Here is a 72089-nt window from a genome sequence, read left to right on the forward strand (position 1 = left end):
ACTAGAGGACTGGAGTTGGGCTGTTGTGAATACTAGAGGACTTTAGTTGAGCTGATGGGGATACTGGAGTTGGGCTGTTGGGGATAGTAGAGGAGTGGAGTTGGGCTGTTGGGGATACTAGAGGACTGGAGTTGGGCTGTTGGGGATATCGGAGGACTTTAGTTGTGCTGTTGGGGATACTGGAGGACTGGAGTTGGGATGTTGAGGGTACTGGAGGACTAAAGTTGGGCTGTTGGGGGTACTGGAGGACTGGAGTTGGGCTGTTGGGGTTACTGGAGGACTGGAGGAGGGCTGCTGGGGGTACTGGAGGACTGGAGTTGGGCTGTTGGGGGTACTGGAGGACTGGAGTTGGGCTGTTGGGGGTACTGGAGGACTGGAGTTGGGCTGTTGGGGGTACTGGAGGACTGGAGTTGGGCTGTTGCGTGTACTAGAGGACTGGAGTTGGGCTGTTGGGGGTACTGGAGGACTGGAGTTGGGCTGTTGGGGGTACTGGATGAGTTGGGCTGTAGGGGACAATGGAGGACTGGAGTTGGGCTGTTGAGGGTACTGGATGAGTTGGGCTGTAGGGGACAATGGAGGACTGGAGTTGGGCTGTTGAGGGTGCTGTGGGACTGGAGTTGGGCTGTTGGGGGTACTAGAGGACTGGAGTTGGGCTGTTGGGGGTACTGGATGAGATGGGCTGTAGGGGACAATGGAGGATTGGAGTTGGGCTGTTGTGAAAACTAGAGGACTGGAGTTGGGCTGTTGGGGATACTGGAGGACTGGAGTTGGGCTGTTGTGAAAACTAGAGGACTGGAGTTGGGCTGCTGGGGATACTGGAGGACTGGAGTTGGGCTGTTTGGGATACTGGAGGACTGGAGTTGGGCTGTTGGGGATACTGGAGTACTGGAGTTGGGCTGTTGAGGGTACTGGATGACTGGAGTTGGGCTGTTGGGGATACTGGAGGACTGGAGTTGGGCAGTTGGGGATAATAGAGGATTGGAGTTGGGCTGTTGTGAAAACTAGAGGACTGGAGTTGGGCTGTTGGGGATACTGGAGGACTGGAGTTGGGCTGTTGAGGATACTGGAGGACTGGAGTTGGGCTGTTGTGAAAACTAGAAGACTGGAGTTGGGCTGTTGTGAATACTAGAGGACTGGAGTTGGGCTGTTGTGAATTCTAGAGGACTGGAGTGTAGCTGTTGGGGATACTGGAGGACTGGAGTTGGGCTGTTGTGAATACTAGAGGACTGGAGTTGGGCTGTTGGGGATACTGGAGTTGGACTGTTGGGGATAGTAGAGGACTGGAGTTGGGCTGTTGGGGATACTGGAGGACTGGAGTTGGGCAGTTGGGGATAATAGAGGATTGGAGTTGGGCTGTTGTGAAAACTAGAGGACTGGAGTTGGGCTGTTGGGGATACTGGAGGACTGGAGTTGGGCTGTTGAGGATACTGGAGGACTGGAGTTGGGCTGTTGTGAAAACTAGAAGACTGGAGTTGGGCTGTTGTGAATACTAGAGGACTGGAGTTGGGCTGTTGTGAATTCTAGAGGACTGGAGTGTAGCTGTTGGGGATACTGGAGGACTGGAGTTGGGCTGTTGTGAATACTAGAGGACTGGAGTTGGGCTGTTGGGGATACTGGAGTTGGACTGTTGGGGATAGTAGAGGACTGGAGTTGGGCTGTTGGGGATACTGGAGGACTGGAGTTGGGCAGTTGGGGATAATAGAGGATTGGAGTTGGGCTGTTGTGAAAACTAGAGGACTGGAGTTGGGCTGTTGGGGATACTGGAGGACTGGAGTTGGGCTGTTAGGGATACTGGAGGACTGGAGTTGGGCTTTTGTGAAAACTAGAAGACTGGAGTTGGGCTGTTGTGAATACTAGAGGACTGGAGTTGGGCTGTTGTGAATTCTAGAGGACTGGAGTGTAGCTGTTGGGGATACTGGAGGACTGGAGTTGGGCTGTTGTGAAAACTAGAGGACTGGAGTTGGGCTGTTGTGAATACTAGAGGACTGGAGTTGGGCTGTTGGGGATAGTACAGGAGTGGAGTTGGGCTGTTGGGGATACTAGAGGACTGGAGTTGGGCTGTTGGGGATAGTACAGGAGTGGAGTTGGGCTGTTGGGGATACTAGAGGACTGGAGTTGAGCTGTTGGGCATATCGGATGACTTTAGTTGGGCTGTTGGGGTTACTGGAGGACTGGAGTTGGGCTGTTGGGGGTACTGGATGAGTTGGGCTGTAGGGGTTACTGGAGGACTGGAGTTGGGCTGTTGGGGGTACTGGATGAGTTGGGCTGTAGGGGACAATGGAGGACTGGAGTTGGGCTGTTGAGGGTGCTGGGGGATTGGAGTTGGGCTGTTGAGTGTACTGGAGGACTGGAGTTGAGCTGTTGGGGGTACTAGAGGACTGGAGTTGGGCTGTTGAGGGTACTGGAGGACTGGAGTTGGGAAACTGTTTGAGAAGATGAATTAAAAGGCAGGACATGGAGGAAGAAGATCTGAACGTCTTATGGTAGTTGGAGACTGATAGTCAACTACAAACATTTTCTCAAAAGTTGATCAAATAGGCATACACATTTCATTTCCCATGGAGCCTTGTATAAATAAGTAAATAATGTTAACCCTGATGTTGTAGTACAGTACCGTACCCAGTCTGTGTGTTAGGGGGAGGGGATGTTCAGCCTGCTTGTTGTAGTACAGTACTGTACCCAGTCTGTGTGTTTAGGGAGGGGATGTTCAGCCTGCTTGTTGTAGTACTGTACTGTACCCAGTCTGTGTGTTAGGGGAGGGATGTTCACCCTGCTTGTTGTAGTACTGTACTGTACCCAGTCTGTGTGTTAGGGGAGGGGATGTTCACCCTGCTTGTTGTAGTACAGTACTGTACCCAGTCTGTGTGTTAGGGGAGGGGATGTTCAGCCTGCTTGTTGTAGTACAGTACTGTACCCAGTCTGTGTGTTAGGGGAGGGGATGTTCAGCCTGCTTGTTGTAGTACAGTACTGTACCCAGTCTGTGTGTTAGGGGAGGGGATGTTCACCCTGCTTGTTGTAGTACAGTACTGTACCCAGTCTGTGTGTTACGGGAGGGGATGTTCAGCCTGCTTGTTGTAGTACTGTACTGTACCCAGTCTGTGTGTTTAGGGAGGGGATGTTCAGCCTGCTTGTTGTAGTACTGTACTGTACCCAGTCTGTGTGTTAGGGGAGGGGATGTTCAGCCTGCTTGTTGTAGTACAGTACTGTACCCAGTCTGTGTGTTAGGGGAGGGGATGTTCACCCTGCTTGTTGTAGTACAGTACTGTACCCAGTCTGTGTGTTAGGGGAGGGGATGTTCACCCTGCTTGTTGTAGTACAGTACTGTACCCAGTCTGTGTGTTAGGGGAGGGATGTTCACCCTGCTTGTTGTAGTACAGTACTGTACCCAGTCTGTGTGTTAGGGGAGGGGATGTTCACCCTGCTTGTTGTAGTACAGTACTGTACCCAGTCTGTGTGTTAGGGGAGGGATGTTCACCCTGCTTGTTGTAGTACAGTACTGTACCCAGTCTGTGTGTTAGGGGAGGGGATGTTCACCCTGCTTGTTGTAGTACTGTACTGTACGCAGTCTGTGTGTTAGGGGAGGGGATGTTCACCCTGCTTGTTGTAGTACAGTACTGTACCCAGTCTGTGTGTTAGGGGAGGGGATGTTCACCCTGCTTGTTGTAGTACAGTACCGTACCCAGTCTGTGTGTTAGGGGAGGGGATGTTCACCCTGCTTGTTGTAGTACAGTACCGTACCCAGTCTGTGTGTTAGGGGAGGGGATGGTCAGCCTGCTTGTTGTAGTACTGTACTGTACCCAGTCTGTGTGTTAGGGGAGGGGATGTTCACCCTGCTTGTTGTAGTACTGTACTGTACCCAGTCTGTGTGTTAGGGGAGGGGATGTTCACCCTGCTTGTTGTAGTACAGTACTGTACCCAGTCTGTGTGTTAGGGGAGGGGATGTTCAGCCTGCTTGTTGTAGTACAGTACTGTACCCAGTCTGTGTGTTAGGGGAGGGGATGTTCAGCCTGCTTGTTGTAGTACTGTACTGTACCCAGTCTGTGTGTTAGGGGAGGGGATGTTCACCCTGCTTGTTGTAGTACAGTACTGTACCCAGTCTGTGTGTTAGGGGAGGGGATGTTCACCCTGCTTGTTGTAGTACAGTACTGTACCCAGTCTGTGTGTTAGGGGAGGGGATGTTCAGCCTGCTTGTTGTAGTACAGTACCGTACCCAGTCTGTGTGTTAGGGGAGGGGATGTTCACCCTGCTTGTTGTAGTACTGTACTGTACCCAGTCTGTGTGTTAGGGGAGGGGATGTTCAGCATGCTTGTTGTAGTACAGTACTGTACCCAGTCTGTGTGTTAGGGGAGGGGATGTTCAGCCTGCTTGTTGTAGTACTGTACTGTACTGTACCCAGTCTGTGTGTTAGGGGAGGGGATGTTCAGCCTGCTTGTTGTAGTACAGTACTGTACCCAGTCTGTGTGTTAGGGGAGGGGATGTTCAGCCTGCTTGTTGTAGTACAGTACTGTACCCAGTCTGTGTGTTAGGGGAGGGGATGTTCAGCCTGCTTGTTGTAGTACTGTACTGTACCCAGTCTGTGTGTTAGGGGAGGGGATGTTCAGCCTGCTTGTTGTAGTACAGTACTGTACCCAGTCTGTGTGTTAGGGGAGGGGATGTTCACCCTGCTTGTTGTAGTACAGTACTGTACCCAGTCTGTGTGTTAGGGGAGGGGATGTTCACCCTGCTTGTTGTAGTACAGTACTGTACCCAGTCTGTGTGTTAGGGGAGGGGATGTTCACCCTGCTTGTTGTAGTACAGTACCTTACCCAGTCTGTGTGTTAGGGGAGGGGATGTTCACCCTGCTTGTTGTAGTACAGTACTGTACCCAGTCTGTGTGTTAGGGGAGGGGATGTTCACCCTGCTTGTTGTAGTACAGTAGTGTACCCAGTCTGTGTGTTAGGGGAGGGGATGTTCAGCCTGCTTGTTGTAGTACTGTACTGTACCCAGTCTGTGTGTTAGGGGAGGGGATGTTCACCCTGCTTGTTGTAGTACAGTACTGTACCCAGTCTGTGTGTTAGGGGAGGGGATGTTCAGCCTGCTTGTTGTAGTACTGTACTGTACCCAGTCTGTGTGTTAGGGGAGGGGATGTTCACCCTGCTTGTTGTAGTACAGTACTGTACCCAGTCTGTGTGTTAGGGGAGGGGATGTTCAGCCTGCTTGTTGTAGTACAGTACTGTACCCAGTCTGTGTGTTAGGGGAGGGGATGTTCACCCTGCTTGTTGTAGTACAGTACTGTACCCAGTCTGTGTGTTAGGGGAGGGGATGTTCACCCTGCTTGTTGTAGTACAGTACTGTACCCAGTCTGTGTGTTAGGGGAGGGGATGTTCACCCTGCTTGTTGTAGTACTGTACTGTACCCAGTCTGTGTGTTAGGGGAGGGGATGTTCAGCCTGCTTGTTGTAGTACTGTACTGTACCCAGTCTGTGTGTTTAGGGAGGGGATGTTCAGCCTGCTTGTTGTAGTACTGTACTGTACCCAGTCTGTGTGTTAGGGGAGGGGATGTTCAGCCTGCTTGTTGTAGTACTGTACTGTACCCAGTCTGTGTGTTAGGGGAGGGGATGTTCACCCTGCTTGTTGTAGTACTGTACTGTACCCAGTCTGTGTGTTAGGGGAGGGGATGTTCAGCCTGCTTGTTGTAGTACAGTACTGTACCCAGTCTGTGTGTTAGGGGAGGGGATGTTCAGCCTGCTTGTTGTAGTACAGTACTGTACCCAGTCTGTGTGTTAGGGGAGGGGATGTTCACCCTGCTTGTTGTAGTACAGTACTGTACCCAGTCTGTGTGTTAGGGGAGGGGATGTTCACCCTGCTTGTTGTAGTACAGTACCTTACCCAGTCTGTGTGTTAGGGGAGGGGATGTTCACCCTGCTTGTTGTAGTACAGTACTGTACCCAGTCTGTGTGTTAGGGGAGGGGATGTTCACCCTGCTTGTTGTAGTACAGTAGTGTACCCAGTCTGTGTGTTAGGGGAGGGGATGTTCAGCCTGCTTGTTGTAGTACTGTACTGTACCCAGTCTGTGTGTTAGGGGAGGGGATGTTCACCCTGCTTGTTGTAGTACAGTACTGTACCCAGTCTGTGTGTTAGGGGAGGGGATGTTCAGCCTGCTTGTTGTAGTACTGTACTGTACCCAGTCTGTGTGTTAGGGGAGGGGATGTTCACCCTGCTTGTTGTAGTACAGTACTGTACCCAGTCTGTGTGTTAGGGGAGGGGATGTTCAGCCTGCTTGTTGTAGTACAGTACTGTACCCAGTCTGTGTGTTAGGGGAGGGGATGTTCACCCTGCTTGTTGTAGTACAGTACTGTACCCAGTCTGTGTGTTAGGGGAGGGGATGTTCACCCTGCTTGTTGTAGTACAGTACTGTACCCAGTCTGTGTGTTAGGGGAGGGGATGTTCACCCTGCTTGTTGTAGTACTGTACTGTACCCAGTCTGTGTGTTAGGGGAGGGGATGTTCAGCCTGCTTGTTGTAGTACAGTACTGTACCCAGTCTGTGTGTTAGGGGAGGGGATGTTCAGCCTGCTTGTTGTAGTACAGTACTGTACCCAGTCTGTGTGTTAGGGGAGGGGATGTTCAGCCTGCTTGTTGTAGTACAGTACTGTACCCAGTCTGTGTGTTAGGGGAGCGGATGTTCAGCCTGCTTGTTGTAGTACAGTACTGTACCCAGTCTGTGTGTTAGGGGAGGGGATGTTCACCCTGCTTGTTGTAGTACAGTACTGTACCCAGTCTGTGTGTTAAGGGAGGGGATGTTCAGCCTGCTTGTTGTAGTACAGTACTGTACCCAGTCTGTGTGTTTAGGGAGGGGATGTTCAGCCTGCTTGTTGTAGTACAGTACTGTACCCAGTCTGTGTGTTAGGGGAGGGGATGTTCACCCTGCTTGTTGTAGTACAGTACTGTACCCAGTCTGTGTGTTAGGGGAGGGGATGTTCAGCCTGCTTGTTGTAGTACTGTACTGTACCCAGTCTGTGTGTTAGGGGAGGGGATGTTCACCCTGCTTGTTGTAGTACTGTACTGTACCCAGTCTGTGTGTTAGGGGAGGGGATGTTCAGCCTGCTTGTTGTAGTACAGTACTGTACCCAGTCTGTGTGTTAGGGGAGGGGATGTTCAGCCTGCTTGTTGTAGTACTGTACTGTACCCAGTCTGTGTGTTAGGGGAGGGGATGTTCAGCCTGCTTGTTGTAGTACAGTACTGTACCCAGTTTGTGTGTTAGGGGAGGGGATGTTCACCCTGCTTGTTGTAGTACAGTACTGTACCCAGTCTGTGTGTTAGGGGAGGGGATGTTCAGCCTGCTTGTTGTAGTACAGTACTGTACCCAGTCTGTGTGTTAGGGGACGGGATGTTCACCCTGCTTGTTGTAGTACAGTACTGTACCCAGTCTGTGTGTTAGGGGAGGGGATGTTCAGCCTGCTTGTTGTAGTACAGTACCGTACCCAGTCTGTGTGTTAGGGGAGGGGATGTTCACCCTGCTTGTTGTAGTACAGTACTGTACCCAGTCTGTGTGTTAGGGGAGGGGATGTTCAGCCTGCTTGTTGTAGTACTGTACTGTACCCAGTCTGTGTGTTAGGGGAGGGGATGTTCAGCCTGCTTGTTGTAGTACAGTACTGTACCCAGTCTGTGTGTTAGGGGAAGGGATGTTCAGCCTGCTTGTTGTAGTACTGTACCGTACCCAGTCTGTGTGTTAGGGGAGGGATGTTCACCCTGCTTGTTGTAGTACAGTACTGTACCCAGTCTGTGTGTTAGGGGAGGGGATGTTCAGCCTGCTTGTTGTAGTACAGTACTGTACCCAGTCTGTGTGTTAGGGGAGGGGATGTTCAGCCTGCTTGTTGTAGTACTGTACTGTACCCAGTCTGTGTGTTAGGGGAGGGGATGTTCACCCTGCTTGTTGTAGTACAGTACTGTACCCAGTCTGTGTGTTAGGGGAGGGGATGTTCAGCCTGCTTGTTGTAGTACAGTACTGTACCCAGTCTGTGTGTTAGGTGAGGGGATGTTCAGCCTGCTTGTTGTAGTACAGTACTGTACTCAGTCTGTGTGTTAGGGGAGGGGATGTTCACCCTGCTTGTTGTAGTACGGTACTGTACCCAGTCTGTGTGTTAGGGGAGGGGATGTTCAGCCTGCTTGTTGTAGTACGGTACTGTACCCAGTCTGTGTGTTAGGGGAGGGGATGTTCACCCTGCTTGTTGTAGTACAGTACTGTACCCAGTCTGTGTGTTAGGGGAAGGGATGTTCAGCCTGCTTGTTGTAGTACAGTACTGTACCCAGTCTGTGTGTTAGGGGAGGGGATGTTCAGCCTGCTTGTTGTAGTACAGTACTGTACCCAGTCTGTGTGTTAGGGGAGGGGATGTTCAGCCTGCTTGTTGTAGTACAGTACTGTACCCAGTCTGTGTGTTAGGGGAGGGGATGTTCAGCCTGCTTGTTGTAGTACAGTACTGTACCCAGTCTGTGTGTTAGGGAGGGGATGTTCAGCCTGCTTGTTGTAGTACTGTACTGTACCCAGTCTGTGTGTTAGGGGAGGGGATGTTCAGCCTGCTTGTTGTAGTACAGTACTGTACCCAGTCTGTGTGTTAGGGGAGGGGATGTTCACCCTGCTTGTTGTAGTACAGTACTGTACCCAGTCTGTGTGTGTGTGTGTGTGTGTGTGTGTGTGTGTGTGTGTGTGTGTGTGTGTGTGTGTGTGTGTGTGTGTGTGTGTGTGTGTGTGTGTGTGTGTGTGTGTGTGTGTGTGTGTGTGTGTGTGTGTGTGTGTCTCTCGCTCTATATCTGTGTGTCGTCATCCCTCATCAATATCTCACCTGTTTCTGGGTCCGTTGCTGAGTCTACCTCTTACTAGTGTCTGTAGGGAGGGCTGAACAGAGTGGGTTAGCTGCTATCTACTCAGACCTCTCCAGCACCGGGGCATGGCCTAGCACAAGAACCACCTGAACACCCACTCCTCCATGGCAGGTTCCTTGCATATGTGTCTGTGTTGTGTGTGCTCCTGTTGGTCGGGATTCGGGAACGGGTGGTGGTGGTTGAGATTGTCTCCCTAGCCTCCTGGGGATGTTTTATAATTCGGGAGAACGTTTTATAAATCATGAGAATGTTTTATATCATTTCATGCACACGTTTAAATAATTCGTGAGCATATTTTATAATTTATGAGCTCGTTTTCTAAATCATGAGCACGTTTTATAATATGTGAGCTCAGTCAACGTTACCTCCAGGGCCCCATAAGGCAGAGCAAAGTGAGCAAAATCATTTGCTGCTTCTTTTTATTTTTACTGGAGTGATGGCCTGCATCTAATTGATGGTCAGTCTGAGGGGAGGAGGGAGCAGTGGTGAGGATGCCTCTCACCCGACTCACCGTCCCTCAGCCCTCCTTCCCTCCGCTGAGAAAAGGGTAAACAGTCTTCCAGCTGATGGCAAAACTCAAGTCACACCGCATTATTTCTGTCTCATGCACCAATTCATGTTGTTACTCCTATGACCAGAGAAAGTGAAATATTCCTCCAAAAGACACGAGCCGCTAATAATAACAATGCAGGCTTATTGGAATACTTTGCTGTAATCATTCATTGACACAGCAGTGCTGGTTGTAGCTTGTGAAAGTATGGAGAACATTTTATGGCTTATAAAGGTGTTGAACAAAGTGTGGACAGTTCTGAATAACTTAAACATGAACTTCCTCATAAAAACAGCAGCTCTTTGCTGTATACGTTGAGTCTCACTCTAGTCATGGTGTTCAAATCTCACAGTATCACCTTTGCTGTGCATTTGAGGCTTCTTTTTGCAGTCTATTGAAAAGGAAACTGTGCAGACAAGGTGATCTGAACTATTTGATTGGCCAGTGGTAGGCCTATAGGTGCACTTGATTTGCTCTCTGAGTTATACCTTCAGACACATGAAATGGTTTAAATTGGGAACACTTTTTCCTTCCCGTTACTAGGGCTGCTGAATCAAGTGCACCTACCGCCAACAGTGTGAAACCCAATGATAAAAACACATATTTACAGGGTGATGATGTACTCTCTTCATAATGTCAGTAATAGGAGTGTCTGTTATATATTTACAGGGTGATGATGTACTCTCTTCATAATGTCAGTAATAGGAGTGTTATATATTTACAGGGTGATGATGTACTCTCTTCATAATGTCAGTAATAGGAGTGTCTGTTATATATTTACAGGGTGATGATGTACTCTCTTCATAATGTCAGTAATAGGAGTGTCTGTTATATATTTACAGGGTGATGATGTACTCTCTTCATAATATCAGTAATAGGAGTGTCTGTTATATATTTACAGGGTGATGATGTACTCTCTTCATAATGTCAGTAATATGAGTGTCTGTTATATATTTACAGGGTGATTATGTACTCTCTTCATAATGTCAGTAATAGGAGTGTCTGTTATATACTTACAGGGTGATGATGTACTCTCTTCATAATGTCAGTAATAGGAGTGTCTGTTATATATTTACAGGGTGATGATGTACTCTCTTCATAATGTCAGTAATATGACTGTCTGTTATATATTTACAGGGTGATTATGTACTCTCTTCATAATGTCAGTAATAGGAGTGTCTGTTATATACTTACAGGGTGATGATGTACTCTCTTCATAATGTCAGTAATAGGAGTGTCTGTTATATATTTACAGGGTGATGATGTACTCTCTTCATAATGTCAGTAATAGGAGTGTCTGTTATATATTTACAGGGTGATGATGTACTCTCTTCATAATGTCAGTAATAGGAGTGTCTGTTATATATTTACAGGGTGATGCTGTACTCTCTTCATAATGTCAGTAATAGGAGTGTCTGTTATATATTTACAGGGTGATGATGTACTCTCTTCATAATGTCAGTAATAGTAGTGTCTGTTATATATTTACAGGGTGATGATGTACTCTCTTCATAATGTCAGTAATAGGAGTGTCTGTTATATATTTACAGGGTGATGATGTACTCTCTTCATAATGTCAGTAATATGAGTGTCTGTTATATATTTACAGGGTGATTATGTACTCTCTTCATAATGTCAGTAATAGGAGTGTCTGTTATATACTTACAGGGTGATGATGTACTCTCTTCATAATGTCAGTAATAGGAGTGTCTGTTATATATTTACAGGGTGATGATGTACTCTCTTCATAATGTCAGTAATATGACTGTCTGTTATATATTTACAGGGTGATTATGTACTCTCTTCATAATGTCAGTAATAGGAGTGTCTGTTATATACTTACAGGGTGATGATGTACTCTCTTCATAATGTCAGTAATAGGAGTGTCTGTTATATATTTACAGGGTGATGATGTACTCTCTTCATAATGTCAGTAATAGGAGTGTCTGTTATATATTTACAGGGTGATGATGTACTCTCTTCATAATGTCAGTAATAGGAGTGTCTGTTATATATTTACAGGGTGATGCTGTACTCTCTTCATAATGTCAGTAATAGGAGTGTCTGTTATATATTTACAGGGTGATTATGTACTCTCTTCATAATGTCAGTAATAGGGGTGTCTTATTATAGGCTGGGGTGATAATAGGCCATCGTTATAAATAATAATTTGTTCTTAACTGACTTGCCTAGTTAAAGGTTAAATTATTGCGCTGAAAATTATTGGAATTTTTCAAACTGTTGCACGCAACATATAAGCTATGTTTTTATTGATAAATCAGAGCAATACCACGAGCACTACAACCGTGCCTGGAAAACACTTTCCATTCCCCTTTTATGGTACAAAATAACACCCTCGTTTACAGTGTGATTTGGAGATAGTTTCTAAAGCTCAAATGCAAATTGAATCACATTTCTGTAGAGGTGTGGGCAGAATGTTAAAACAGTGAGATCCAAACACAGGCCATGCATTCTTCTAGATTGTTTGTCTATTGAATCATTTCAAAGTAAATGCTGCCTACAGCCCACACTTCTATGCAAAATATGAATTGTTGATATTTTATTTATCAATACATGATTGTGTTTCTATCTTCTCCTGCCTTTGTATAGGCCCTGAGATTACATGGTTATTATAAACTGGGTGGTTATTGCTCTGAGATTACATGGCTATTATAAACTGGGTGGTTATTGCTCTGAGATTACATGGTTATTATAAACTGGGTGGTTATTGCTCTGAGATTACATGGTTATTATAAACTGGGTGGTTATTGCTCTGAGATTACATGGTTATTATAAACTGGGTGGTTGTGGCTCTGAGATTACATGGTTATTATAAACTGGGTGGTTATTGCTCTGAGATTACATGGCTATTATAAACTGGGTGGTTATTGCGCTGAGATTACATGGTTATTATAAACTGGGTGGTTATTGCTCTGAGATTACATGGCTATTATAAACTGGGTGGTTGTGGCTCTGAGATTACATGGTTATTATAAAGTGGGTGGTTGTGGCTCTGAGATTACATGGCTATTATAAACTGGGTGGTTATTGCTCTGAGATTACATGGCTATTATAAACTGGGTGGTTAGAGCCCTGAAGGCTGATTGGCTGACACCCATGATATATCAGACCATATACCAGCGGTATAATGACAAGACATTACTTTATACTGTTCTAATTATTTTGGCAACCAGTTTATAATAGCGATATGGCACCTCAGGGTTTGTGGTATGGCCAATATACCACGGCTAAGGGCTGAATCCAGACACTCTGCATATATTGGCCTTATATCACACCCCTCAGGCCTTAATGCTTAATTATGTCATGTTCATTGCAAAGCAATATTGTAGCCTACCCATACTGTCAGACTACATGTCTATTTTCTTTTGAGAATGGTTGGCTATTTAATGAGCGATTGATAAATGGTAGCTGCGGGCAGCATTTGGTAAGAGAACACACACTCATCTCCCCCTCCCCCCGCTCCGTTTTCAGCTACGTTACCAATGTGGGTCGACACAAGTTAACCAGCAATCTCAGTTCATACATTACACAAATGCTTACCTCCCTTCAGTAACAGTTTGGTATGGTACAAAGAATATTCAGACAAGCTTTCAAATTTAATTTAAGTGCTGTTTATTGTACTTATCAATGTTTTGGATGTGACAGCCTATAGGGAAAAGGTCAGAGACCTGATTGTGTGGTGCAAGGACAACAACCTCTCCCTCAACGTGATCAAAACAAAGGAGATGATTGTGGACTACAGGAAAAGTCGGACCAAGCACGCCCCCATTCTCATCGACAGGGCTGTAGTGGAGCAGGTTGAGAGCTTCAAGTTCCTTGGCGTCCACATCACCAACAAACTAACATGGTCCAAGCACACCAAGACAGTCTTGAAGAGGGCACGACAAAACCTATTCCCCCTCAGCAGACTGAAAAGATTTGGCATGCGTCCTCAGATCCTCAAAAGGTTTTACAGCTGCACCATCGAGAGCATCCTGACGGGTTGCATCACTGCCTGGTATGGTAACTGCTCGGCCGCCGACCACAAGGCACTACAAAGGGTAGTGCATGCAGCCCAGTACATCAAAGGGGCCAAGCTTCCTGCCGTCCAGGACCTCTATACAAGGCGGTGTCAGAGGACTGCCCTAAAAATAAATATATTCTACCCCCAAGCCATTAGACTCCTGAACAGCTAATCAAATGGCTACACAGACTATTTGCATTGACTCCCCCCCAGAACGCTGCTGCAACTCTCTGTTATTATGTATGCATAGTCACTTTAATAACTCCACCTACATGTACATACTACCTCAATTACCTCAACACCAATGCCCCCTGTATATAGCCCCGCTATTGTTATTTACTGCTGCTCTTTAATTATTTTCAATTATTTGTTATTCTTATCTCTTACTTTTATTTTACATTTTTATTTTTAGGTCTTTTCTTAAACTGCATTGTTGGTTAAGGGCTTGTAAGTAAACATTTCACTGTAAGGTTGTATTCGGCGCATGTGACAAATAACATTTGATTTGTTAGTTTGTTTCTGTTCCACGCTCTTCGTCTCTAGTTTGAGTGTATGCTGGAATAAGGACGGAAGTTTCTTCTTCTTCTATGGTATATTGGTGTCGTGACGTGACTACCATTAATGTGATGACTGTTATTTTATCAATCAATTAACTATGTTTAATTGTTACATGATTAAATGAATCATGTAACAATTAACTCATTAGTAACTTAGGGCACCACGGGCAAAGTTTGTTTAATGAGTTACCGTTTCCCAAATTAACTCAAGAATATATCAGAATATATCGTTATCATACCAGCCATCAATTAATACATTTTTCATATCAGTCTCATTTTGAACGTCGTTGACCTCGTAAATCTGCACGAACCCTAGCCTAAAAGTCATAATTCAGTGATACACAAATTGTCTAAATCATTTATTTACTAACTAGCTAAATAATTACACAGAAATACATAAACATAAACACACACACGTTATAGGTTATTGATTACTAACATAATGCAATGATATGACGGCTTGTTACACAATGGAAAGGGAGGGACATGTAAGGAGAGGGAGACAGGAAGAGTCAACTTATCAAATCAAATTGTATTGGTCACATACACATGGTTAGCAGATGTTATTGCAAGTGTAGCGAAATGCTTATGCTTCTAGATCTGACAGTGCAGCAGTATGTAACAGGTAATATCTAACAATTCCACAACAAAACCTAATACACACAATCTAGTAATGGGATGAGAATATATAAGTATAAAATATATGGATGAGCAGTGACAGAGCGGCTAAGATGCAATAGATAATAAAGAATAGATAGTGAAGGATACAGTATACAGTATATATGAGATGAGTAATGCGAGATATGTAAACTTTCTTAAAGTGCCATTATTAAAGTGACTGGTGTTCCATTTATTAAAGTGGCCAATTATGGCAGCCACCTCTCTGTGCTAGTGGTGGCTGTTTAAGTGAGTCAGGTGAACCTGTAGCCGTATTACTTCAACAGCATTTGACATGAGATATTCTCTAAGCTTTACAGGAATATGACTCTGGATATACACTGAGTGTATAAACATTAGGGACACCTGCTCTTTCCATGACAGACTGACCAGGTGAATCCAGGTGAAAGCTGTGATCCCTCATTGATGTCACCTGTAAATCCACTTCAATCAGTGTAGATGAATTGAACATGGATTGTGTATGTGTGCCATTCAGAGTGTGAATGGGCAAGACAAAATATTTAAGTGCCTTTAACCAGGGTATGGTAGTAGGTCCCAGGCGTACCAGTTTGAGTGTGTCAAGAACTGCAAAGCTGTTGGGTTTTTCACGCTCAACAGTTTCCCATGTGTATCAAGAATGGTTCACCAACCAAAGGACTTCCAGCCAACGGCAGGCCAGTGGTCGAAAACAGGTAATTAATGAAAGAGAACAAAGGAGGCTGACACAAATTGTGCAGAGCAACATACGGGCTACAGTTAGTCAACTGAGTCCAGTTTTTTATTGCGTTGCTGGGAGAAGACATGACAGTAGTATTTATTTGAGCTGATAGTGCAGGGTGAACTGCTCACAGTGGGCTTTCTACTAGGGCAAACCATCTGTGCTAAAAGTGTAACTCAGGTTAGGAGGCACATGATTACTGCTGACAGTAGTTGTCGGATAAAATGAAGTATCTTAGATTATGATTGACAACACCCCTGGGAAAATGTATATTTGCAGCAGCATTATGACAGCTCGGCGACACAATAGTAGGGATTATCTGAGCAGAGCTTGGGTCACTGATAAGTCATTGTTGGGACAGGGTCCAGGCACCTTCTGTTTCCAAAAGGTGTCGAAGTATCTATAAAAGTTATGCCAACAGCACTACAGTAGTCTTTTAGCCAGATGTGTAATGCCAGTAGCCTGCTGAATATTTCACTGTTGCTTCCGAGTAAAGACACAGGGCCTGAAATAATCAACCACTTTATGGAGTCTTTCAGAGCTAGAATTTTTCAAATCCAGTTTCAGCAGTTCCGAGCTAGCTCTCCTCTCATTTTACCCCAAATGGACTTCTGAGAGTGTCAGTCCCTGGCAGCTATCGTAGAACGGTAGGAAGCAGCCTAGTAATTGTAAGATACATTTGTAATATAATTTTGCAGTGTTGGTTTGTTAGCTTCCAGTTAATGCTAGCATTGTTTGTGTGTACCCCGTGCATGCTATCATTACTACATTTTTTTAGAAGTGTTACAGTCATTATAATTGCTGCCTACTATGTATATGTATCAGCAAGGTTTATATTGTTTGCATGTTCATGTTACCACTGCAATGTATAGCCTTAGATGTTACTGCTGTAGTAAAGGGTACCATTACCAAGTTTCTATAGGTTCCAGAACGACCAAATCCTATCTGTTGCTTGTGCACTTTGATTTACGGGCTAGTAACGGTGTCTGCTCAGATAAGATCTGTAGCTAGGCCTGAGAGAGGGCCATAAATCTGAAGTGCCAAAGGCTTATATGTCTCTCTCTGGCATGTACTGTATATATTCCTGCTGTGTGAAGTGTTTGCCTGTTATACTATAGCAGCCATTGTTAGAAAAGCATGCCAAATGTTGCATGACAACACATTACTAAAATTGCAGCTGCATCTGCCAATCAGTGCAGATTCAGTGGAGGAGACAAGGAGAGAAAGGATTTTGAAACGTTTGGTAATTTACATTTCCACAAATGACATACTAACACCCCCATCTAGTGGTTAATTCTGGTGGGGTTTTTTTACCAGGGGCTGAACATATCAATAGAACACAGAACATCAATAGAATTCAGAGCAAGAGCGCTAACTTAGGATCCGTTTAGCCTTTTAGATCACATTGAATAAGACTACATGGACAGGGAGGACCTGATCCTAGATCAGCACTTTACTTTGAGACACTTGATACTCACTTTGTGTACCTTTATTTGTCTCTAGCTGATTAAAATGGTATAGAACAGATTCCAAGTGAACAATTAGTGTACATTTTTTTATTGATGTAACGTATTTCTCATGAAGCCAAATAATATTTTTAAACCAAATGTTTTTAAACCAAATAATGTTTTATTGATTGATTGATTTGTATTCATAATTTGCATTATCTCACAATATGTCTGTAAACGATGAGTTCACTGCAGAAAAAAACACAATTTGTAAGTGATAATAACAATAAACAATATTAACTTTGTCCAACTGAAAGTCATTGCCTCCAGCTCTAAAGAGTTCAAACTCACATTATTATCATAATCACCATATTTGTGGTTATTACCTAGAAACATTTAATCATCATCATTAACAGCAAAAATAAAATCATCATCAACAAAACAAATGCAATTATCATCATCAACAACAAGAAAATCATCATCATCATCAACAATATTTTAATAAATCATCATCAACAAGATTTTAATAAAATTATCAACAAGAAGAAATCATCATCATCATCATCAACAAGAAGAAAATCATCATCATCATCATCAACAAGAAGAAAATCATCATGATCATCAACAACAGGAAGAAAATCATCATGATCATCAACAACAGGAAGAAAATCATCATGATCATCAACAACAGGAAGAAAATCATCATGATCATCAACAACAGGAAGAAAATCATCATGATCATCAACAACAGGAAGAAAATCATCATGATCATCAACAACAGGAAGAAAATCATCATCATCAACAACAGGAAGAAAATCATCATCATCAACAACAGGAAGAAAATCATCATCATCAACAAGAAGAAAATCATCATCATCATCAACACAAGAAGAAAATCATCATCATCAACACAACAAGAAAATCATCATCATCATCAACACAAGAAGAAAATCATCATCATCAACACAACAAGAAAATCATCATCATCATCATCAACAACAACAACAAGAAAATCATCATCATCAACAACAACAAGAAAATCATCATCCAGGCATATTGATCAAGATTGACTTTGAACATTGGGAAATACCTTCAGAACCGGCCACGTCATTGAACAAATCACTATTAAGGTGTGGCCCAATAAAACATGTTTTAAATCTTCTTAGTATTAATTTTTGATTAAGTAAATTATTGAAAGTATAATGAATGTGTAATACCTCTATTTGAAACAAGAAATGCATTTTTTCACAATAAAACTTACATTAGGATGAAAACCCAGATCTGTAAATTGCTAAAAGGTCATATAGTTTATGAATGTATTTGTAAATATGACTTTCTGTGATCCAGTTGTGTATTTCCGGATGTGCACATTATTTCAACAACTCTTGTCTGGGCAACTACCTCCATATATTTTGATTCTGTGATATATCCACGTCATGAGAGTTATTTCTGGTTGTCAAGTCTTCTAATATTCAGTTATATGTTAACATGTTGGTTAACAGGAGTCATTATATACAGTAGTAATCCACTTTATTTCATGTTGAAAGACTCTTTCAAGCTCTTCATTGCATCATCAGTTGTTAATGCCTTCCAGTCTTCTGGGATATCAGCAGGAAGTGTTGAGTCTCTGTCTTTAGCGATTTTCTCATTGAATGTGGCCATCACATACTTCCAGTAGTCTGAAGCCTTAATGCTGGAATCTCCAGGTATGATCCAGTAAGGGTAATATTTCTGGTAGTCCTTGTAGGGATGACCATCCTCTCCCGTCACCAGGGGGTGGATGAATAATAAATTACTATTCACATCAGATGAACATATGTTAGTTACTAACTTCTTTGTAGGTTTGAACATTACACTATTTAGACCTTTTGGACGATGAATTGATGAAAAGTGTTTGTCATGCTCCTTTCCCCCCTGCATCACAGGGTACACCGCAGAAAGGACATTGCTCTCCACAGCCAAACAGATTGGTGAACATCGTGTCCTGTGGCTTGAATGGCAGAGATTTGAGTCTATCTTTGATATCACTTCCCTTGTCGTACGTAACTGCTAGTGACTGCTCCATTTCTCTCACAAACTCTGTGAGGTAGTCAGCAAACTGTTTTGTGTCTGCAGTGTTCAGAATCAAGATGGAATCCAGAGCATCCTTGAGAACCAGCTTATCTTTAAGGGCACTGCAGATGTTCTGAATGAATGTCTTGACATCATTTACATGTTTTATGCCAGTTGTTTTCCTGATGTTAGAGATTGCGTCAGTGATCATCTTGACTATCTCTGAAAGATGTTTCTTCTCCAATTTCTCCAGACTACGGTTCTTTGACAGATGTTGGACAATCTGGTCAAACAGCCAGTCCTTCACAAACTTTTCATAATGGTTTATGTAGCTTTTATATTTCTCATATTTTCCATCTGTCAGGAGTTGTTTCAAAATGGAGAACTGGAAAGCACATTTTGTGCTGTAATCCTGTGACCCTTTACCTGTCTTCATTTCATCAACTACATCAGGACCAATCATTTTGGTCACATAGTCCTGTACAGCTGGCTGTAAGAGCTTTGAGAACTCCTCAGCTTTCTTCTGGCACTGATCTTGGTTGTGAAATAAGTCTATAAACTCAGTAAGGTACTTGTTCTTAGACTGTTCCAGACACTTCCTTGGGTCATTAACTTCAATGAAATCATCATGCATCTTCTGAAACTCTATGGCTGCTCTGCCACAGATGTGTAGCTTCAGAGTTACCTCACATTCCTCACTGATTTTAACATTCTTGTTTTGTTGCAATGTTTCATCAATATTGTTCAGCAGCTCTTTGATGTAAGTATCATGGTAATCTGTTTTGTTTCCCACCTTCTGTGTTATAAACAACTGACACTGTGTTATGATGTTGTCACAAAACTCTTGTAGTTTATCACTGAAATAGTTGAAACCAAATTGCTTAACTAAGTCCCCAAATTGCTTCCTTAAACCCCCAGTTTTCACAACAAATTCTTTTTACCACATTCCACCAGGTTGTTTCCAACCAACATCTTATTGACGTGCCCACCCCTTGTTGATAGATTTCCACTTAACATAAAGAAGGCACCTTGAGCCACATCTCTTCTTGGGAGTCCTTTGAAGTGTATATCAGAAAGAGTTTTCTTCCACATGTTTTCAAACTCTTCACTGAGTTCCTCATCTGATAGAACAGATTCTTTCTTTCTACAATTCTGTAACAGAGTCAGAACCTTCTTTTCCATTGTACTTGCCTGAGAGCTCTTGATGTTGTTCAGTTCTGTCATTCCCTCTTTGATTTCAACAGCTCCTTGCAGTTTGTTCCTAACTGTGTTTTCTGTCTCTCGTCTCAGTGTTTTAGCACTATTCACAAAGTCCTCCTTGTATTTTTCCACCAGATTGACATGGCCATCTTCTTTTTCAAAGTATTTTACTAGATTGTCTTGGATTTCCTTTTCTTCCAATGATAGTTTCCCAGATGCTTCTATCACTAAGTCTTGTAGCACATCTCTTATGGACCTCTGGGGATGTTGATCTGTCATGACAATATTGGACATTTTAGTTTCAGCACTCACCATCCATTTATACATCTCCTTCTGGAAGGTCCATTCCCAACCATTGTACTCAGAGCATAATCTGGAGTATGCATCTGCAACCAAGCTGTTCCTGAAACTGAAGATGAATTTCTCAAATTTAACAGACTCCCACAAGCTTTGTGTCCACTTCAGGAAATGTGTCATGTCGTCATTACTCTGGCATTTTCTGAAATCTTTCATCAAGGTCTTCTTGAAGCTGTACACAGCCTCACTGTAGCCAGCATTTACTGGAGCCATAGGGGGAGTCCCATGCCAGAGTCCTGGGATGTAGCAGCTGCTTGTGTCTGGATCATACTCCATCACATCAGTGAACTTGGTGATATTCTCCTTCTTCTCCATTCTGGCTGCTGCCAGGGTCATTTCATTCAACTGTTCCAACAACTTCTTCCTGTCCCTCATGTTGTTGTCATGAGCAGACATGTCTGACACATTCTGGTGTACAAAATGACATATTGGCTTCTTCCCCACTTCCTTCATCCTGATAAAAGCATGAACAACAATCTGCAGAATGTCTTTCATCTCTGTGGAGTTCTCCATGGCGATGTTGATGATAGTGACATCACTGAGTCCTATCACCAGTGTTGCCAGTTCATTGTCATGTTCATGGCTATCATCTAGTTGAGCCAACTCTGGTGATTTCAACCCCTCTGTGTCAATGATCATGATGAAGTCACATTTCAGCTCCTCCTTGAGTTCTTTATTGACTTTAATCAGTAGCATGAAGGCCCCTCTGGTGCATCTTCCACTGCTGACAGCAAACTGGACCCCAAACATGGTGTTGAGGAGCGTGGACTTCCCTGTGCTTTGGACCCCTAAAACTGTGACCACCCGGATCTTGCTGTTGGATTCCACAAGAGTATGAAGCTGAGTCAGAACAGCTGATATCCATTTCAGAGGGATATTTGATGCATCTCCATCCACAAGCTCAATGGGGAAACCATCCAACAGCATCTGAGCACACAATCCAGGGAGATGCTCCATCTGTTGCCTTTGAGGACTGTCCTCAGGGAGGGAGCAGGCAGCTTCATATAACTGGCCCAACTCACGCAGGAAGTGTTCAAGACCCAAGGAACAGTCAGATAATTGCTTATCCAAATCTTTAATTTCGTCTTTTTTCTCAGGAGAATTTTGGCAAAGATCTTTGTACCGGTCCCGCAAAGCAGACAGGTTCTGGCGTGACAGATTGTCCAGATTTATCCGCATCCATTTGAGGAAATAGGATCGCTCAGGTCCTGATCTTGACATTCCGTAAATGAAGCTTGCCATTGCATCTGACATGTCACATTTATTTTGCTTCTTTCTCAGCTCTGCCTCCTTTTTATTCAGAGAGCTCTTGTAGTGTTCAATGTCTTGATCCCCTGCATTTCTCAGTCTACACCTCTCTTTTTCTAACTGGGAAAGCTCTTTCCAGATTTGCCCCTGTAAGGGTAGCTGTTTGTCTTTGAATTGAATTGTATCTTTGATGTTCCTGGTGATTTCATCTGCCGTCTTCCTGGCACTCTGACACTCATCACTGTCTTCATCAACCAGAATCCCAAACTGATGAGCCACATCAACCATGTTTTCAATTGTCAATCTATTTTTTATTTTTTCCATGACGTCACCCACAGATGACTGCAGGGTTTTGACAAATTCTGCATCATTCTGCTTCTTCTTCACAATCACATTTGTTGGGTTGATATGGCAGTTTGTGATCATTTTCGTCAATGTGTCCACACTGAATGTTTTTTTCTGAGAGTTGACAACCAGAAATAACTCTGCTTTTGTGATTTTGCCTTCCAAAACTTTGAAATCTGCCTCAAAATCATCAATGAAAATGTAAACTGCAGCTGATGTTTGACACAGAAAGGAGAACTGTGTTTCAAAGGACTTGATGTCTCCTCTGAGATTGGCCACTGCCACAGGCTCTGTGAACATGTTTCTGTTCCCAGATGGAAAGTACCAGCTGATTTCAACCAGTCCGTCTGAGATTTGACGAGGGACATCGCCACATTCCATATTATGATGAACAAATGTGTCATGGTACTGTTGAGGGTTACTAAGCAACTTGTTCAAAATCTGAGACTTGGATAAGCTGCTCTCTCCTAGCCTAACAAAGGACACCATAGGAATATCAGAGACAACAATTCTGCCCTCCACAAAAGCATTTGTGGCCGTTTGGGAAGAGAGTCTAAACTTCCTCACTATGTCCCTCAAGGCCCACAGCATCAAAGTGCTTTGTTTTGTGTCACAGTTGGGCAGCAGAAGAGGAACAGCAAACTGACACATTGACATTTTCTGGACCGTCTCCTGCTGCAGGAAACCGTCTGAGCACAGAAACAGGGCAGTTATCAGGTCCAGTGGATTAATGACATTGCTGGAATCAGTGTCAGTGTACAGGTTGTCTACACCATAATTGGAAACCTCCTGGTCAGTGTTCAGACATTTCACACTCCTTGCATTCACATTTGCCATCATTAATTTCTTAAGGAAGGCACCTGGAAGTGACTGCATAGTGGTAAGAGGTTCATCTGATGTAGTATTGGCATTTATCTCAAGGGCAGTACTTAACGTCAGCTTGTTTTCATAATGATCTTCTAGTCCAGTCATTGACAACAGCTCCCTGAGACAGGATCCTGTAAATAGAAATGAAAAGATAGCCATGAATACAAATCCTCTTGAACGTGTAGCAGAAAAGCACCCTAACAGGTGTTTTACACTGTACTTTGGATGAAGTTAAAGCAAGCAGAAACCAGGCCACTGATACAGTGACTCACAGAAATGGAAGCAAGCATGTGAATTCAGATACAGTAAGAGCTCTGAATCCATTGACATCCAAGGGAGTTATTATGAGATCAGATATGGTCTTCTAATTTCATCGGTTCAATTTGGAAGCAGCCATTTTACTGCAACACCAATGAAATCTCCATTCAAAAGAGAAATTGTCAGTTGTGTTTATTGCGATAGATTTATATCAGTAGCTCTATACATTACAGCATGGAATAAAGGTACAATAACATGTCCTGTATCTAGAGCTATATCAGTATCTCTGTATATTACAGCATGGAATAAAGGTACAATAACATGTCCTGTATCTAGAGCTATATCAGTATCTCTGTATATTACAGCATGGAATAAAGGTACAATAACATGTCCTTTTTCTAGAGCTATATCAGGATCTCTATACATTACAGCATGGAATAAAGGTACAATAACATGTCCTGTTTCTAGAGATATATCAGTATCTCTATACATTACAACATGGAATAAAGGTACAATAACAGGTCCTGTATCTGTAGCATGATGCAGCTTGATGTACAAGTAGTTTACACGCCCTGGACAGGAAGCTAGTCTATCCCAGAGCCTTAACCACAATATATCTCCTTAAAGCTGAGTGCCAAGCAGAGACTCATTTAGTCCCAGTTTTACAGTGTTTGGTATGACTCGGCCGGGTGTCAAACTCCCAACCTACCAATCACAGGGCGGACACTAACCACAAGGATCTTCCAGCAATACAATAACCACAAGTACACATCAAAATCCATAAATAAATGCTTAATTGGCCACAAAATGAACATTTTACAATGGCCATTTAAGTCTATGGACTTAAAATACAATGAAAACCAGTTTGAATTGAAGAGGGCATTCCATAAGCGGAGACAAAGGATATCAATGGTGTAAGATCCAGGTTTGGGTAGGTTACTTTCTAAATGTAATCTGTTACAGTTACTAGATACCTGTCAAAAAATTGTAATCAGTAATGTAACTTTTTGATTACCCAAACTCAGTAATGTAGTCTGATTACTTTCCGTTCCGTTAAGATTACTTTCCCCTTAAGCGGCGCAGATGAGAAGCTGGCACAGCCCCCAAGTCATAAAATCTGATTTTAAATCTTAACCATAAATTTAACCACACTGCTAACCCTAATGACAAGACTCATCCCAATAAATGTCAACTTGCTTAAGAACCGTTAGAAGAAGACAAAAATGAATGTTACAAATTGAACCACATCTATTGTAGAATAAATCAATAAATCAATGTGTTTACATACTGTAGCTGGCCATAAACGGATGTTTCATTTTACTTTATGGGTTGGTTATGTAGACTTTTTCTAAGCCATTGCTTTCTACTACAGATGATACGATTAGGCTATATTAAAAAAAAAGTTTTTTACAGTCTGACAGATTTCCAGTGGTTCCAATTAATTTCATACCCCTTGATTTTCAAGAATAGGACATCGAAAAATGGAAATATAGATTAGCCAGACTGTTTAACCTGAGCATAACCCAAAAAAATGAAGCCCTAATTAGCATACTCTGTTGTTTGTGATGTTGTCATGGAGGACCGATTGGGCTCATTGCTTCCAGTTGAAAAGTAAATGCTTCTCTCTGAATGACATGCTCTGAGCACTACCCAAAAGTGCTATTTGGATATGGAAAATGAATGACATGCTGCACTTCTTAAATTAAACTAATTTTGACAGTCTGGAGCAAAATACCACAGCATAGTTTAGAAGGGAGGAACTCACATCAGCCCTATGCTACTGTTGCTAGCTGGTTTGTGACCCGTTTCACGAAGCTATGCATATGTCGCACGTCAGTACTTCACAGGAGATGCATTTGAATTTAGTTTTTTTGGCAGAAATTGCTTCAGCAACATGTGAACTTACATGTGCCTTAATAACAAACTTATTAAGGCACTGGAAATCTGTCAGACTATAAATATGAATAAAATTGTTAAATTACGAGCCTAGTTGGTTTAGCCACGGGAAAAAATGGAACCTTCCCGCTAGCCATGATAGGCTGAGATAATAGACGAGCTGGAAATGCCTTGAGATGAGTTTGGATTGGTCTGCCATGTATTCTGTCTATAACATGAGCTGCTCAGTATGTGTACGTAATCCTTGCTACTTTTTTTGAAAGATATGTCAGCCATGGAAAACTGCAAAAGCAGGCACTATCGGCAAAGGTCAGTGGGAAAAAGTTATGATTGACTACTTCCTGTACACGGTCAGAGTGATTTGACACAATGCAGGCCAAACAAGCTGTAGCGACAAACAAAACAGAGTTAAAGGGTTTCCAGTCTGCCGTGAAGCGTTCATCCATGTAAGAGTAATTTTCATTTTCAGATATTATACATTTCACATTTTTTTCTGAAAGTCGTTTTCCTTGCAAGTTAAAGCGTACAGTACTGTTAGCTAGCAAATGTTAGCTTGCTGGCTCACTAGATAACATTAGGTGTATGATCTGTTTAGTAATATTATTTGTATCCCAGAAATCAATTTTCACTGTTAGTTATAGCCTAATGTTATCTATCTAGCTAACATTTAATGTAGTTGGTTAGCTTTAGCTACCTGCAGATTCATACTACAGCTATGACAATCAGTTTGTATTGCTAGTAGTATGGGTTGGGATTATGGCTCATTGTCTAGCTAGGAAGCTAGATAGCCACATGTCTAAACAAAAGATTCCAGATGATTACATGACCCATCAAGTTAGCCAGCTGTGCCTGAGGGTGATTACTGCCATCTATGGTATTTCATGAGCATGTGTACATGTCTAGACAATAGTGAACCATCCACTTAGCTAGATGTTGCTGAGGGGGGGGGTTATAGCATAGAACCAGGCACAGCCAATCAGAATGAGTTTTCCCCCATGAAAGGGCTTTATTACAGAAAAACTTCTCAGCGCCACACATTTCTGTGATCTTTTATTTCAATTCATGAAAAATGGGACCAACACTTTACATGTTGCGTTTATATTTTTGTTCAGTATAAGATCAAATATACAATATTTTTTATCTTGACACTTACTATTTTTCATATGCAAATATTCAAGTAACCATTTCACTGTACCATTTACACCTTCTGTATCCTGTGCATGTGACAAACATATTGTATATAGTATGTGTTTACCAGAGATGGTAATGTGAAGAACAACATGGCCTGCACCAAAGTCAGATTAGGATATAGACCAAGGACTAGTAAAAATATACTACTTTTTACTACTACTTTCACCACTTTTAGTCTTAATCTTTGGTTGTTTACTACACTACCTTACTCACTCTGTTGAGCACATGGCCTCACGTGAATCCTTAAAGAGATGGGTGGGGCTAAGAATCTTTAACCCCCTAAGGTCGATTATTAAAACCATAAAAAAAATCCCAATACAAATCTGTCAGTTTAAGCTGCACGTTGGGACTCGTCTGAAGTTGGTACAGCCACTCTGCCAACTTCTGTCTGTTTGCGCTACACACTAATGAGCCCTCTCTGGAAAGGTGAGACTCTCCCGAACACGTACATGTCAGTTGTTTTGCTCTATGACACCCACAGGCCTCACAAGACTCGTATGAAGGTCCCCTGCTACCAGTCATAAAAAGGATTGGAAGTACAGTAGATACTGTAAGTAGAATATTCCCATATACCAAGCTGACAGATCATCTTGCCTCAAGCGAGGGTACCCAGTAGTGCATCATTTGAGAAATATATAAAATACACTGAATGACCAAAAGTATGTTGACACCTGCTCAACAAACATCTCATTCCAAACTCCTGGGCATTAATATGGAGTTGGTCCCCCCTTTGCTGCTATATCAGCCTCCACTCTTCTGGGAATGCTTTCCACTCATGTAAGCGACAAGAGCATTAGTGAGTTCGGGCAATGATGTTGGGAGATTAGGCCTGGCTCACAGTCGGCGTTCCAATTCATCCCAAAGGTGTTTGATGGGGTTGAGGTCAGGGCTCTGTGCAGGCCAGTCAAGTTCTTCCACTCCAATCTCGACAAATAATTTCATGTGGACCTCACTTTTGAGCATGTTGTCATGCTGAAACAGGAAAGGGCCTTCCCCAAACTGTTGCCACAAAGTTGGAAGCATAGAATCGTCTACAATGTCATTGTATGCCGTAGCTTTAATATTTCCCTAGCCCGAACCATGAAAAACAGCTCCAGATCATTATTATCTGCCATAACTAGACATAGTGGTCTGGTTTCTGCCACAGCTAGACATAGTGGTCTGGTTTCTCACATAGCTAGACATAGTGGTCTGGTTTCTGCCATAGCTAGACGTAGTGGTCTGGTTTCTGCCATAGCTAGACATAGTGGTCTGGTTTCTGCCACAGCTAGACATAGTGGTCTGGTTTCTGCCATAACTAGACATAGTGGTCTGGTTTCTGCCACAGCTAGACATAGTGGTCTGGTTTCTCACATAGCTAGACATAGTGGTCTGGTTTCTGCCATAGCTAGACGTAGTGGTCTGGTTTCTGCCATAGATAGATGTAGTGGTCTGGTTTCTGCCATAGCTAGACATAGTGGTCTGGTTTCTGCCATAGATAGACGTAGTGGTCTGGTTTCTGCCATAGCTAGACATAGTGGTCTGGTTTCTGCCACAGCTAGACATAGTGGTCTGGTTTCTGCCATAGCTAGACATAGTGGTCTGGTTTCTGTCATAGCTAGACATAGTGGTCTGGTTTCTGCCATAGCTAGACGTAGTGGTCTGGTTTCTGCCATAGATAGATGTAGTGGTCTGGTTTCTGCCATAGCTAGACATAGTGGTCTGGTTTCTGCCATAGATAGACGTAGTGGTCTGGTTTCTGCCATAGCTAGACATAGTGGTCTGGTTTCTGCCACAGCTAGACATAGTGGTCTGGTTTCTGCCATAGCTAGACATAGTGGTCTGGTTTCTGCCATAGCTAGACATAGTCGTATGGTTTCTGCCATAGCTAGACATAGTGGTCTGCTTTCTGCCATAGCTAGACGTAGTGGTCTGGTTTCTGACATAGCTAGACAAAGTGGTCTAGTTTCTGACATAGCTAGACATAGTGGTCTGGTTTCTGCCATAGATAGATGTAGTGGTCTGGTTTCTGCCATAGCTAGACATAGTGGTCTGGTTTCTGCCATAGATAGACGTAGTGGTCTGGTTTCTGCCACAGCTAGACATAGTGGTCTGGTTTCTGCCACAGCTAGACATAGTGGTCTGGTTTCTGCCATAGCTAGACATAGTGGTCTGGTTTCTGCCATAGCTAGACATAGTGGTCTGGTTTCTGCCATAGCTAGACATAGTGGTCTGGTTTCTGCTATAGCTAGACATAGTGGTCTGGTTTCTGCCATAGCTAGACATAGTCGTATGGTTTCTGCCATAGCTAGACATAGTGGTCTGCTTTCTGCCATAGCTAGACATAGTGGTCTGGTTTCTGCCATAACTAGACATAGTGGTCTGGTTTCTGCCATAACTAGACATAGTGCTCTAGTTTCTGCCACAGCTAGACATAGTGACACAGTGTTCTATAGGAGAACTATTGACAGCATACTGCTGGGCATCATCACAACTCCGGTCCGCAAGGCGCTTCAGAGGGTGACAAGTGCTGCCGGACGCACCATTGGGTGCACACTGCCTGCCCTGCAGGACACCTACAATACCAGGTGTCACAGAAAGGCCAAGAAGATCATCAGGGACCTCCACCAAAGCCATGCCCTGTTTTCCCCGCTTCAATCACTCAGTACAGGAGCATCATGGCAAAAACTGAAAGACTGGACAATAGTTTCCACCCTCAAACCATCACCACTATTCAGATACCCCCCCTCCCCCCACACACACTTTAAAAAATATAATTGTTATTGTTTTTTATTTCACTTGGTCCCCACACCCTCTCAATGGTCATGCTACTCACCCTATGGTTATTCCCCCCCATCCCCTCAGTCTTTACTCTGGCTCCACCCCAATGGACATGTACAGTACATTCGGAAAGTATTCAGACCACTTTACATTTCCCACAGCCTTGATCAAAAAATGAATAAATATGTTTTTTCCTCATCAATCTACAAACAATATCCCAGAATAACTAGACGAAAACAGGGTTTTTCAAAATATTGGCAAATGTATTAAAAATAAATAACAGAAATACCTTATTTAGAGAAGTATTCAGACCCTTTGCTATGAGACTCGAAATTGAGCTCAGGTCCATCCTGTTTCCATTGATCATCCTTTGAGATGTTTCTACAACTTGATTGGAGTCCCCCTGACGTAAATTCAATTGATTGGACATGATTTGGAAAGGCACACACCTATCTATATAAGGTCCCACAGTTGACATTGGATGTCAGAACAAAAACCGAGCCATGAGGTTGAAGGAATTGTCCGTAGAGCTCCGAGACAGGATTGTGTCGAGGCACAGATTTTTTTCAACGGCAGGAACTGGGAGACTAGTCAGGATCGAGGGAAAGATGAATGGAGCAAAGGACAGAGAGATCCTCGATGAGAACTTGCTCCAGAGTGCTCAGAACCTCAGACTGGGGCAAAGGTTCACCTTCCAACAGGACAACGACCCTAAGCACACAGCCAAAACAATGCAGGAATGGCTTTGGGACAAGTCTCTGAATGTCCTTGAGTGGCCCAGCCAGAGCCCGGACTTGAACCTGATCGAAGATCTCCAGAGAGACCTGAAAATAGCTGAGCAGCGATGCTCCCCATCCAACCTGGCAGAGCTTGAGAGGATCTGCAGAGAAGAATGGGAGAAACTCCCAAAATACAGGTGTGCCAAGCTTGTAGTGTCATACGCAAGGAGACTGGAAGCTGTAATCGCTGACAAATGTGTTTCAACAAAGTACTGAGTATAGCATCTGAATACTTCTGTAAATGTGGGGTGTTGTGTATAGATTCATGAGGAAAAAACACAATTTAATCAATTTTAGAATAAGGCTGTAATGTAAGTAAATGTGGATAAAGTCAAGGGGTTTGAATACTTTCCGAATGCTATGTAAATGCCTGGAATATTTCAATTTTGCAGAACCTCTTTTAAAATGGGTTAAAGTTATGTTTAGTAATCCTAGGTGTAAAATAATAAATAATGGTTACTTCTCAGAAAGTATTAAACTGTGGAGGAGTAAATAAAGGTCCACTATCGGCATATCTATTTATCATTGAAATGTTAAATATTAAAATCAGATCCATCAAAAATCTTAAAAACAAAGGTGTCATTGTATGCTGATGAGTCATGTTTTATTTTAAAACCCCAATTTGGATATCTCCACAGCCTTATAGAGGATCTAGATACTTTTTGTAATCTCTCTGGATTACAACCAAATTATGTTGTATACTATATTACGTATTGGATCACTAAAAAACACATTACCAAGTAGTTGTCACGTCCTGACCAGCAGATGGAGCTATTGTTTTAGTTTTGGGGTCAGGACTTTGCAGTTTTGTGTATGGGAATGTTTGTGTTGTTGATTGGGACTTCCAATTGAAGGCAGGTGTTTTGAGTTGCCTTTGATTGGAAGTCCTATATAGGTGTGTGTGTTTTTCTTTGGGGTTGTGGGTGGTTGTTTTTGCACTGCGTTTATAGCCTGCAGAACTGTTGCTGTTGTCACCTTTATTGTTTTGTTAAGTGGATGCTTTACTCCTTATTTGAAATTAAACATGAGTATTCACATACCTGCTGCGCCTTGGTCCATTTCTGAAGACAGCTGTTACAGAACCACCCACCACCAAAGGACCAAGCAGCAGAAGAGGAGGAAGCCACAGGAGGAAAAAATGGAGGAATGGACATGGGAGGACGTCCTGGACGGCAAGGGAGCCTACACCTGGGAAGAGATCCTGGCCGGAAGGGATCGCCTCCCATGGGAACAGGTGGAGGCACTCAGGAGAGTGGAGGCAGCTGGACAGAGGAACCAACGGGAACGTTATGCTGGAACACGGTTGGGTACGAAACCTGAGAGGCACCCCCAATAAAAAATGTTGGGGGGGCACACGGGTAGCTTGGCCAGGCCAGGGAAGAGCCGTGAGCCAGCTACCCGTGACTACAGGGAGGTGCGTATGAGGTGGAGGGCGCCATGTTACGCTGAGGTAAGCACCATCTCGCCTATACGGACGCACAGCCCAGTCTGCCCGGTACCAGCGCCCCGCAGGTGCCAGGGCAAGGTGAGCATCGAGCCGGAAGGGGTGAAGCCAACCCTGCACTCAAGACCACCAGTGCGCCCTTTCGGTCCGGTGTTTCCCGCTAGACGCACTAGCATGGAGGTGCGTGTCTCCAGGCTGGCACGTCCAGTACCAGCCCCACGCATCAGGAGTCTAGTGCGTCAGCCCAGCCTCGCCAGGCGTAAGACGCCAGAGCTGCCCGCCAGTCAACAGTCACCAGAGCTGCCCGCCAGTCAACAGTCACCAGAGCTGCCCGCCAGTCAACAGTCGCCAGAGCTGCCCGCCAGTCAACAGTCACCAGAGCTGCCCGCCAGTCAACAGTCACCAGAGCTGCCCGCCAGTCAACAGTCACCAGAGCTGCCCGCCAGTCAACAGTCACCAGAGCTGCCCGCCAGTCAACAGTCACCAGAGCTGCCCGCCAGTCAACAGTCATCCGAGCTGCCCGCCAGTCAACAGTCACCGGCGCTGCCCGCCAGTCGTACGTCGCCAGAGCTGCCCGCCAGTCGTACGTCGCCAGAGCTGCCCGCCAGTCGTACGTCGCCAGAGCTGCCCGCCAGTCGTACGTCGCCAGAGCTGCCCGCCAGTCGTACGTCGCCAGAGTGGCCCGACTGCCTTCCGGGTCTGCCAGAGTGGCCCGACTGCCTTCCGGGTCTGCCAGAGTGGCCCGACTGCCTTCCGGGTCTGCCAGAGTGGCCCGACTGCCTTCCGGGTCTGCCAGAGTGGCCCGACTGCCTTCCGGGTCTGCCAGAGTGGCCCGACTGCCTTCCGGGTCTGCCAGAGTGGCCCGACTGCCTTCCGGGTCTGCCAGAGTGGCCCGACTGCCTTCCGGGTCTGCCAGAGTGGCCCGACTGTCCGGATCTGCCAGAGGTGCCCGCCTGCCCGGATCTGCCAGGGTGCCCTGCCTGTCCGGATCTGCCAGAGTGGCCCTCCTGCCCTCCGGCCCAGCCCTAGTGGCCCTCCTGCCCTCCGGCCCAGCCCGAGTGGCTCTCCTGCCCTCCGGCCCAGCCCGAGTGGCCCTCCTGCCCTCCGGCCCAGCCCGAGTGGCCCTCCTGCCCTCCGGCCCAGCCCGAGTGGCCCTCCTGCCCTCCGGTCCAGCCCGAGTGGCCCTCCTGTCCTCCGGCCCAGCCCGAGTGGCCCGCATGTCTTCCGACCCAGCCCGAGTCGTCCGTCTGCCAGGGTCAGCCCGAGTGGCCCGTCTGCCGGCGCAGCTATCGGCGCCACCAAAGTGGGTGACGCCGAGGGTGGTGCGAGGTCCACGTCCTGCACCTGAGCCACCTCCAGGATAGGTGGGTTGGGGAGGGAGGGTGTAGCACAGTGCCGTCGGTGACGGCAGCCACCCTCCCTTCCCTCACTTATTGTTTAGGGGTTATTGTTTAGGGGTTTTTTGTTGGTGTTTTCTGTTGGTAGGTGCATTCCGGGGTCTGCACCTTGAGGGGGGGGTACTGTCACGTCCTGACCAGCAGATGGAGCTATTGTTTTAGTTTTGGGGTCAGGACGTGGCAGTTTTGTGTATGGGAATGTTTGTGTTGTTGATTGGGACTAACAATTGAAGGCAGGTGTGTTGAGTTGCCTTTGATTGGAAGTCCTATATAGGTGTGTGTGTTTTTCTTTGGGGTTGTGGGTGGTTGTTTTTGCACTGCGTTTATAGCCTGCAGAACTGTTGCTGTTGTCACCTTTATTGTTTTGTTAAGTGGATGCTTTACTCCTTATTTGAAATTAAACATGAGTATTCACATACCTGCTGCGCCTTGGTCCATTTCTGAAGACAGCCGTTACAGTAGTTTAACAATAAATTGGTCGGACAGTGATATAGACATACTCGGTATACATAGAAATGATCTCACTACAATACATTTTTACAGAAAGTTGGCAAAAATAGATAAGATCTTGCTACCATTGAAATGAAAATACCTGTCTATTTATGGAAAAATCACCCTGATTAACTCTTTAGTCATATCACAGTTTACCTATTTGTTTATGGTCTTGCCTAGACCTAGAGACCGTTTTTTTAAATGTATTATATAAGCAAAAAATATTCCACTTAATTTGGAATGACAAACCAGACAAAGTGAAATGGGTCTATTTATGTAATGAATATGAATTCAGAGGGGACAAATTATTAAATATTAAAGCATTTGACCTCTCACTAAAGGCATCAGTCATACAAAAGTTATACTTAAATCGAAACTGGTTCTCTAACAGATTAGAATGGCCTTTTCCCCTTTATTCAGATTACAACCTCTCAATTTCGGTTATTTGAAAATGAAATAATCTCCAAATATCGCTATTTTTAAAACACGCTGTAGAAAGTTGGTTGCAATTTCAGCTCAATCCACCAGAAAAGACAGAACAAATAAACCAACAAATATTGTGGTTAAACTCAAACATACTAATTGATCATCTTTGTAAATTATATCATAAATATAACTGGTGGAGTTATGTCACACAGGCAGCTAATAAAAATATATGGAAATGTCTGCTCTACCCAAAATTACAACCAACTAATTGCAGCATTACCACAAAATGGAAGACTGAGAAGTAAGGAACTTCTCTGTTGGCTCTGCATTAAAGACCAAAATGGGTTAAAGAAAACTGTGATAAGAAAGAAAAGTTTAATTTAAGGACCAGAAAATTGACAGCTGTGGCATACAGATTGCAAAATAGTTGGGAAGAGATTTTCGATGTACCGATTCCATGGCACATGGTTTATGAAATGTTTGAGCCAATCAGTTGTGTTGTGACAAGGAAGGGGTGGTATACAGAAGATAGCCCTATTTGGTAAAAGACCAAGTCCATATTATGGCAAGAACAGCACAAAAAGCAAAGAGAAATGACAGTCCATCATTACTTTAAGACATGAAGGTCAGTCAATCCAGAAAATGTCAAGAATTATGAAAGTTTCTTCAAGTGCAGTCGCAAAAACCATCAAGTGCTAAGATGGAACTGGCTCTCATGAGGATCGCCACAGGAAAGGAAGACCCAGAGTTACCTCTGCTGCAGAGGATACGGTTGTTAGAGTTAACTGCACCTCAGATTGCAGCCCAAATAAATGCTTCACAGAGTTCAAGTAACAGACACATCTCAACATCAACTGTTCAGAGGAGACTGCATGAATCAGGCCTTCATGGTCAAATTGCTGCAAAGAAACTATTACTAACGGACACCAATAATAAGAAGAGACTTGCTTGGGCCAAGAAACACGAGCAATGGACATTAGACCGATGGAAATCTGTCCTTTGGTCTGATGAGTCCAAATTAGATTTTTGGTTTCAACCACCATGAGATGCAGAGAAGGTGAACAGATGATCTCTGCATGTGTGGTTCCCACCATGAAGCATTGAGGAGGTGTGATGGTGTGGGGGCGCTTTGCTGGTGACACTGTCAGTGCTTTATTTAGAATTCAAGGCACACTTAACCAGTATGGCTACCACAGCATTCTGCAGGCATACGCCATCCCATCTGGTTTGCGGGACTATCATTTGTTTTTTAAAAGGACAATGGCCCAAAACACAACTCCAAGCTGGTAAGGGCTTTTTGACCAACAAGGAGAGTGATGGAGTGCTGCATCAGATGACCTGGCCTCCACAATCCCCCGACCTCAACCCAATTGAGATGGTTTGGGATGAGTTGGACCGCAGGGTGAAGGGAAAGCAGCCAACAAGTGCTCAGCATATGTGGGAACTCCTTCAATACTGTTGGAAAAGCATTCCTCATGAAGCTGGTTGAGAGAATGCCAAGAGTGTACAAAGCTGTCATCAAGGCAAATGGTGGCTACTTTGAACAATCTAAAATCTAAAATATATTTTGATTTGTTTAATGCTTTTTTGGTTACTACATTATTCCATATGTGTTATTTCATAGTTTTGATGTCTTCACTACAATGTAGAAAATAGTAAAAAATTAAGAAAAACCCTTGAATGAGTAGGTGTGTCCAAACTTTTTACTGGTACTGTATATATTTGTGTTTGAATGTGCAGCATGTATGTATGTATGTATGTATACATATATATATTTACAAAAAATATATGGGGGATTGGAAATGATGCAGACAATTACATTGATGGAAGCTTCAATCTATCTGCAATATATTCAATTCTGGTCTGTTGAGGATAAAGCACAATAACTTACATTTAGAATTATGGCACATGCCTAGCTTCGATAAATTCACATTAAGGATGTTGCTGCCCTGTTGTGACCATCATATAGGAGAGGTGATACGTTTGGAAAAAGGAAAGTGACTTTACCCCCCCCCCCAAAAAAAAATACATTGTTGGTTAGGGCTTGTACTGTAAGTAAGCATTTCACTTTCGTATTCGGCGCATGTGATTTTAAGTATGTTTGTAGCCTAAACCTGGTAAAATAATGTTTGTGGTGTAGCTAAACACTGAATGGCTCTAAATTCACTGTCAAAATGCAAACAAAGCTATAAACATCTTTGGAGCTAACTAGTGCTCTCAAATCGTATGCGGATGTCGACATTAGATGGGAGTTGTATTCGTAACATTGCTAACTTAGCTAGCCTGTTGGGGATACGGGGGCAGTATTTGCACGGCCGGATAAAAAACGTACCCGATTTAATCTGGTTACTACTCCTGCCCAGTAACTAGAATATGCATATAATTGTTTGATTTGGATAGAAAACACCCTAACGTTTCTAAAACTGTTTGAATGGTGTCTGTGAGTATAACAGAACTCATATGGCAGGCCAAAACCTGAGAAAATTCTAAACAGGAAGTGCCCTCTCTGACCATTTCTTGGCCTTCTTTGTCATCTCTATCCAAAACAGAGGATCTCTGCTGTAACGTGACACTTTCTAAGGCTCCCATAGGCTCTCAGAAGGCGCCAGAACGTTGAATGATGACTCTGCAGTTACTGGCTGAAAAACAGTAGCGCATTTGGTAAGAGGTCGATATGAGAACAATGAGACGGGCGTGCGCATGCACGTGAAGAGTCCATTTTCTTCTTTGAGTCTTTGAACGAAAACAACTTCTCCCGGTCTGAATATTTTCGCTATTTTACGAGAAAAATCGCATAAAAATTGATTTTAAACAGCGTTTGACATGCTTCGAAGTACGGTAATGGAATATTTTGAATTTTTTTGTCACGATATGCGCCCGGCCCGTCACCCTTCGGATAGTGTCTTGAACGCACGAACAAAACGCCGCTATTTGGATATAACTATGGATTATTTGGAACCAAACCAACATTTGTTGTTGAAGTAGAAGTCCTGGGAGTGCATTCTGACGAAGAACAGCAAAGGTAATCCAATTTTTCTTATAGTAAATCTGAGTTTGGTGAGTACCAAACTTGGTGGGTGTCAAAATACCTAGCCTGTGATGGCCGGATTATCTACTCAGAATATTGCAAAATGTGCTTTCATCAAAGGTTAGTGCTGCATTTAGCTGTGGTTTTGGTTTTTGTGACATTATATGCTAGCTTGAAAAATGGGTGTCTGATTATTTCTGGCTGGGTACTCTGCTGACATAATCTAATGTTTTGCTTTCGTTGTAAAGCCTTTTTGAAATTGGACAGTGTGGTTAGATTAACCTGTTATGGATAGGGGGCAGTATTTTCACGGCTGGATAAAAAAGTACCCGATTTAATCTGATTATTACTCCTGCCCAGAAACTAGAATATGCATATAATTATTAGCTTTGGATAGAACACACTCCAAAGTTTCTAAAACTGTTTGAATGGTGTCTGTGAGTATAACAGAACTCATTTGGCAGGCCAAAACCTGAGAAGATTCTGTACAGGAAGTACCCTGTCTGACCATTTCTTGGCCTTCTTTGTCATCTCTATCCATTACAAAGGATCTCTGCTGTTACGTGACACTTCCTATGGCTCCAATGGGCTCTCAGAGCCCGGGAAAAAGCTGAATGACGTAATTCAAAGCCCTGGCTGAAACACACGAGCGCTTTTGCTAAGTGGTCTATCAGAGGACAAAGGGCTTAGGTGCGTGCCCGAGTCGACCCAGTGATTTATTTTCTTTCGTCTGTTTACCTAATTGCAGATTCCCGGTCGGAATATTATCGCTTTTTTACGAGAAAAATGGCATAAAAATTGATTTTAAACAGCGGTTGACATGCTTTGAAGTACGGTAATGAAATATTTAGAAATCTTTTGTCACGAAATGTGCCATGCGAGCGACCCTTATTTACCATTCGGATAGTGTCTAGAACGCACAAACAAAACGCCGCTGTTGGACATAACTATGGATTATTTGGGACCAAACCAACATTTGTTATTGAAGTAGAAGTCCTGGGAGTGCATTCTGACGAAGAACATCAAAGGTAATCAAACTTTTCTAATAGTAAATCTGATTTTGGTGAGTGCTAAACTTGGTGGGTGTCTAAATAGCGAGCCCTGTGATGCCGGGCTATCTACTGAGAATATTGTAAAATGTGCTTTGACCGAAAAGCTATTTTAAAATCGGACATATCGAGTGCATAGAGGAGTTCTGTATTTATAATTCTTAAAATAATTGTTATGTTTTTTGTGAACGTTTATCGTGAGTAATTTAGTAAATTCACCGGATGTTTGCGGGGGGTATGCTAGTTCTGAACGTCACATGCTAATGTAAAAAAGCTGGTTTTTGATATAAATATGAACTTGATTGAACAAAACATGCATGCATTGTATAACATAATGTCCTAGGGTTGTCATCTGATGAAGATCATCAAAGGTTAGTGCTGCATTTAGCTGTGGTTTTGTTTTTTGTGACATTATATGCTAGCTTGAAAAATGGGTAGTCTGATTATTTCTGGCTGGGTACTCTGCTGACATAATCTAATGTTTTGCTTTCGCTGTAAAGCCTTTTTGAAATCGGACAGTGTGGTTAGATTAACGAGAGTCTTGTCTTTAAAATGCTGTAAAATAGTCATATGTTTGAAAAATGGAAGTTTTCGGATTTTAGAGGAATTTGTATTTCGCGCCACGCCCATCATTGGATATTGGAGCAGGTGTTCCGCTAGCGGAAAATCTAGATGTAAGAGGTTAACGAGAGTCTTGTCTTTAAAATGGTGTAAAATAGTCATATGTTTGAGAAATTGAAGTAATAGCATTTCTAAGGTATTTGAATATCGCGCCACGGGATTCCACTGGCTGTTGACTAGGGTGGGACGCAAACGTCCCACCTAGCCCAGAGAGGCTAGCTAACATATATTTTGAGAAAAAAAGTTATATAAAGTGACTAGCTAGCTAGCGTAAGCAATGTTTGGTGGTCAATGAGACAGAGCTAGCTAACCAGCTGATGCTTATAATTTGTATACATGCTGGAACAGTGCACACATAAAACATACTTATAACCTGTAAATAGTTTATAAATGCTTATTAATTAATTTTGAATGACAGTGTTACCAAATCATATATCATTGAATGTGTAGTGTGCTGTGGTACCTTGGGTTATTTTGATGTTTTCTCTTGAGGAACCTTCTTCTGGTTTCGGCTCATCTATGGCTTTTGGCACTGGTTCTTCCGCTTCACATTTCTATAAAAAGTTGAAATCATAGGTTAACATTTTACATTTTAGTCATTTAGCAGACACTCTTATCCAGAGCGACTTACAGTAGTGAATGCATACATTTCATACATTTCATGCATTTTAATTTTTTTGTACTGGCCCCCCGTGGGAATCAAACCCACAACCCTGGCGTTGCACACACCATACTGGTGTTGCAAACACCACGCTCTACCAACTGAGCCACAGGGAAGCTGTGTCTTAACATGTTTAAGACATTATGACATTGAATCTTCAATTCTGGTCTGTTGAGGATAAAGCACAATAGCTTCCATTTAGAATTAGGGCACATTAATGCCTAGTCTGGCATACCTGGTTTGGGCTTAATTTATACTAGGGCTGTCATTGCCCTGTTGTGACCATCATGTAGGAAAGGTGATATGTTTGGAAAAAGGAAAGTGACTTTACCTGTTAAATATAACATGTTCCCTTATTTTCCCTTCTTAACACGGAACACAATTATAAAAGTATATCTGTGTTAAAACAGCAGCCAAACATCACCAAACAGTCCACAATAAACAATTAAACTTTTTCCAAGTGTACATCCATAAAATTCGAGTTCTCTCCCAATCAGTGCTTGACTTGGACTGAAATAGGTGCCGGTACTCATTTAGAGGGCCAGTACTGTTTATATTTAGGTGCAGGAATTTAAGCAGTAGAACATATGAGGTGCCGGTAGTCAGTTCCGATGAGCTCCTTCCCAAGTCAAGCACTGCACCAAATAGACTTCATTGGCGCTAGATCACAAAATGCAAGAGAATAACAGTGGATTCTATCTGTGATTTTATGGAAGTACATTTTTTCAGAGTAGCCTACTCATTACAACCCCAGTCAACACCCAGCTTTAGTTCTCCCTGATCTCCCTGGTTAATCTTCTCTTCCCAGCCCTTCTCTGGATTGGAAGGGGATGCAGCTGAAATCTCTGGATTGGCCTTTGGGTCAATAATACATCCACAAACGAGTGATTTCACTTGATCCACACAGTTACAATATGTTATTGTTATTCACTTCACATAACGTATGTTGAAAATGTATATACAGATGAAGGATCTTAATTTGATCACTATTTTGTGCTGAGAATTTTCCTGCACTGCAGGAAATGCAGTGGAGCTTCCTTATTGACATTAATTCACTGAAAACCCACACAAAATGTTTTAATAGTATTGCACTTTTCATGTAGCCTACTTTTGGCCAGCTAACAGCCTAACCACCGATCAAGCAATAATATGGACTAAATGTTAAATCCTGTTGCTGCAAGATTATTTTGCTGTGACAATATAGGACAAATGAAGATCCTACATCTGTACAAACCATGCTGGAACTTAACCTTATATAACATTGAGCATATCATATTATAGAAACATATCATAGAAACATATCATATTATAGGAACATGATCAGCATTACCACTGAGGATAGAAATCATGTAAATGTGTCTATTACCCTCTCTGCCTCCTCCTTCTTGACAACGTGTTGACCTGACACCTCGGCTGGGCCTGGAATGGAGGTTGAGATATAGTACTTTAATAAGGGCAGGATCTCAGACGGGAAAGGTAGATGTAGTGAGATCGGATCCAGTAAAAAAAAAATATGACTAGCTTACCACTAAGTAAGTTAATAATGTGTCAACTATATAATCCTGCACCATTATATCACCCACAGATCCAGTCAAACACATTCTCATGAAAAATACTACTTTTTCCCTCCATTTTCATGATATCCAATTGACAGTTGCGATCTTGTGTCATCGCTTCAACTCCCCTACAGACTCGAAAGAGGCGAAGGTCAAGAGCCATGCGTCCTCACTGCTTCTTGACGCACTGCTCACTTAACCCAGAAGCCGACACCAATGTGTAGGAGGAAACACCGTCCAACTGACGACCGAGTAAGCTTACTGGCCCACCACAAGAAGTCGCTAGACCACGATGACAAGGAAATCCCAGCCGGCCAAACCCTCCCCTGGCCCGGATGATGCTGGGCCAATTGTGCATCGCCCCAGTGATCTCCCGGTCACGGCCGGCTGTGACACAGTCTGGGATCGAACCTGGGTCTGTAGTGGCGCCTTAGACCACTGTGCGACTTGCAAAAATACTACTACTACTTAATTAGATACCACTATTAATACTACTACTACTATATATATATATATATAGTAGTAGTACTAGTGTATATATATATATATATATATATATAACTACTAGTACTACTACTACTACTACTACTATATAACTTGATAATGTTACTACTGCGACTACTAATACTACTACTACATCATTATATAATACTACTACTACTAGTACTACATAATTATAATACTACTATTACTACTAGTACTACATAATTATAATACTACTACTACTACCACTATATAATTAGATACTACTATACTCCTCCTACTACTACTATATCATTATAAACTAATACTACTACTACTACTACTACTACTATTTAATTAGTTACTACTACTACTACTACTATATAATTATATACTACTACTACTATATAATTAGACACTACTACTATATAATTAGATACTACTACATTACTACTACATAATAATAATAATACGATACTATTACTACTACTACCACTATATAATGATCTACTACTGCTACTACTACTATATAATTAGATACTATTACTACTAGTACTACTACTACTATTTAATTATATACTACTAGTACTACTACTGCTACTGCTATATAATTAGATACTATTACTACTACTACTATATAATGAAATACTACTACTACAACTACTACTACATAATTAGATACTACTACTAATACCAATAGTACTACAACTAATACTACTGCTACTGTTACTTCTACTACTGCTACTGTTACTTCTACTACTGCTACTGCTGCTACTACTACTACTACTGCAACTTCTATTCTAATGCTACTGCTGCTACTACTGCTACTGCTACTACTACTACTGCCACTACTACTGCTACTACTACTGCTGCTACAACTACTGTTGATACTACTGCTACTACTGAGACTGCTGCTACTATTGCTACTGCAACTTCTACTACTGCTACTACTACTTCTAATGCTACTGCTGCTGCTGCTACTACTACTGCTGCTACTACTACTACTAATATATAATTAGATACAAGTACTACTATATAATTAGATACTACTACTACTACTACTACTATATAATTAGATACCACTACTACTGATACCACTACTACTAGTATAATGAGATACTACCACTACTTCTACCACTACTACTACTACTACTTTTACTGCTACTACTACTACTACTACTACTACTACATAACGTTCCATTACTGTGCCAACTTCAATAGTTTGATGAGTTATTACATTGACAACATTTACATTTGAGTAATTAAGCAGACATGAAGTGTAAGGGCAATGAAAGGAGCTTTTTTAAAGAACTTTAAAACAGGAGACAATACCTCTGGTTGTTTCTCTGTTTCCTCCTGAGGAGCCATCTGTCTCTGGTTTTGTCTCATCATTGGCTTTGGACAAAGGCTGTTGGACCTCTTCCGATTTCTAACAAAACAGTTAAATCAATTCATTACATTGGTTAGGCTGAAAATGAAAATAAAAAGGGAAATTCCACCACTTTTTAAATAAATGTTCATTAAATCCAGCACCATACCAGTGTCTACATATGTAAACACTGTAATAAACCATTTATAAGGAATTGTTAAATAGTGAATTCACCATATAGTCGTCATTACTCCCACGTTGATTAACCATTTATTAATCACTAGTAAAGTGTTTTTGGAGCCCCTCATCTAAAGTGATTGCTGTTTATTCTTTATAAATGTTTTTAACACCAGTGCAATTTCTCACTAAAGGATGGGCATGCCATTGGTAGACATTCCAGCTGTACCTGATGCCCCCTTAAGGTGTCAAAATGGCTTGGAACATATCAATGGTAAAATAATACGCACAAGATGTTAAAGGAAATATATCATATAAGCTATATAAAAAAGAGAGTAGCACACTCTATATATAAACTTCCAGGGACTTTCTTTATTTTTATAGCTTACAGTTTATTGGCCGTTAGTCAGCACCTCTACATAAAATATTTTTATCTGGGTGTGCGCCAGCTCATGTTTTCTAAAGGAAATATATCGAACATTTCATATAAATAATCTACAAATGTTGGGGTAATGATTAATGCATGGTGAGCAAACTGTTTCTAAATGCCCTATACGTGGTTTATTACTGACTGTTAATACAAAGTATTACCCTATGTTCTTTCTGTTTATACATGGTTTATTACTGACTGTTAATACAAAGTATTACCCTATGTTCTTTCTGTTTATACATGGTTTATTACTGACTGTTAATACAAAGTATTACCCTATGTTCTTTCTGTTTATACATGGTTTATTACTGACTGTTAATACAAAGTATTACCCTATGTTCTTTCTGTTTATACATGGTTTATTACTGACTGTTAATACAAAGTATTACCCTATGTTCTTTCTGTTTATACATGGTTTATTACTGATGGTTAATACAAAGTATTACCCTATGTTCTTTCTGTAACTATGAATTTCACAAACATGACATCATCATGTGGTACTTTCTCAGGACCTGTTCTTCTTATCTTAAGTACTTGTGTCTTACCCTCTCTGCTTCCTCCTCCTTCTTGTCAAGGTGTTCAGCTAATACCTCCTCTGCTGGGTCTAGAATGGAGAGTGAGATATAGTATTGTACATCAGCATACATGCAGGAAGTGGTTAGTTTGCAGACTGCTTATGAAGTGTTTAATTGTTGTGAATTGTGTCTTCATCCTCAAAGAGCTGCATGATGAACAACTTGCCTAGGGACTGAGGAGCTGGTCTTGTCAAAGTGTCTGGGTTTGCTGCTGGCAGAGGGGTCACAACACACAGTTGCTTTGTCTTTCCGTTCTGCACCTCCTCCTGTAGCTGGCTGATCGGCAGCTGCATCTGTTGCTGCATTGTTTGCATTGACTGGTGTTGCTGCTGTTGAACCAACATGAAGCCCTGTAGCATAGCTCCTAGTGCTGCAATGCCATCAGGAGTACCAGTGCTGTGAACTGGTGTGGTGTCTCTTCCATCCCCTTCACCACCTGTTGCACCTGGTGACCCCTCATCATCAGGCTTCTCCATCACTTTAAGTCCACCAGGAGGGGAATCCACCAAAAGATGGACGGGCTGCAGCAGTCTTCTAAAGTCTGGCATGGAAAACATTGTAAGTGGTTTACTCTCTCACAAAAAAATACAATGAGTGGATGATCAACCAACACTAAGAACAGATCTCAAATTAGTCAAATGTTGGTCTCCTGACACTGGCTGTCAGTGGTATTGTTTTTATTTATTCTCTAATCACCTACATAGCATTGCCCCTGAATGTTTAGCAACATTTTTGGTACATTGCAAAACATATTGTCTTCCAAAGATTCTTTGACATATCCAATACACAGTTAAAGGGCAATAAAGTGTTTATTGTGCAGGCTTCAAAATGGCTAACATGCATGAAGATGTCAGAATACAGATATGATGTCATTGTTTTAACACTATAAGCACAGTTATTTTAACAACGGCGCACAACATGGTTCAATTTGACAATAAATCAGCACAATCTATATTCTGGGTTTAAATAAAACATTTTTTTTTGTTTTAACTAGGCAAGTCAGTTAAGAACAAATTCTTATTTACAATGACGGCCTACCCCGGCCAAACCTGGACGACGCTGGGCCAATTGTGCGCCGCCCAATCACGGCCGGATGTGATGCAGCCTGGATTTGAACCAGGAACGGCGTGACGCCTCTTGCACTGAGATGCAGAGCCTTAGACCGCTGTGCCACTCAGGAGCCCAAAATCACAGCCTTCTGGGAGCTAGAATAGAGATCATCCATACTCTAGGAGATAGAATAGAGATCATCCATACTCTAGGAGATAGAATAGAGATCATCCATACTCTAGGAGATAGAATAAAGATCATCCATACTCTAGGAGATAGAATAGAGATCATCCATAGTCTAGGAGCTAGAATAGAGATCATCCATAATCTAGGAGATAGAATAGAGATCATCCATACTCTAGGAGCTAGAATAGAGATCATCCATACTCTAGGAGATAGAATAGAGATCATCCATACTTTGCTAATGCAGATACAAAACAGAGTAATGGAGAGCAAGGTAGATATGGAAAATTTAGCTAACTAGGCATTTGTGGTAAATGCATGGAGGCTGTCGTCTTTATGCATGTCTGCTAATATGGAATTCATTCTTTTATTTTATTTGACATTTATTTAACCAGAAAAGTTACATTCAGATTTACATATCTTTTTCAAGTGAGCCCTGTCCAAGAATCTAGCATACATACAGATACACATGAGACACAACACAACATAAAACAATAATGAATGGAAGTTAAAACAGTGTCAAGTGTATAAGAGAGTTTAAAAGAGCAGGTTTAAAAACATGTGCAATCTGTGGTCAACAACCCTCCAATCTGGAATTTAAATCCATCAATCAGAATAAAATGATCGAGTTATAAGTACTTTTCCAAAGTCTTTCAAGATGATGGGGCATCAAAGCTAAAGTCACTCTTAACAAACTCAGTTATTGAGTTGGAAACATTATATAAAATACAATTCTGTGATCTCAGACGGTAACGAACATGGGAGAATCTCAAATTGCATACTTCTTGCATCTTCTCTCCTCACCTCCTTTTCAAAACCCATTGGTGGAGAAGGTCAGAGTGGCGGGACCTCTGGCTTTTCCATTGGGGTTTGAGAAGGAGGCAAGGAGAGACGAGAGAGGACACGAGGAGTATGCAATTGAGAATCTCCCCATGACTCTGTAGGGTGAGTAAAGTGCTTAAATACAGTATATTGGCAGCTGCCCTAAAATGGTCTTATAGACAAACATGTACCAGTGTGTGTATCGCCTTACAGTTTAGGATGGCCTCGCTGCTAACTGATATTAGGTAGAGTGGTGATATATCTGGTGTTGGTTACACATCTTAAAGCAGCATGGTAATGTGTTGTCACGTCCTGATCAGTAAGGGGTATTTTTGTTATTGTAGTTTGGTCAGGACGTGTCAGGGGGTGTTTGTTTAGAGTGTTCCGGGGTTTTTGGTCTATGTTCCATGTTAGTGTATTTCTATGTTCAGTCTAGTCTTTCTATTTCTATGTTTAGAGTTTGTTGATTGACCTTCAATTGGAGGCAGCTGTTCCTCATTGCCTCTGATTGAAGGTCCTATGTACAATTTACAATTCAGTCATTTAGCAGACGCTCTTATCCAGAGCGACTTACAGTAGCGAATGCATACATTTCATGCATTTTTTTGTACTGGCCCCCCGTGGGAATCGAACCCACAACCCTGGCGTTGCACACACCATGCTCTACCAACTGAGCCACAGGGAAGTATAGGGGTGTTTGTGCTATGGGGGTTTGTGGGTAGTTGTTTCCTGTTTTGTGTCTGTGCACCTGACAGGACTGTTTGAGTGTCGTTCGTTGTTTTGTATACGTGATTTGTTTGTTTTTCCTTCTTTTGATTTAATAAAGAAGATGAGTATACACGTTCCCGCTGCACCTTGGTCCAATCCTTACGACACCCGTTACATGTGTATCTAGTGTGAGCAGGGAAGAACAACGAATGGTATTCTCAAGAACAAGAAATGGACTTGTGTTACAAAGTTAACATATGAGGCAGCATAGGAGGTTGCTTTCTTGTTCTTGAGAACACAATTTGTTTAGCTTTCTTTGCATTTAAAGGTGCAATCAGCAGTTGCTACATCCATTTTTGGACTTATAAATGAATGATATGTACCCATTGATTCTTGAAGAATATAACTTATAAATGCCTCATGAGCTTAGTTCAACTATCATACCCCTTCAAAACCCAAAATATAAACAAAGTAAATGTAAACAAATGATATAGCCTCAAAACATTGTTAAAACTTTTGATATCATGGATGGTCTGTCCTTGCATCCATAGCTCTGTCTATGAATTTGAGAGTGGTTCCAATTCTCCTGCCCCATCACCTTGCTTTTTACCGAAACAGGGAAGGGGATTGACGCCTTGTTATTGTTTCAACTACTGATAGACGCCATAACACCAATTTGAGCTTGTTAGAAGTCATGTCATCAACCTGGACACATTGTGATCTAACACTAAGATAAGCATTAGAAGTGCATCATCTGTATTATATTTGAAGTCCATGTTAGTCCCTGATATTTTTCCTTTGAGTAATGGACAAAATGCCTATATCCTATTGCATGTGTTGCCTATATTATTTTAATAATGTAGAAATTAAACGTTTGCATTAGTTACTCATGTTACAATGAATATAAAAACATCATCACTCATACAACTTATTACAGAAGGCATTGTATAAAATAAAGTGCATACCGTGTACAGTCTTAAGAAACTCACAAAGTTTCACATTTCACTTTCAGATGTCTTTACCTTTGCCTGCCTGCTGAGTTGGGGACCTGCAGTCATATGTCTACAAGTAGAGATTCAGCTGATGTTTTATAGAGATGTGGGGCGTAATCTCACACCAAGAGCAACAGCATCAGAACATGATTAACCCTATCAGTCCCGAGATCAGTATCTGACTTTCACTTATCTGCATGTCCAGCCCTTATATTTAGCCTCACAATGAAGTATTTTACTATTTGCTTTTCAGGGCAACAAGGGCTACAATTAGAACACAAAACTATTTGACATAAACAGTTGCATTCATGAGTGTTATTGACAACAACTTGATAAAAATGAATTGATTTATACAGCTAAAGACCAGTTACGCCAACAAGACTGCAGAGAGAGATCAGATGCAAAGTGAGAAATACAAAGATCATATCTTATAAGAGCTTCTACTGGCACATACTGTATAATGTCTAATAATCTATATAAAATATAATATATGCCATATGTCACGGTGAGTCAGTGACAATGAGTCAGTGATATGACTAAGATTACTTTGTCTAAACAACCCATTTAATCAGTAAAGTATCATTATTTAACTGCAGCAGAGAGCATGATTTACAAGAAATCACCTCACTGACTAGAAACTGACTTGCTCCGACCCCTCCCCCTTCAAGTCAGTCAGGGGATTTCAGATGACTCAAACTGAAACTAAAACAGAAAAAATATGAATTAAACAAAATAAAGTGACAGAGATTGGATGTGTATGATTCAATACATGTTTAGGTAGTACATGTGTTTACATCACTTTTGTGTTGTGTTATTTCAGAAATTAGTGATGGGTGACTTGAGGGAGAAAGAGGGTCAGTGGAAAATTACTTTAGGATGCCGTTGCATGGGCGGGGGTAGATTTGCTTGAATATAATAACACATAATCAGCATTCATGAGTTTTATTGACAAATGTCACAAAAAAAAACAAGGTCCGCCAAAGCAATATACAGATTAAGCCCAGTTACACCAACCTGACTGCAGAGAGAGATCAGATGCAAAGAGAGAAAGACAAAGATCACATCTTATGAGAGCTTCTACTGTCTCATACTGAATAACGTCTAATAATATATATCAAATATAATATATGCCATATGTCACGATGATTCAGTGACAATTAGTCATTGAATATAATCCAAGATGGCGTAGCAGTCATACGTCTTTTGTCCTCGTCTTGTCGTGGCCCGTGTATATATATATATATATATCTATATCTTTTTCTTCGCATATCTTTTTATATTTTTCTAACCCCTTACTTCAAAATACTCCCCTGCAACCCGCCTCACCCAATGTGGTGTGAACCTGCTTTTTCTCTAAAGTATTTTTCTCTACCTCCATTACTGGAATCTCCAACATAAGCTAGCCAGCTAACTAGCCAGCTAACGGTCATCAGCTAACCTTTAGCTCGGAAAGCTCTCGCCAGTTTGTACAACGCGATTCAACCAGAGCATACCGGACCTATTTTTCTCTCCATATCCCCGGATTCCTACCGCAAGCTCTGAAACTTCTCACCTTCTGACCTTTGCAGCTAATGTCCCCTGAGTGCTAGCTGTCTAGAGCACAACAGACTGTTAGCTTACGAGGTCCATCGAATACATTCCGAAGCTACTAGCTAGCAGTCAGCTATCCTTTGTTAGCGGTCATCAGCTACCTTTATCCCGGACAACTCTCGCCAGTCTGTACAGCGCGACTCAAACCAGAGCTAGTCGGACTTATTCCTCTCCATATCTCCGGATTCCTACCGCAAGCTCTGAACCTTCTCACCTTCCGACCTTCGCAGCTAACGTCCCCTGAATGCTCGCTGTCTAGAGCACAACGGACTGTTAGCTTACGAGGCCCATCGAATACATTCCGAAGCTACTAGCTAGCAGTCAGCTATCCTTTGCTAGCGGTCATCAGCTACCTTTATCCCGGACAACTCTCGCCAGTCTGTACAGCGCGACTCAAACCAGAGCTAGTCGGACTTATTCTTCTCCATATCTCCGGATTCCTATCGCAAGCTCTGAACCTATTTTTTTATTTGTATTATTATATATATCTTTTTTTTCCCCACCTAGAATTACAGCAGCTAACGTTCCCTGAACGCACAGCTGCTAATCCGCAGCCTGCTAGCTATCTAAAGCACATTGGACTGCTGGCTTAAGAGGCCCTTCGGACATATTTCTTTGGCCACTATACATATTTTGCAAATTGGCCTGGTTTACCACACAGAGCCCTGCTGATCCGTCCTCTGATGTAACTGCACGAGGAGGCCACAACAGACTTCCCTCCGTCACGTCGCCCCTCTAAGGCCTTTCTGTTAGCCTGCTAGCTAGTTGCCTGAAGCCACGCACTGGACTCTTATGATCACCCGGCTACGCATGCCTCTCCCTTACATCACCATGCCTTGTCCATTGCTGTTTTGGTTTGTAACTATTGTTTAATTTCACTGTAGAGCCTCTAGCACTGCTCAAAACGCCTCAGCTAACAATTTAGTTCCACCTCCCACACACGCAGTGACATCACCTGGTTTAAATGCTATTTCTAGAGACAATATCTCTTTCATTATCACTATATGCACAGGTTTACCCCCACTGTATTCACATCCTACTATACCTTTGTCTGTACATTATGCCTTGAATATATTCTACGTGCCCAGAAATCTGCTCCTTTTACTCTCTGTTCTGAACGTGCTAGACGGCCAGTTCTGTTAGCCTTTAGCCGTACCCTTACCCTACTCCTCCTCTGTTCCTCTGGTGATGTAGAGGTTAATCCAGGCCCTGCAGTGTCTAGCTCCAGTCCCATCCCCCAGGCTCTCTCATTTGTTGACTTCTGCAACCGTAAAAGCCTTGGTTTCATGCATGTTAACATTAGAAGCCTCCTCCCTAAGTTTGTTTTATTCACTGCCCTAGCACACTCCACCAATCCGGATGTCCGAGCCATGTCTGAATCCTGGCTTAGGAAGACCACCAAAAACCTTGACATTTCCATTCCTAACTATAACATTTTCCAACAAGATAGAACTGCCAAAGGGGGCGGTGTTGCAATCTACTGCAAAGATAACCTGCAGAGTTCTGTCTTACTATCCAGGTCTGTGCCCAAACAATTTGAGTGCTACGGGGCAATAGTAATTTTGTTCAGTTACCTTTGCTTTCTTGGGTACAGGAACAATGGTGGACATCTTGAAGCAAGTAGGGACAGCAGACTGGGATAGGGAGAGATTGAATATGTCCGTAAACACTCCAACCACCTGGTCTGCGAATGCTCTGAGGATGAAGCTAGGGATGTCGTCTGGGCCGGCATTCTTTTGAGGTTTAACACGCTTAAATGTCTTACTCACGTCAGCCACAGAGAACGAGAGTCCACATGCCTTGGGATCAGGCCGCGTCAGAGGCACTGTGTTATCCTCAAAGCGGGCGAAGGTGTTTAGCTTGTCCGGGAGCAAGACGGTGGTGTAAAAAGAGGGGGGGGGGGGCAATGCAAATAGTCTGGGTAGCCATTTGATTAGGTGTTCAGGAATCTTATGGCTTGGGGGTAGAAACTGTTTAGAAGCCTCTTGGACCTAGACTTGGCGCTCCTATACCGTTGCCGTGCGGGAGCAGTGGGAACAGTCTATGACTAGGGTGTGTGAAGTCCTTGACAATTTTTAGGGCCTTCCTCTGACACCGCCTGGTATAGAGGTCCTGGATGGCAGGAAGCTTGTAGTGCCTTGTGGTCGGAGGCTGAGCAGTTGCCATACCAGGCAGGGATGCAACCAGTCAGGATGCTCTCGATGGTGCAGCTGTAGAACCTTTTGAGGATCTGATGACCCATGCGAAATCATGCCACATATGTCTTGTGTCTGAGTCATTGAATTGCGACTCCACTCTGTCTCTGTACTGACGTTCTGCCTGTGTGATTGCCTTATGGTGGGAATAAGTAAACTGTTTGCTTTCAACCATATTCCCAGTCACCATGCAGTGTTTAAATGAGGTGGTTCACGATTTCAGTTTTGCACGAATGCTGCCATCTATCCACAGTTTTTGGTTTGGGTAGGTTTTAATAGTCACAGTGGGAACAACATCCCCTATACACTTCCTGATGAACTCAGTCACCGTGTCCGAGTACATGTAAATGTTATTCTCAGAGGCAAGCCAGAACATATCCCAGTCCGGCGTGATCAAAACATGGATTCTGATTGGTCAGACCAGCATTAAATAGACCTTAGTACGGGTACTTCCTGTTTGACTTTCTGCCTATAGGAAGGGAGGAGCAGGGTGGAATTGTGATCTGATTTGCCAAAGGGAGGGCCTTGTAGCCATCCCTGAAGGGGGAGTAACAATGGTCAAGAGTTTTTGATGCGCGAGTACTACAGGCCATGTGTTGATAGAACTTCGGTAGCCTTTTCCTAAATTTGCTTTGTTAAAATCCCCAGCTACAATAAATGTGGCCTCAGTTTGCACAAAGTCCAGTGTAGGGCCGTCGTGGTTTCGGCTTGAGGGGGAATATACACGGCTGTAACTATAACCGAAGAGAATTCTCTTGGGAGGTAATACAGTCGTCATTTGATTGTGTGGTATTCTAGGCAGGCAGAACAAGAGGACTTGAGTTCCTGTAAGTTATCACAATCACACCATGAGTAGTTAATCATGAAACATTCACAACCGCCTTTTTTCTTCCCTTTATTCCTGTCTGTGCGATGTACTGAGAACTCAGCTGGCTGTATGGATGGGGACAGTATATCCGGAGAGACTCATGGTTCTGAAAACAGAGTATATTACAGTCCCTGATGTCTCTCTGTAAGGAGATCCCCGCACTGAGCTCGTCTACTTTATTGTCCAGGGACTGGACATTAGCGAGTAATATACTCAAAACCGGTGGATGGTGTGCACGCCTCCTGAGTCAGACTAGAAGACCACTCCGAATATCTCTTCTCCACCGGTGTCTTGGAGCAGCCTCTGGGATAAGTTCCATTGCCCTGGGGGGTACAGACAAAGGATACAATTTGGGAAAGCAGTATTTCTGGTCGTAATGCTGCTGAGTTACCCCCGCTCTGATATCCGCAAGCTCTTTCCGACTTTATGTAATAACACAAAATACTTTCTGGGCTAATAATGTCAGAAATACCACACACAAAAAACAAAATACTGCAAAGTTGCTTAGGAGCTAGAAGCAGAGCTTCCATGTCTGTCGGCGCCATCTTCTGTATAATATGATGATAATATACAGAATCGGTACAGGATACACATGGTATACACCGTCCAACAAAATGCTCACTTGCATGTTCCCTCTCAATAAAGTGACACCATTAAGAAATAATAAAATATATTAATAAAACATTTAAAGTAAATGGGCTCGGTAGAATAGACTAAACATATAGCATGTATAAATACAGGAAACCACTCAACAATTTATAATACAATATTTACACGTGTGTCAGGGAGAGCAAGTGTTTAAATTGTGCAGTACATAAATACAAAGTCTAGTAGCAGAAGTTGTGTATAGCATGAGGTCTTTAATTATTGGCACCCTTGATGAAGATGCGCAAAAAATACTGTATGAAATAAGTAATGAAAACACTGAGTTATATTGTATGCTTAAAAAAATATGAAATTATATAATTATATACTAATACAATTGCTCAGAGAAAGATTTTGTTTAATTTATTATTTTCTTTACTCGAAAAGACAGGGGTCCAAATTATTGGCAAACCTGTTTTCAATACTCTAGCACCCTCCCCTTCGAGGATAATGACACTGAGTCTTTTTCTAAAATGTTTTATGAGATTGGAGAACACGTTGGAAGGGATCTTAGAACATTCCTCCATATAGAATCTTTCCAGATCCTTGATATCCTTCATCTGTTTTTATGCCCTTTTCAATTCAAAGCACATGTGATCAATGGGGTTCAAGTCTGGAGACTGAGATGGCCATTGCAAAACGTTCATTTTGTGGTCAATTAAGCATTTCTTTGTGGATTTTGATTAGTGCTTGAGGTTATTGTCTTGCTGGAAGATTCACTTGTGGCCAAGAGGCAACCAGGTTTTTGCTAAAATGGCCTGTTAATGTTCATGATGCCATTTAGTTTATGTGTGTGTGTGTGTGTGTGTGTGTGTGTGTGTGTGTGTGTGTGTGTGTGTGTGTGTGTGTGTGTGTGTGTGTGTGTGTGTGTGGGGGTGTGTGGGTGTGGGGGGGGGGGGGGTCTATGTGTGGGTGTGTGTGGATGTGTGTGTTTGTGTATGTATGTGTAGGTGTGTGCGTGCGTGCGTGAGTGATTGCAGTTGGTCAGTCCAAATCAAGTGTTCAGCACTCTGATGGCTTGTCGAGAGTAACAGTCTCTGAGCCTGTTGGTCTGAGACCCAATGCTCAGATAGTGTCTGGCCATGTGGGGTACTTGATGATGCTGCGGGACTTCCTCAGGCACCGCTTTGAGTAGACGTCCTGACTGGGAAGGGAGCACGGCCCCAGTGATGTACTGGGCCACCTTCGATACCTGCTGGAGAGCCTTGCGGTCGTTGACAGAGCACTTCCCGTACCAGGCCATGATGCAGCCAGTCAGGACGCTAACGATGGTACAGTGGTAGAATTTGGAGACTACCCGGGAGGGACATGACACATTTCTTCAGCCACCTTAGGAAGTGAAGGCGCTGTTGCGCCCTCTTGGCAAGAGTGGTGGTGTTGTTGGTCCATGTCAAGTTCTCGGTGATGTGGATGCCAAGGAACTTAAAACTGCTGACTCTCTCCACTGCAGTCCCATCGATGGGGCATGTCTTCTGTTTCCTGAAGTCAATACAACATGCCTACCACTTTGAAGATGCAAAATATTTTTTATCGTGAAACAAACAAGAAATAAGACAAAACAAGTCAATACTTTGTAGAGCTACCTTTTGCGGCAATTACAGCTGCAAGTCTCTTGGGGTATGTCTCTATAAGCTTGGCACATCTAGCCACTGGGATTTTTTCCCATTTTTCAAGGCAAAACTGCTCCAGCTCCTTCAAGTTGGATGGGTTCCGCTGGTGTACAGCAATCTTTAAGTCATACCACAATTTCTCAATTGGATTGAGGTCTGTGCTTTGACTAGGCCATTCCAAAAAATTTAAATGTTTCTCCACAACTCGAGTGTTGCTTTAGCAGTATGCGTAGGGTCATTGTCCTGCTGGAAGGTGAACCTCCGTCCCAGTCTCAAATCTCTGGAAGACTGAAACAGGTTTCCCTCAAGAATTTCCTTGTATTTAGCGCCATCCATCATTCCTTCAATTCTGACCAGTTTCCCAGTCCCTGCCGATTAAAACATCCCCACAGCATGATGCTGCCACCACCATGCTTCAATGTGGGGATGGGGTTCTCAGGGTGATGAGAGGTGTTGGGTTTGCGCCAGACATAGCGTTTTCCTTGATGGCCAAAAAGCTCAATATTAGTCTCATCTGACCAGAGCACCTTCTTCCATATGTTTGGGGAGTCTCACACATGCCTTTTGTCGAACACCAAACGGATGTACTTATTTTTTTTCTTTAAGCAATGGCTTTTTTCTGGCCACTCTTCCATAAAGCCCAGCTCTGTGGAGTGTACGGCTTAAAATGGTTCATTGGACAGATACTCCAATCTCCGTTGTGGAGCTTTGCAGCTCCTTCAGAGTTATCTTTGGTATCTTTGTTGTCTCTCTGATTAATGCCCTCCTTGCCTGGTCCGTGAGTTTTGGTGGGGCGGCCCTCTCTTGGCAGGTTTGTTGTGGTGCCATATTCTTCAATTTTTTTTAATAATGGATTTATTGGTGCTCCGTGGGATGTTCAAAGTTTCGGATATTTCTTTATAACCCAACCCCGAACTGTACTTCTCAACAACTTTGTCCCTGATCTGTTTGGAGAGCTCCTTGGTCTTCATGGTGCCACTTGCTTGGTGGTGCCCATTGCTTAGTGGTGTTCAGAACAGGTGTATATATACTGAGATCATGAGACAGATCATGTGACACTTAGATTGCACACAGGTGGACATTATTTCACTAATTATGTGACTTTTGAAGGTAATTGGTTGCACCAGATCTACTTTAGGGGCTTCATAGCAAAGGGGGTGAATACATATGCACTCACCACTTTTCCCTTTTTTTTCATTTCACTTCACCAATTCGGACTATTTTGTGTATGTCCATTATTTGAAATAAAAATAAAAATATGAAAAAAAAAAAAAAATCCATTTAAATGACAGGTTGTGATACACATTTTTTTTTTTAAATGCCAAGGGGGATGAATACTTTTGCAAGGCACTGTAGCCTTGTTATTTTTATTTTACTGTGTTACTTTTTATTTTATATTTTACTTTAATTTATTGAGTAAATATTTTCTTAACCCCATTTCTTGAACTGCATTGTTGGCGGAACCCCTGGCCAACATCCAGTGAAGTTGCAGCGCGCAAAAACAGAAATACTCATAATAAGAATTCTGAAAAGATACAAGTGTTATACATCAGTTTAAAGATTACCTTCTTGTTAACCTGTTATGGCTAGGGGGCAGTATTTTCACGGCTGGATAAAAAACGTACCTGATTTAATCTGGTTACTAATCCTACCCAGTAACTAGAATATGCATATACTGGTTCAGGAGTATCCTTCCAAGCACCAAAATAGGATCCTTTCACTATGGAAAAGGTGGGTTTTCTAGTGACGTCTCACCTTAACCCAATTCAGCATATTCTGCTAGCGTTTATGCTGACCGGAGCGACACGGTACTTAAATACAGATACGCATACGGTCTGCTCACACTGTCTTAGTGCGGTAGGCAAATTATTCAGCTCGGTTACCGGACAGTTAACCTGTTAGGGCTAGGGGGCAGTATTTACACCGCCGGATAAAAAAACGTACCCGATTTAATCTGGTTACCACTCCTACCCAGTAACTAGAATATGCATATACTTATTACATATGGATAGAAAACACCCTAAAGTTTCTAAAACTGTTTGAATGGTGTCTGTGAGTATAACAGAACTCAAATGGCAGGTCAAAACCTGAGAGATTCCTTTACAGGAATTGGCCTGTCTGACCATTTCTTGAACTTCTTTGCCATCTCTATCTTTTACAAAGGATCTCTGCTCTAACGTGACACTTCCTACGTCTTCCATGGGCGCTCAGAGCCCGGGAAAAAACAGAATGTAGTCATCCCAGCCCCAGGCAGAAACACATTATCGCCTTTCTCAAGTGGCCGATCAAGGGACTGTGGGCTTAGGCGCGTGCCCTGGCTGCCCCCGTCTTTGTGATTTTTCCTCTGTTTGCCGAAAAGGAGATTCCCGGTCGGAATATTATCGCTTTTCTACGAGATAAATTGCATAAAAATTGATTTTAAACAGCGGTTGACATGCTTCGAAGTACGGTAATGGAATATTTAGAATTTTTTTGTCACGAATTGCGCCATGCGCGACCCTGATTACCCATTTCGGATAGTTTCTGGAACGCACGAACAAAACGACGCTATTCGGATATAACGATGGATTATTTTGGACCAAACCAACATTTGTTATTGAAGTAGCAGTCCTGGGAGTGCATTCTGACGAAGACAACAAAAGGTAATCAAACTTTTATAATAGTAAATCTGATTTTGGTGAAGGCTAAACTTGCCGGGTGTCTAAATAGCTAGCCCTGTGATGGCGGGCAATGTACTTAGAATATTGCAAAATGTGCTTCATCCGAAAAGCTATTTTAAAATCGGACATATCGAGTGCATAGAGGAGTTCTGTATCTATAATTCTTAAAATAATTGTAATGCTTTTTGTGAACGTTTATCGTTAGTAATTTAGTAAATTGTTAGTAAATTCCCCGGAAGTTTGCGGGGGGTATGCTAGTTCTGAACGTCACATGCTAATGTAAAAAGCTGTTTTTTGATATAAATATGAACTTGATTGAAGAAAACTTGCATGCATTGTATAACATAATGTCCTAGGGTTGTCATCTGATGAAGATCATCAAAGGTTAGTGCTGCATTTAGCTGTCTTCTGGGTTTTTGTGACATTATATGCTAGCTTGAAAAATGGGTAGTCTGATTATTTCTGGCTGGGTAGTCTGCTGACATAATCTAATGTTTTGCTTTCGTTGTAAAGCCTTTTTGAAATCGGACAGTGTGGTTAGATTAATGAGAGTCTTGTCTTTAAAATGCTGTAAAATAGTCATATGTTTGAAAAATTGAAGTTTTCGGATTTTAGAGGAGTTTGTATTTCGCGCCACGCCCATCATTGGATATTGGAGCAGGTGTTCTGCTATCGGAACATCTAGATGTAAGAGGTTAATCCAGCCGTTGTGTCAGATTTCAAAAATGCTTTACAGCGAAAGCATACCATGCGATTATCTGAGGACAGCGCACAGCTAATAAAACATTACATACAGTTACCAGCCAAGTAGATGAATCACAAAAGTCAGAAATAACGATAAAATTAATCACTTACCTTTGATGATCTTCATATGGTTGCACTCACATGACTTCCAGTTACACAATAAATGTTCGATAAAGTTCCTCTTTATATCCAAAAACCTCTGTTTGGCTGGCGCGTTTTGTTTAGTAATCAACTAGCTCCAGGCTGCGCACAACATGCAGACGAAAAGTCAAAACAGTATAGGTAGAGTTTGTAGAAACATGTCAAACGATGTTTAGAATCAATCCCCTGTTTTTAGCATAAATAAGCAATAATTTTTCAACCAGACAATTGCGTTGTCAATAGAAAGCGGAAAATGCACAAACGGCACGCTCTCGGACACGCGCCCCAAACAGTATGGGACTTCAGACAGACCAGTCATAGAAAGTGGTCTTACTCACTCATTTTTCACAATACAAGCCTGAAACTATTTCTTAAGACTGTTGAAATCTAGTGGAAGCCATAGGGAGCGCAATCTGACCCCACAGCCATCGGATACTGTGTAGACATTCAATAGAAAACTACAAACTTCAAAAATCCCACTTCCTGGATGGATCTTTCTCAGGTTTTTGCCTGCCATATGAGTTCTGTAATACTCACAGACATTAGTTTAACCTCTATGGGCTAGGTGGGACGCAAGCGTCCCACCTGTGGTGCACTCCATCAACAGCAGGTGCATTTCAAGAGCGGCAAATTTGAATCCAAATAAATGTCAAAATTCAAATTTTTCAAACATACAACTATTTTACACCCTTTGAAAGATAAACATCTCCTTAATCTAACCACGTTTTACGATTTCAAAAAGGTTTTACGGCGAAAGCATAAATTTAGAGTATGTTAGGACAGTACATTTACAAGAGTTGTGTGTAATGTTGTGCCAATTCAAAGACAGGCGTCACCAAAACCATAAAATCAGCTAAAATTATGCACTAACCTTTTACAATCTCCAACAGATGACACTCCTAGGACATTGTGTTAGACAATGCATGCATTTTTAGTTCTATCAAGTTCATATTTATATCCAAAAACAGCGTTTTACTGTGGTGTTGATGTTCAGGAAATCGTTTCCCTCCAATAACCGGCATTCAAGTCAGCACCACAAATTAAATAATTAAAATTAGAAAACATTGGTAAAATATTATATTGTCATTTAAAGAATTATAGATTTACATCTCTTGAACGCAATCAACTTGCCAGATTTAAAAATAACCTTACTGGGAAATCACACTTTGCAATAATCTGAGCACTGCGCCCAGAAAAATACGCGTTGCGATACAGACTAGCCGCCATGTTGGGGAGATCTAAAATCGAAAATACTATGTAAATAATCCATTACCTTTGATTCTCTTCATCAGATGTCACTTCCAGGTATCACAGGTCCATAACGAATGTAGTTTTGTTCAAAAAAGCTCATCATTTATGTCCAAAAATCTCCGTCTCGTTAGCACATGATGTAAGCCAGCCGGACTTCTCGTCATGAACGAGGGGAAAAAACATATTTCCGTTCGTTCAAACATGTCAAACGTTGTATAGCATAAATCATTAGGGCCTTTTTTAACAAGAACATGAATAATATTCAAGGTGGACAAATGCATACTCTTTTATAACGTATTGGAACGAGGGTACCCAACATGAACTCGCGCGCCAGGTGTCTAATGGGACATCATCGTTCCATGGCTCTTGTTCGGTCAGATCTCCCTCCAGAAGACTCAAAACACTTTGTAAAGGCTGGTGACATCTAGTGGAAGCAATAGGAAGTGCCAAAATATTCCTAAGCCCCTGTGTTTTTCAATGGGATAGGTTTAAAGTCAATACAACACATCAGGTATCCACTTCCTGTCAGAAAATGTCTCAGGGTTTTGCCTGCCAAATGAGTTCTGTTATACTCACAGACACCATTCAAACAGTTTTAGAAACTTTAGAGTGTTTTCTATCCATATATAATAAGTATATGCATATTCTAGTTACTGGGTAGGATTAGTAACCAGATTAAATCGGGTACATTTTTTTTATCCAGACGTGCAAATGCTGCCCCCTAGACCCAACAGGTTCTAGCTTCTGCCAGTTTGAGGCAGTCAAGACAGGTACTACCTAATCATATTGGATGATAAATAACCTAGCTATGGCAGCTATTAGTCTACTATAGCACGAGTTGGCTTGCTTTGTTGCTGACTCTTGTCTTTTCCTCCCTGCTCCCTGTGAGCGACACAGGGAGCAGGGATTATTACATTTTAGGAATGTGCATAATGCCTACATCATAATGCCTACATCATAATGCCTACAGCATAATGCCTACATCATAATACCTATATTTACAAATGAAATGTATGCATTAGTTACTATCGTACTACAGAAGGTTATCTTGTGGTTATTAGTCCCACCCTTCAGCTCCATTCAACCCCTCCCATCATACAGAAGGCTTTTTATAAAATAATTAGCATTAAGTCAAAACTCATATAAAACTCAATTTGCAAAGACAAAACACCCATTTATTCGGTGGTAGAAAAGGTTCCCAATTGTCATACTTGAGTAAAAGTAGAGACAAAGTCACCCAGTACAATATTACTTGAGTAAAAGTCTAAAAGTATTGGGTTTTAAATGTACTTAAGTATCAAAAGCAAATGTAATTGCTAAACTATACTTAAGTATCAATTGTAAAAGTATAAATAATTTCAAATTCCTTATATTAAGCAAACCAGACGGCACCATTCTTGTGTTTTTTTACACTACTGCATTTGTTGTATCAAAACATGCATCAAGAACGTGGTTCAGGCTTGTGTCTTAAAATAGTAACTTTATTGACGTCCTTACCTGCCTGTTGAGTTAGTTAGCTAGAATCGTATGTCTACAAGTGGAGATTTAGCTGATGTTTTACAGTGATATGGGGGCATAGTTGTACTTCATGAAGTGACAGGTCACCCTTATCTTGAAGGTTTTCCCTTTCTAGTCAGTCAGGTGATTTCTTGTAAATCATGGAAGTCATTCCAGTCTGTCAAGGTGCAGGTGCAGAAGCTGTTGCCCCTCCCTCGCATGCTGCCTGCCTCACCTGGGACAACTTTAGATATTGCTGTTTTTCTACAGTCAAAACACTACAACCAAGGCAACCCTGACTGCAGTTGTTTAACATAACAGACAACATATTTTCTGTAGTCTCCAAATTATTCAACATTTTGTTTAAAATAATAAAGTTTATTTTCAATTTCTACTTCAAATAGAGCACACTTTGTTAATAACATGTATTACATCATATTAAATAATGTCATTCAAATAAGTTGACTCACCCACATACAGTGGGTATGAATTATTGGATCCTTTCATAAAGATGAGCAACAATATGTATTTGAATGTAAATATATGAATAAAATACTGAGCGATATTGTCTGCTCTTTTTTTTTTTTTTTTTTTTACAAAATAATAATATAAGAAAGGGGTCAAAATGAATGGATGCTCTGTTTTCAATACTCCAGCACCCTGCCCTTGTGTGGACACGTTCTCTTAAATGTGTTATGAGATTGGAGGGGATCTCCTAAATCATTGGGAGGGATCTTAGACCATTCCTCATTACAGAATCTTTCCTTATCCTTGATATCCTTCATCTGCGCTCATGAACTGTCCTCTTCAATTCAAACCACAGGTTTTTAATGGGGTTCAAGTCCGGAGACTGAGACGGCCATTGCAAAATGTTGTGGCCCTACAAACTAATACAAACCCATTGAAAGCTGAGTGTCATCAGGAACACACATGTCAGTTGTTTTTCTCTATGACACTCACAAGCATCACAACACTCGTCTGAATGTAACCTTGCATCAGTCCTCTTAAGGATCTGACCTTTTTTTCAATTTTCACCTGAAATGAAATACCCAAATGTAACTGCCTGTAGCTCAGGACCTGAAGCAAGGATATGCATATTCTTTATACCATTTGAAAGGAACCACTTTGAAGTTTGTGGAAATGTGAAATTAATGTAGGAGGATATGACACATTAAATCAGGTAAAAGATAATACAAAGAAAAAAACATGCGTTTTTTTTTACATCATCTTTGAAATGCAAGAGAAAGGCCATAATATTACTTAGGAGTCTATGAGCTATTTAGATTTTGGCTACTAGATGGCAGCAGTGTATGTGCAAAGTTTTAGACTGATTCAATGAACCATTGCATTTCTGTTCAAAATGTGGTATCAAGACTGCCCAAATGTGCCTAATTGGTTTATTAATACATTAATACTCTCCTCAATCAATAGCATGGTATTATTTCACTGCAATAGCTACTGTCAATTGGACAGTGTACTTAGATTAACAATAATTTAAGCTTTCTGCCCATATCAGATATGTCTATGTCCTGGGAAATGTTATTGTTACTTACAACCTCATGCTAATCACATTAGCCTATGTCAGCTCAACCATCCCGCCGGGGACCCACCGATCCTGTAGAGGTTTAAAAAAATAAGTACTTTAGTGGCAAAAAAAAAGTTGTGTTCACATTTGTTTATATTAATGTTAGATAGGATTTCTCCTTTGCCAAGATAATCCATCCACCTGACAGGTGTGGCATATCAAGAAGCTGATTAAACAGTGTGATAATTACACAGGTGGAGGTGCTGGGGACAATGAAAGGGTACTCTAAAATGTGCAGTTTTGTCACACAACACAATGCCACAGATGTCTCAAGTTTTGTGGGAGTGCGTAATTGGCATGCTGACTAGAGGAATGTTCGCCAGAGCTGTTGCCAGAGAATTGAAATGTAATTTCTCTACCATAAGCCGCTTCCAATGTAATTTTAGAGAATTTGACAGTACGTCAAACTGGCCTCACAACCACATACCACGTGTAACCATGCCAGCACATGGCACATCAACACTTGAGACGTGTGGAAATTCCGCTGTCCCTTTGTTTATTCTAAAAGCCAAAGTCATTAAAAGTTCCATGGTGCCAAATCCAAATATAGTTGCATTACACCTCTAACATGACAAAATACAGTATGCTTAAAAACTCCTACATTTACAATGGTAAACCATGGGTGATAATGAATGGCAGGGGAAAATGCCATGCAGTAGGTATCATGTAAGACACGGGAGGACTTGGGCAGCCACCTGAGAACAATAGCTGTGCAAATAATCCTAATACCTTTTCATGGACTACATTCACATTTTGGAAATAAGTAGTGGTCAATCAACGTGAGTAGTTGATGTGTAGCCATCATTAGAAAATAAAGGGCACAACGCTCGCTCACTATTAAAAATGTGTGGTTTTATTAGACAAGTTTAAAAGATTGACGTTTCGACCTTCAATGGCCTACATTCAAACCTTGTCGTCTTTTAGAGCGTGAACTGGTATTGTCAGATTTAATTAAAGCACAGTTTGAATCTTGTTGACATTCATCCAATGACTCCTTGACTTACATCACACACCCTCACTGCAGAAAGATTTCTAATGAAATCATGTGACTTACAGTTAGAGAAAAGAATTCCTGTAAACGTGCCCTGCTGCAAGCAGTAAACAAGTTATGGCCAAACCAGAAATCTGATTTCTGTTTGATAGCAACTCTAGGTGATGAATGTGTGAACTATCTTGTCATCTTTTTGGCTAACCACATTGGAACCTTCTAATATTTAAGGACATGAACTGGCAGAACAGGTTTAAGCAAAGTATAGTGCCATTGTTTTCAGGAAGGTGTATCCATGGTGATAGGAGGGACAGGAGGCAGACTAAGGGCATGGCCGCCACCTGAAGACAATAAGGCTTTGGTCAAAAGAAGTGCACTACATAGGTAATATGGTGCCATTTGGGACGTATCCCATGTCTCTTCCACCTCAGAGAGTTCAAGGGTAAGTAGCAAAATTTTGATAAAGCGAGGCAGGCTAGCGAAGTACTAGTTTATTGTGTATTGTCTCCCTGTGACTCAGTTGGTAGAGCATGGTGCTTGCAACGCCAGCATGGTGTGTGCAACGCCAGGGTTGTGGGTTCGATTCCCACGGGGGGCCAGTACAAAAAAAGAAAATAAAAAAAAATGCTTGAAATTAAATTAAATGTACGCATTCACTACTGTAAGTCGCTCTGGATAAGAGCGTCTGCTAAATGACTAAAATGTAAAAATGTAAATGTGTTGTCTAGGTACTGCTGGTTATCATTTGATAACGCTAGCAAGGCAGGCTAGCTAGCTAATGTTAGCCTATATGACAGATTTGCAAAGTTAGTTCGTAGCTCATACAAGTATTTTCTGTATTGTCAAAACTAAATAATGGATGCAGCTATGGTGGTAGCTAACTCATATCTGAGTTTGACTAACACAGTGAACTAGGAGAATCAAACCGTAACGGTGTCACCGGCATGAATCTAATCCAATCTGGAGCTACAGTCAGTCTACATCAGTATAAAGCAAAGCATTAAGGTTTCCACTAGTTACCACAGCCACAAAGTCAAAATGAGCTATATCGTAAAAAATCACTGAAAAAAAATGTGTTATGTGAGAAGTTGTATTAAAAAAATACCCGGTTTGATAAACTAGTAGGTAAATTACCCAGCCAAGCAGATACAAGTAGTAGAGCTAATTTTGGTTGTGAAGTGAATCAACGCTGGGTTAATTACCCAGCCATGCAGACATTGCTCATCCATATATTTATATGTTCTTAATTCCATTCCTTTACTTAGATTTGTGTGTATTTGGTATGTTGTGAAATTGTTAGATATTACTTGTTAGATATTACTGCACTGTCGGTGCTAGCAACACAAGCATTTCCCTACACCAGCAATAACATCTTCTAAACACGTATATATGACCAATAAAATGTGATTTGATTTGTAGTAGTAGAGTCATTTTGGATGTGAAGTGAATCCACGCCAGCCTACTTTTCCTTTGTCGTCTACTTCCCACAGCCGACTGGCCTGTACTCTGCAGGTCTCCCTCCACGAAGGGGTCTCCTCCTTCCCTGGGGAATGGAGTTCGTAGAAAGCTCCTGGATGACTTGATCGATGTTACTGCACTCGATCCTACCAAACAACCATGGAGATGTCACTCGCCGTGGAAGTCGAAAACAGCTACCACTGGCAACAGGGGCCTCCTTGGCGAAGGTTTGCTTGGACCGGACACAGACTAGAAACAGCTTTGCCACCTTTGGTCCAGAAATTTCCGGCACCTTCTTCCCAGGGATCCTTAATAAATACAAATAGTCAAAAAGCTTTGACCTTTTTTTATACCAAAATGCAATTGACCACTTGGCTATCTATTGTATCACCCTGTCACAGGCCGTCCCAGTCAACACCACCTCATAAGATGAGGAAGTACATTGTTTATGAATATTACCTGCTGCAGTTGTCCGAGAGATGTCTAGTTTGCAGCCGAACATGCAACATCGAGAAGACCAGCAAGGGGACACACAGACATGCCCTTGCTGTGAGCATTCCTATCAATCGAACAGCGAGGACATAAATATCAGGTCAAAGGTCAAAACAGTTTAGACTATTGTCCCAATTCACCTTCATATCCTAGCCTAGTGGAACCAGCCTGAGTTTACCATTTCACTTCACATAACATACAATTCTGAAGTGAAATAGAAAGGTGAATGCAGCCTTTAGGTTGATCCTGCAATGCTAATCATAACCACCATTGATAATGTAATCCGTGCTCTGTGTTTTTGTGTGACTGACCAGTGTCTTTGATGAGCCTCCAGGAGCTGATCTACGCTGCCATGCCATCAATGGGACGCTGTCCAAGAACTCACCTCCAGCCTGCTCATCAACAGTCATCAATGGGGAGACCAGAATTAGGTAGGCTTAGTCTGACCTGTTCAAACTTCAACAGAGTATATGTTTGTGTGTCAGATATCACCTATCCTAACTGCCATTGGTAACAGAACAGTGTGTGCTTTCCCAGATGCATTTATGGACGCAGCACTTGGAGACTTGCAAGAGGATGTGATAGAGTCCTGACCGACAGACAGTCTTGAATCTGACCTCTCTGAATGGAGAGAGACCTGGCACTCAACACATCTACCATGTGGGACTGAAGGTTATTACTGATAATACAGTACAGCAGAAATGTCCAGTATTTGCTACACCCTTTTCATTCCATGTGTCACTGATGAACTCTGCCTCAACTCCAGTGGTTTAAAGTACTTAAGTAACAATACTTTAAAGTACTAGTTAAGTCGTTTTTTGGGGGTATCTGTACTTTACTATTTATATTTTTTTACAACTTTTACCTCACTACATTCCTAAAGAAAATAATGTACTTTTTACTCCATACATTTTCCTTGACACCCAAAAGTACTCGTTACATTTAGTATTGTCCAATTGGCACACGTATCAAGAGAACACGTGGTCATCCCTACTGCCTCTGATCTGGCTGACTCACTAAACACAAATGCATCATTTGTAAGTGATGTCTGGGTGTTGGAGTGTGCCCCTGGCTGTCAGTAAAATGTAAAAACAAGTGTATTTTTATGTATTTTTTATATGTGGCCAGTGATAACATTGTTGCACTGATGTATCAAATGGTTGCACAGGACAGACTGTGATGAGCACAGTGAAAAAGAAGCTCAAAAAGAACAACCCTTACAAAAATGGAAATCACTTACAAACTACTTGAGCAACGAGGCAGGCAATGTCATGATGTAAAGATGCACAGGCAACACGGCGTTTGTTGTTGAATTTATACATTTAATTTAAATACGAGTTTCTGTATTATATTTTTCATTCAGCTACATGTAGCCTATATTGAAGTATTGTTTACAGTTGTCACTATGACAACGAACATACCCTAAAGCACTGAACCGTCTGTCTTGCCACCTCATTAACAGGTCTACAGCGGTGCAATAGGATGCGTTGATCAGTTGATTGACAGGTGTAGGCTACTGTAGAACAATAAACTTTCCTCTAGTATGGATGCTCGCCAACGTTTTATAGTTATGTAAAATGTATCATTATAGTTGTCGTCCTTGGTGTGGACAGCCCTTAACGTTTAAATTGGTAAATGCCTCCCTCTAGTGGTCAACATGAATATGGTATGAATAGAGCAGTGGTTCTAAACCACGGGTTGATTTGACAGAAATCACGAGTTAAACACTGATAGCCGGCTAAAAAGAAGGGATGTAATATTCCCTGCTATTTTGTTTTAATTATCATTTTGGAGGGGGAGTGTTACATGTGTTTTTAAACGCTCGGGGAGGGCCAGGTAAAAATATATTTCTTCAGGGGGAGGGACATCCATTTCATTTCAGAGGTTCAAATACCTCCATGCAGGGGCGAAAATCTGATATCCACTTTGGAGGGGACAATTACATGAAATTTTCTCAAGAGCAATTCCTGAGGGGGACACCAAAAGTAGTGCTGTAACACATAGCCTACATTGTAATATGGTAAATGTATATTGAGGAACCAAAGAAATAAGGTGTTTGCCGTACTCCTAACTACCGGTACCCAAAACTACACAACTAATCACAACAGCAATACCATTGCCTTTAACAAATCTTAGTTCAGTCACCAGTTTAAGTTGAGAGTGGGGGTATCCATGGCATTTTCCAATTATGTTCCTATTTTACAAGTCAAAAAAATTTAGAACCTTTCATAATGTTGCCAAACAAATACTCAACAAACTTACCTGAGACTCCCTGTCTCTGCCAGTCTGTCGCTGCATATCTGTCCCCAACTCTGCTGTCTGTGTGCCATCTGTTGCCTGCTCTGCCTAATGACATCATTGTGAAACATTTCCATTAGAATTTCATTTCTTTCTTATGAACATTTTATCAACTAGTCTTTGAGATATTAGGCTACTAGGGTTCTTACTATGCGTTTTGATGTATTGAAAAATACTCTGATGTCCGTCTTTTATTTTTCTGCCATTTTTCTACCTGGCTGGCTGGCTGGCTACACACACAGTGTGTAGGTTATTTACAGTAGGAGATGGGCTTCTATCATCTTCAATCATTCTATTTGGGCTTCGATCTAAAAGGTAGCTAGCAAATGTGAAACGGATTAAAATGACAAGAGTTGACAGCTGTATGAGTTCACCATTTACACAACATATGCTGTAACCTTTTGTAATTTTAATAGTTTGTTTCATATTGGCTGGCTTCCAACAATAGCTGAATTTGCAAAGCTAGCGAGCACCAATTCAGTTTCAGTGGTGTTTGCTATAATCTTTGCTACCCGGGTTAAATAAAGGTGAAATAAAATAAATAAATAAAAGTTCCCTTGCGACAATTTAGCTTTTGCAACGAGACCATTAAATATATATAAGACAATGGTAGAAGAGAGTGTAGTTCTGTTCAGTTTGGACTTCAGTTTATCGCTAACCTTATCACAGGGACTTTGAAGCACTAACTTATATCATCTGCATGCTGATTCCATCTTTGACGACGCCACATAAATGGAATAGGTACTAGCTAGCTTAATAGTTAATATTTGCGCGCTAGCTCTGCATATTCAGCTAGTGTGTGTGTGCGCGATTGACTGGATGAACCTCACGGCAGTTACGTGCAAACTAAGGAACTGGCAGTGGATCAAACCATTGTGAGGCAAAGGGCGGGGGGGTCGCAATCTTTTGAAACTTAAAAACGCGCTATTAAGTGTCTAATCAGCACAATTGCTTTCATTGCGGATTATTAATATGATTTAAATTACATAGTTATGTTTCAGTGATATATTGGGGGGGACAAATCATATTTTTCCCAGGATGGGGGGGTCGTGTCCCCCCCGTCCCCCCCGGGATTTCCGCCCTGCCTCCATGTATCCCTCAATATAAGTAATGTTCGCACCCTTAGAACATCCTCAACACCACTATGACCTTTAGCTGCATAAGTGTCATAACAGTGTCATAAAAGCAACAACTCTGTCATAATAATGTCCACCACCTTCATAACGTTGTCATGGTGATGACATAAGACATATTATTAAGAGCAAATACGACCATGCAAAGGTTCTCCAGGACCACTACCAGAACTGGTTGAAATAGTATTAGTTTTCATTGATATGTGTGCTTGATTTATCCCTGCATAATAGAACCAATGGAATAGTCCTGAAAGAGCACACAAAGGTCATAGTTCTACTGGTAGTTTCCTGGAATCAGTTCAGACCTCTCCTCTGGTTTGCCTCAAATAAGTTGAGTTGCACATTGTTGTTTTAGCCCAGGACTAACACATCTGATTCAAAGATTCACTTAATCTAACCATCAAGCACTGGAATTTGAATATAATAGAACATTATAGAGTAGAATTGGACAGAACTGAATAGAATATCTTAATTGTCCTTTTAAAATACTTCATAAAATGATATCAGCATTCAGCTACAGTCATCAGTGTTACATGACTCATGACCCTCCCTTCACTTGGGACCCTCACTTCACTCGGGACCTTCCCTTCACTTGTGACCTTCACTCGTGACCTTCTCTTCACTCAATACCCTCCCTCAAAGAGCTAGCCTGTGTCCCAGATCTGTTAGTGCTGTCTTGCTAACTCCTTTGCCATTGTCACGTCAAACAATAACATAGGAGTTGTCAATACAACACAAGCAGATCTGTGACTCAGGCTAGCTGTTTCCCTCTAACAGGTATCTTTTCTCATTTTGTTCTCTTCAGAACCCACGCTCAATTTGAGGCCCTCTTGAAGATGTAAAACAGTCATCATCAGGGTGGTGCAAACCAGTCGTTTTTTTTTTAAAAAGCTGAATTTCTTTACAAAAAAACTGTTTTTGTTTTGTCATTATGGGGTATCGTGTGTGGATTGATGAGGGGGAAAAATAAATTTTATCAATTTTAAAATAAGGCTGTAATGTAAAAAAATGTGGAAAAGTCAAGGGGTCTGAATACTTTCCAAATGCACTGTATTAGCTGAGTAGAAATCTAATGTATAAGTAACAAATATCTCTCCACCAGTCCAAAGTAAAGACCAAGGGTCAAATTCAACACAAAGCGGCAATTTTCTTCTTCTCACTGCACTCTAAAGATGAGAACACAATCTGTCAACAATTATAAACATTTCAACAGTACCCTTATATACAAATCAGTTGCAGATACATTCACTCTTTTGTCATTGCCAGTGGATGAAAATTCTCACCATCCATCTGGCAACATTCACCCATGTTGCAGAAGTTGTTGAGCTCGGATCTACAGCATATTCAGAGATGAAAAGTACATAAATCAGTAAAGTATATTAAAACTCTTGGTTCAACAACAGCTCTAGTGATGCTAGCCCTGAACGAAAGACCGTAATAGAAAAGAAAGAAGCACTGACCGCTGTTAAACCAGTAAATCATGACCATATTTTATGACTGTGGTAAGGAAGTTATAAACCGTCCCATAAGGTGATGTTGAGGTCTTGACTGAAACAGAACCTTAAAGTTACTTCATTTTTCAGGTTGGTTCGTCTTTCACCATCTTAAAATAAATAGGACAGTAAATATTGCTTAATGATATTCTTTATTGATTTTAACAAAAGCTGTGGTGCAGACAGTCTTAATAGCAATCATTGTTGGTTAAACATGTTTTAACATGATCATTACAATGTAGAGCTGGGACCATTATATGTGTTTTATCATTCATTGTACATTGGTGGAGGTTGGGGAATGATCAGTTATATACAGTGAATATTAACATAATGTAGAGCATTATATAGCCTGTATCTGATGTTCTGCTGAATGCAAGAATACTGCTTCTCAGATTTCATTTTGCTCATTTTAGGGAGTGAATGTTATTATTTAGAGAGTGAATGTTATTTATTATAACGGTTACATGGAGAAAATTGGAACTCTCTGAAAGGAAAATGGATGGCCCTCCCTTCAGCAAATAAAGTTGACCTAATCCCCCCTGAATGCTTGAAAACAACAACAATTGACCCTCCCCTATACCCAAAATAATAATGAAAACAAAGTGGGTAGCAGAGAACATTCTTACCATTTACCCTCATCTTGGACAGACCAGAGCCTTAGATATGCCGTTTTAGAAACTGGAATGTTGATAGCGCAAAGGGGTGAAGGCCAGAAGGTTGTGTGTGGAAAGATCTCCTTTATGGTAAAAGTATTGCATCAATCTATCATTGTATTTGCAGGTCCATGAAAAAAATATATCATTTTGTAAACATTTCATGCAATTCTAGCTCATTTTACATATTAGCAGAATATTTTTCAATACCACACAAAGTACCAAAATTACAGGCTAAGAATAGACAGAGATAGGCCTATATGTTCATCTTACCATATTTCTCCAACGCCAAATCAGTGTGTCTTGACAGGCTAAGAACGGACAGAGAGATAGGCCTATATGTTTGTCTGATCTTTCTCTTGTTTGCAACGAAACTTTTCCTATTTGCAATTAATTAAATCTGGCATGTTAATCTTAGCATGGTACTTTTCAAAAGTTAGGCCTGTCTTTCCAGTAGGCCTACCGACACAGGAAAATGTAAGCGTTAACTTACAATCTATGTATATAGCAGCCGATAGCCTAAAGTTGTTTGTCAAACAGGTAGGCCTATATCTTATTTCTTAAATAGTTTCTGAAATAGTCTGCAACACAAAGCCCTCTTGTTGTTAAAGTCTACTTCAAATGAAGATGCTGAAATGAATTTGCCTACTTCCAGCACCATGAGCTGAATAATTGTTGGACTCTCCTCCGGAACAGCCACTTTAGACCTACACAGCACAGCAGTGGTTAGGCAGCACAACATAAGGGTTTGATCAGCAAGAGCAGAGCAGGCCGGGCCTCAGGGTTGGAATATCCATTTTACTGTGTAACACATCCTAGTTTTATTTACAGCATTGCAGCAGCTATCTTAGAAATATAACTTTGCTCTGTGCTTCTCCAAAAATGCACTTCGTAGCCTATAGGCTATGGATCCTTTGATTGAGACTACACTAAGTAGCCTATAGGCTATGGATCATTTGATTGAGACCACACTAAGTAGCCTATAGGCTATGGATCATTTGATTGAGACCACACTAAGTAGCCTATAGGCTATGGATCATTTGATTGAGGCCACACTAAGTAGCCTATAGGCTATGGATCATTTGATTGAGACCACACTAAGTAGCCTATAGGCACACTTGATATTGCATGCCCAGCAGCGAATCAGAGCTGCAGGGCGGCATCGGGCAAACATCGATATACTGTATAGCCTAATAAGCGACTGATTCTAAAACACTGAGAAATACAAATTACAAATTAAATAACCTCCCCTGGACTAGATTTAAAGTACTAAACCCTCCCCTGGTCTAGATTTAAAGTACTAAACCCTCCCCTGGACTAAATTTAAAATGTACTAAACCCTCCCCTGGACTAGATTTAAAGTACTAAACTCTCCCCTGGACTAGATTTAAAATGTACTAAACCCTCCCCTGGACTAGATTTAAAATGTACTAAACCCTCCCCTGGACTAGATTTAAAATGTACTAAACCCTCCCCTGGACTAGATTTAAAGTACTAAACCCTCCCCTGGACTAGATTTAAAATGTACTAAACCCTCCCCTGGACTAGATTTAAAATGTACTAAACCCTCCCCTGGACTA

The 72089-nt window shown here is 41.8% G+C and overlaps 1 protein-coding gene and 1 long non-coding RNA gene across 4 annotated transcripts; one reads left to right on the top strand and one right to left on the bottom strand.

Moving 5' to 3' along the window:
• Positions 1–16972: 16972 nt before the first annotated feature.
• LOC123742399 (up-regulator of cell proliferation-like) lies at positions 16973–49232 on the bottom strand. Of its 3 annotated transcripts, none has more exons than XM_045716360.1 (8): positions 47239–49232; positions 44492–44658; positions 43620–43994; positions 43424–43482; positions 42235–42331; positions 40251–40303; positions 38687–38777; positions 16973–23013 (listed from the first exon to the last, which is right to left on the bottom strand). In XM_045716360.1, the coding sequence occupies exons 3-8, from the start codon at positions 43927–43929 to the stop codon at positions 19787–19789; spliced, it is 3837 nt and encodes a 1278-aa protein (XP_045572316.1). In that variant the 5' UTR covers positions 43930–43994; positions 44492–44658; positions 47239–49232; the 3' UTR covers positions 16973–19786. The 3 variants fall into 3 exon arrangements, with proteins under 3 accessions (XP_045572316.1, XP_045572317.1, XP_045572315.1); XM_045716361.1 differs by having other exon boundaries at positions 44479–44658; XM_045716359.1 differs by lacking the exon at positions 44492–44658 and having other exon boundaries at positions 47239–49231.
• A 14011-nt stretch (positions 49233–63243) lies between these two features.
• Positions 63244–67053, top strand: LOC123742400 (uncharacterized). The gene is made up of 3 exons (XR_006769529.1): positions 63244–63424; positions 64473–65363; positions 65470–67053. It is a non-coding gene; the product is annotated as an uncharacterized lncRNA (long non-coding RNA).
• Positions 67054–72089: the final 5036 nt, after the last annotated feature.

This window comes from Salmo salar, chromosome ssa04 (genome assembly GCF_905237065.1).
Source record: "Salmo salar chromosome ssa04, Ssal_v3.1, whole genome shotgun sequence".
Classification (NCBI taxonomy): domain Eukaryota; kingdom Metazoa; phylum Chordata; class Actinopteri; order Salmoniformes; family Salmonidae; genus Salmo; species Salmo salar.

Excerpts from the sequence above, each read along its gene's own strand:
- LOC123742399 (XM_045716360.1), bottom strand. The coding sequence starts at position 43,929 with ATGGAGAAGCCTGATGATGAGGGGTCACCAGGTGCAACAGGTGGTGAA. Across the intron at positions 40,304-42,234 it reads AAACAGAGAAACAACCAGAG|GCCCAGCCGAGGTGTCAGGT; the intron begins GTATTGTCTCCT and ends CCTCCATTCCAG. Across the intron at positions 38,778-40,250 it reads AGAAGGAGGAGGCAGAGAGG|AAATGTGAAGCGGAAGAACC; the intron begins GTAATAGACACA and ends AACTTTTTATAG.